The 72,089-nt window shown below is 47.1% G+C and overlaps 2 protein-coding genes and 1 non-coding gene across 3 annotated transcripts in view; 2 read left to right on the forward strand and 1 right to left on the reverse strand.

Moving 5' to 3' along the window:
• Positions 1 to 2,830: 2,830 nt before the first annotated feature.
• Positions 2,831 to 2,904, forward strand: trnat-agu (transfer RNA threonine (anticodon AGU)). The gene has a single exon. It is a non-coding gene; the product is annotated as a tRNA-Thr (tRNA).
• Positions 2,905 to 8,138: 5,234 nt separating this feature from the next.
• On the forward strand, positions 8,139 to 35,584 carry lrp3 (low density lipoprotein receptor-related protein 3). The gene is made up of 7 exons (XM_060837914.1): positions 8,139 to 8,389; positions 19,777 to 19,818; positions 28,826 to 28,964; positions 29,539 to 29,747; positions 30,383 to 31,469; positions 32,405 to 32,537; positions 33,316 to 35,584. The coding sequence occupies exons 1-7, from the start codon at positions 8,341 to 8,343 to the stop codon at positions 34,207 to 34,209; spliced, it is 2,553 nt and encodes an 850-aa protein (XP_060693897.1). The 5' UTR covers positions 8,139 to 8,340; the 3' UTR covers positions 34,210 to 35,584.
• Positions 35,585 to 44,562: 8,978 nt separating this feature from the next.
• slc7a10a (solute carrier family 7 member 10a) overlaps positions 44,563 to 72,089 on the reverse strand; it is a 114,478-nt gene continuing 86,951 nt past the window's right edge. Inside the window, exons 4-12 of the mRNA XM_060838317.1 lie at positions 69,725 to 69,876; positions 66,683 to 66,808; positions 62,605 to 62,758; positions 59,523 to 59,646; positions 51,917 to 52,020; positions 49,912 to 50,008; positions 48,736 to 48,885; positions 47,442 to 47,619; positions 44,563 to 44,681 (exon numbers count right to left, since the gene is read on the reverse strand). Of these exons, the coding sequence (XP_060694300.1) occupies positions 44,563 to 44,681; positions 47,442 to 47,619; positions 48,736 to 48,885; positions 49,912 to 50,008; positions 51,917 to 52,020; positions 59,523 to 59,646; positions 62,605 to 62,758; positions 66,683 to 66,808; positions 69,725 to 69,876 (1,204 nt within the window). The remainder of the gene's footprint in view (positions 44,682 to 47,441; positions 47,620 to 48,735; positions 48,886 to 49,911; positions 50,009 to 51,916; positions 52,021 to 59,522; positions 59,647 to 62,604; positions 62,759 to 66,682; positions 66,809 to 69,724; positions 69,877 to 72,089) is intronic.

Raw genomic sequence — 72,089 nt, forward strand, 5'->3', positions numbered from 1 at the left:
AGAGCTGAGTGTATATGTGCACAGATTGTCGGCGTTGGACTGAGAGGTAGAGTGAGAGCTGAGTGTATATGTGCACAGATTGTCGGCGTTGGAATGAGAGGTAGAGTGAGAGCTGAGTGTATATGTGCACAGATTGTCGGCGTTGGAATGAGAGGTAGAGTGAGAGCTGAGTGTATATGTGCACAGATTGTCGGCGTTGGAATGAGAGGTAGAGTGAGAGCTGAGTGTATATGTGCACAGATTGTCGGCGTTGGACTGAGAGGTAGAGTGAGAGCTGAGTGTATATGTGCACAGATTGTCGGCGTTGGACTGAGAGGTAGAGTGAGAGCTGAGTGTATATGTGCACAGATTGTCGGCGTTGGACTGAGAGGTAGAGTGAGAGCTGAGTGTATATGTGCACAGATTGTCGGCGTTGGACTGAGAGGTAGAGTGAGAGCTGAGTGTATATGTGCACAGATTGTCGGCGTTGGAATGAGAGGTAGAGTGAGAGCTGAGTGTATATGTGCACAGATTGTCGGCGTTGGAATGAGAGGTAGAGTGAGAGCTGAGTGTATATGTGCACAGATTGTCGGCGTTGGAATGAGAGGTAGAGTGAGAGCTGAGTGTATATGTGCACAGATTGTCGGCGTTGGAATGAGAGGTAGAGTGAGAGCTGAGTGTATATGTGCACAGATTGTCGGCGTTGGAATGAGAGGTAGAGTGAGAGCTGAGTGTATATGTGCACAGATTGTCGGCGTTGGACTGAGAGGTAGAGTGAGAGCTGAGTGTATATGTGCACAGATTGTCGGCGTTGGACTGAGAGGTAGAGTGAGAGCTGAGTGTATATGTGCACAGATTGTCGGCGTTGGAATGAGAGGTAGAGTGAGAGCTGAGTGTATATGTGCACAGATTGTCGGCGTTGGAATGAGAGGTAGAGTGAGAGCTGAGTGTATATGTGCACAGATTGTCGGCGTTGGAATGAGAGGTAGAGTGAGAGCTGAGTGTATATGTGCACAGATTGTCGGCGTTGGAATGAGAGGTAGAGTGAGAGCTGAGTGTATATGTGCACAGATTGTCGGCGTTGGAATGAGAGGTAGAGTGAGAGCTGAGTGTATATGTGCACAGATTGTCGGCGTTGGAATGAGAGGTAGAGTGAGAGCTGAGTGTATATGTGCACAGATTGTCGGCGTTGGACTGAGAGGTAGAGTGAGAGCTGAGTGTATATGTGCACAGATTGTCGGCGTTGGACTGAGAGGTAGAGTGAGAGCTGAGTGTATATGTGCACAGATTGTCGGCGTTGGACTGAGAGGTAGAGTGAGAGCTGAGTGTATATGTGCACAGATTGTCGGCGTTGGACTGAGAGGTAGAGTGAGAGCTGAGTGTATATGTGCACAGATTGTCGGCGTTGGACTGAGAGGTAGAGTGAGAGCTGAGTGTATATGTGCACAGATTGTCGGCGTTGGACTGAGAGGTAGAGTGAGAGCTGAGTGTATATGTGCACAGATTGTCGGCGTTGGACTGAGAGGTAGAGTGAGAGCTGAGTGTATATGTGCACAGATTGTCGGCGTTGGACTGAGAGGTAGAGTGAGAGCTGAGTGTATATGTGCACAGATTGTCGGCGTTGGACTGAGAGGTAGAGTGAGAGCTGAGTGTATATGTGCACAGATTGTCGGCGTTGGAATGAGAGGTAAAGAGGACTGGGGCAGGCACCGTGGCCAAATAGCCACCTATTGCTCTGTAACAATTCTGTGATTTAAAGGCTTGTGAATCTTTTAAATGATCAAACATATTTAAGTTAGAGATTCATGGAAAACTGAGGAATCAATGACTCTGATGCTGAGTGAGTGGAGTGTGGGGGAGTTGAAATCTGAGTATGATGGCAGGCTGGAGAAGCTGCTCGTGTTTCTGCTGTTGTTATGGGACAGAGTTGGGGATGTTGTGGGGGGGGGGAGGTACAACAGGCGAGGGTGTAGATGGGCCAAATGTCTTGATTTTCTTAGAGCCATTTTACAAGGTTTCATCTGGGATGACCAACCCATTGGCCCATTCCCATTATCTCTGTGTGCCATTCACCCTCTATTGCTGCCCCCCACTATTACCCTTTCCAATATCTCCTCCGCCTCCCCCCATACCTATTACCCTTCCCCATTACCCCACCCCATTACCCTGTCCCCATTGCCCACCCTTAGACCACAATCCCTCACCCCTCACCCCAATCCCTCACCCCTTACCCCAATCCCTCATCCTTTACCCCATTCCCTTATCCCAATCCCTCACCCCCTACCCAATCCCTTACCCCAACCCCTCACCCCAATCCCTCACCCTTTACCCCAATCCCTTACCCCAATCCCTCACCCTTTACCCCATTCCCTCACCCCTTACCCCAACCCCTCACCCCAATCCCTCACTTTTTACCCATTCCTTCACCCCAATCCCTCACCCCTCACCCCAATCCCTCACCCCTCACCCCAATCCCTCACCCCAATCCCTCACCCCTCACCCCAATCCCTCACCCTTTACCCCAATCCCTCACCCTTTACCCCATTCCTTTACCCCAATCCCTCACCCCTCACCCCAATCCCTTACCCCAATCCCTCACCCCCTACCCCAATCCCTCACCCTTTACCCCAATCCCTTACCCCAATCCCTCACCCTTTACCCCATTCCCTCACCCCCTACCCCAATCCCTCACCCTTTACCCCAACCCCTCACCCCAATCCCTCACTTTTTACCCCATTTCCCGCCATGCGGTTGTGCGCAGGCGCGCTGTCAGTATTTTCCTGTGAATGTACCAGCGGCAGTGCGCAGGCGCACTGGGTCTAAAAGCGCCGATTCCGGAGCAGTGCTCGGCGGCGCCGTGGCTTAGTTGGTTAAAGCGCCTGTCTAGTAAACAGGAGATCCTGGGTTCGAATCCCAGCGGTGCCTTTTTACCCACAGACTGGCCCCTGCTCTACCCTCACAATCCTTTTACACTCAGGCACCTCTGTGTTCAATCAATTCATCTCTGGCTCAGATTGTGAGAAACATCTTGCATTTCAACAGCATGGAGCACAACTTCACAAGGTCCCAGTGCAGCCTAGAGCCCAGATTATGCTCACTGTCACATACAGCATTCAGAAACTGGAGTCATAGAGTCACAGCTGAAAATGTGTTGCTGGAAAAGCACAGCAGGTCAGGCAGCATCCAAGGGGCAGGACGTTTCGGGCATGAACCCTTCATCAGGCTTATGCCCGAAACGTCGATTCTCCTGCCCCTTGGATGCTGCCTGACCTGCTGCGCTTTTCCAGCAACACATTTTCAGCTATGATCTCCAGCATCTGCAGACCTCACTTTCTCCTCATAGAGTCATAGACCTGTACAGCAAGGAAACAGACCCTTCGGTCCAACCCGTCCACTAACCAGATATCCCAAATTTATCTCGTCCCATTTGCCAGCACCCGGTCCAAATCCCTCCAAACTCTTGCTAGGAGCAAACATCCCCAGCCTTTCCCTCCTTCCCTGGTAGCTGTCTGAGGCTGAACTAAACTGTCTTATTTATCCTTGAGGCAAATGTCTTATGAGACTCACACCATCACTAATCCATCTAATTCCACACCATCATCCAACTCCACTCTCAGCTCAACAGCTGCTGAAACCCTCCCCATGTCTCCATCCCTTTGGACATAGAGTCGTAGAGATGTACAGCACGGAAACAGACCCTTCAGTCCAACCTGTCCATGCCGACCAGATATTCCAACCCAATCTAGTCCCACCTGCCAGCACCTGGCCCATATCCCTCCAAACCCTTTCTATTCATATACCCATCCAAATGCCTCTTAAATGTTGCAATCGTACCAGCCTCCACCACTTCCTCTGACAGCTCATTCCATACACGTACCACCCTCTGTGTGAAAACGTTGCCCCTTAGGTCTCTTTTATATCTTTCCCCTCTCACCCTAAACCTATGCCCTCTAGTTCTGGACTCCCTGACCCCAGGGAAAAGATTTTGTCTATTTACTCTATCCATGCCCCTCATCATTTTGTAAACCTCTATAAGGTCACCCCTCAGCCTCCGACGCTCCAGGGAAAACAGCCCCAGCCTGTTCAGCCTCTCCCTGTAGCTCAAACCCTCCAACCCTGGCAACATCCTTGTAAATCTTTTCTGAATCCTTTCAAGTTTCACAACATTTTTCTGACAGGGAGGAGACCAGAATTTCATGCAATATTCCAACAGTGGCCTAACCAATGTCCTGTACAGCTGCAACATGACCTCCCAACTCCTGTACTCAATATTCTGACCAATAAAGGAGAGCATACCAAACGCCTTCTTCACTATCCTATCTACCTGCAACTCCACTTTCAAGGAGCTATGAACCTCCACTCCAAGGTCTCTTTGTTCAGCAACACTCCCTAGGACCTTACCATTAAGTGTATAAGTCCTGCTAAGATTTGCTTTCCCAAAATGCAGCACCTCGCATTTATCTGAAATAAACTCCATCTGCCACTTCTCAGCTCATTGGCCCATCTGATCAAGATCCCGTTGTAATCTGAGGTAACCCTCTTCACTGTCCACTACACCTCCAATTTTGGTGTTATCTGCAAACTTACTAACTGTGCCTCTTATGCTCGCATCCAAATCATTTACATAAATGACAAAAAGTAGAGGACCCAGCACTGATCCTTGTGGCACTCCACTGGTCACAGGCCTCCAGTCTGAAAAACAGCCCTTCACCACCACCCTCTATCTTCTACCTTTGAGCCAGTTCTGTATCCAAATGTCTAGTTCTCCCTGTATTCCATGAGATCTAACCTTGCTAATCAGTCTCCCATGGGGCATGCTCTTGGCTGGTTCTGCTGTCTGTGCATTGGTTTCAGAGGGTTGATTCCACTCTGCTGTCAACCCTCTGATCACTCCCCCACGTTGACACCCACACCCACACCCACAGGTTTTAAAATTCCAATTGTTGTTTTAAAGTCCCACATGTTCTTCTCCCTTCTATGCTCTGTAATCTCCTTGCATCTTAACCCGGCCCGAACCCCCAGTCCTTGTCTCTGTGTTGCTCAGACTAGATGGAAACAAAGCCAGGGATCAGATTTTGTTCCCAGAAACAGCAGTGGAAACAGAATCAACAATAAATGTTGTATCAAACAAGAAAGAAAGGAGAATGAAGCAGGTCGGCTGCAGAGGCAGGATCAGCTGGGTTTAACATTACCAGCACTTTCCACCCTGTAACCGGTGTCACTGTCACTCATCATTGGGCCAATCCCTAATTGATTCCCATTGTCAAAGCATTGTCACCTCATTGAATGGCATAAAGGAGAGAGGGATCTCATTGAATCAAACAAACACCGATGGACAGGCTGGAGGCATCTAGAACAAGCGATCACAGTCTCCGGATACTCAGTTTCCTGATGAAGGGCTTGTGCTCGAAACGTCGAATTCTCTATTCCTGAGATGCTGCCTAACCTGCTGTGCTTTGACCAGCAACACATTTGCAGCTGCCCATTTCTTCACTCAGTGAATCTGTGGAGGCCAAGTCGCTGAATATATTCAACAAATAAATAGATTGATTCCTCGAGGCTAAAGGTGCCATGAGGTTTGGGAAGAGAGCAGGAGGATGGCGTTCAGGTAGAGACTCAGCCATGATCATGTTGAATGGCAGTCTGAGCTCAATGGGTCTTCTTTCTTCTGCTTCTACATTCTATGTTTCCAAATCAAAATGATGATTCATTGCCAAGTGCACAGGACAACTGGGGACGGTCAATGGGACTTTGTGCTAGTGGTGCCCAAACACAAGAGTAAGGGGCGGGTGGTGTAAATTGTACAAAGTAAGGTCCAGTGTCTTCATGTTTGGGTAGTGGGGTTGAGATGCTGCCTGGCCTGCTGTGCTTTGACCAGCAACACATTTGCAGTAGTGGGGTTGCAGGCCAGGGTGTAAACTGCCCAGGGTGCCTTTGATAGGTCCAGGCTGTGGGAAAATAAAACTTGGAAATGCTCAGAGTGGTCTGAACTGAAGTTACATTATGAGATGCACAAATCAAGATGTTGAGGGCTGATTTGATGTAATTGTTATGTTCCTCTTTCAAGTTATGTCCTTGTCTCTGGAGATGGAGCACAAAGTGTCTAGCGCTATGTTTGATACCTTTTGCCACTGATGTACACAGCAGGGCCGAGACTGTATCAGTCCTGAAAATTAGGGTTGAATGGTGTAGAGATTGTAATGAGATCAGCCGGGTAGATTGCATAGAATGTGAGTTCCCCAATTGGGGCTGTTAATCGGATCCAATCAGGAAGCCCTGACTGACAGATATAAACATGGGTTCTCACCTTGTGTCTCTCACTGTGTCTCACACCTGCACACACACAACATGGGTGCTTGTGTGGCGGGGGGCAAATAAATAAATAAATATAAGAACAGGAGGGTCAGACGTCATGTTCACTCTGAGAGCTAAAAAAAAGGAGTATCAGGGAAAAAAATGGGTACTTAGACAGCATTGCCCTTTGAGGTGAAGGGCACGGCTTGTCACTGGCCACTTGGGTATTGCTTTTCTTCCTGGAGGTGGAAATTGAATCAAGATTCGTGCACCTTGTATCTCTCACTGTGTCTCACACCCGCACACACACAACACCCTGGGTGCTGGGGATGAAAATAAGCATTACTGAAGTTAGGCATTAATGTGTGTGTGTGTGTGTGTGTATGGGGGGGGGAGTGGGGAATCAAATAAAAAAAAACAAGAACGTCAGAGGTTATATTAAAAAATACAAAGAAAAAAAATTGGGGTGTAAAAAAAGAGAAAACAATAATCATTGGCTCTGCTCACTTTGGGGAGCAGGTCAAGGTCTCCCCATGTGTAAATACAGCATGATTTGGTGATGGGATACCGGCCTCTGTGGAGTCATTTCAAATACAAATTTGATATGTTTTCTTTAAAGATTTGGTTTTGAGCACAGTGCACTTTTAAGGGAATTTCATTAATCTTAAAGTTTTCACTGTCAGCAGTGAGGGCAATTCTTGTTTCTCTTGACGAGAGAAGATTGAGTGTGAGATATCGGGAGCCTTTAAAGTTCTGAAATGTTTTGATTGAGTGGGTAGAGAAAGAGTGTTTCCCGTTGTGGGGGAGAGCAGAAACAAGACACTGTCACAATGACCCAGATATCTAATGAGGAATTTAGCAGATGTTTCACTACCAGGAGGGCTTGGGTGTTTATAGTATTGATAGTTAAAGCAATATGAGATATCCTGAGGTTGTGAAAAAAGGTAAAAAGAAACAAAAACATGGAAATGACGGATCTGGTCTGAATTTGTCTTGTGCATCTTGGTACATAAATCCACTTCAAACCAAGTTCAACAAGAACCACCTGATGAAGGAGCGTCGCTCCGAAAGCTAGTGCTTCCAATTAAACCTGTTGGACTATAACCTGGTGTGGTGTGATTTTTAACTTTGTCCACCCCAGTCCAACACCGGCATCTCCACATCATAAGTTTTTTTCTGGCATTAGAATTGTTGCAAGATTTTATTCTTTCAGTTTTGGTCCTCAAGTTGGATAATGAAATGAAGAGAGTGCTGATAAAGAAGAACAAGAGTAGAACAGAACAGAATAATAATTTATTGTCAATTGTACTTTTATTTTAAAAAGATGAAAATTGTTTAAGTCGCTGAACTCTGGCGCCTGTATTAATTACAGAAATCATATATTTTTTAAAAAATTAAGACAAAGTCCATGTTTATTCATGAGTTCCTGGGTGGTCGTGGCTGGAGTGGAGCACGAAGGGCAGTATTGACTGGATGGGCTGAATAACCCTGAACACACACAGACAGTCAACATGGATACCTTTATCAAAGATGGCGGACTTCAATTTATATCAAGTGGAATTTCCCATGAGGCTTAGCTGAACTGCGATGACTGGAGGAAAACTGGCGGCCGGGAGTACGCAGCCGCAGTTGCAGGGAAGCCAGCGGCCGTGAGTACGCAGCCGCAGTTGCAGGGGAGCCAGCGGCCGGGAGTACGCAGCCGCAGTTGCAGGGAAGCCCCCGGCCATGAGTACGCAGCCGCAGTTGCAGGGAAGCCAGCGGCCGTGAGTACGCAGCCGCAGTTGCAGGGAAGCCAGCGGCCGTGAGTACGCAGCCGCAGTTGCAGGGAAGCCAGCGGCCGTGAGTACGCAGCCGCAGTTGCAGAAGAGCCGCCATGTTGCTGTCAGAGCGGAGTGGGCCTGCGGCCTCAGGCGGGTTTTGAATCGACACCGAGAGAGAAGCGGCTCGAGCTGGGACCGGGACCGGCAGCGGAGGACATTCCGACTCCTCCGTCACCATGAGGTGGGCAGAGGCGCAGCGGCCAGGCGGACACCGCGGCGACAATGTGAGGGAACCGAGGCGGTGAAGATGGCGGCGGAGCGGCGGGAGGTCCCCCTGATGGGAGGCTTCATCCTCGGTGAGGCACCCGGGGGGGTGGGGGAGAGACCCGGGGTGGTGGGGGGGGGGGGGGGGGGGGGGGGAGAGGGACCCCGGGGGAGGGGGACGGGGACGGGGACGGGGACGGGGACCCGGGGGGGAGGGGAGGAGGAGGAGGAGGAGGAGGAGAGGGAGGGAGGGAAACTCCGGGGGGTAGAGACCCGGGGGAGAAGAGGGGGAGAGGTGGGATCCCGGGGCGGGGAATCCGGGGTGCGGGGCATGGGGAGGACCTGGGGATGTGACAGATGGATCTGGGAGACCCAGGGGTCCCATGGAGGAGATGTGGTGATCCTGGGTGAGTGATTTGGGGGGGTGGGGATGTTGGGGAAGGGCTGAGACACTTCCTGCTGCAGGGACTGTGGTTGTGGTCGTGATCTCAATGGGATCTGAATGAGTTTGGTGATGGGCTAGAGGACCATGTCCTGTTAATAGATTGACAATGGCACAAGGATAGGAAGCACTGGGAGCAGAGAGAGATTGGTCTGAATCGTGAAGCTAAAATGATGGACAGCTGAAAACAACAAGGAAGAGAGAGAGATTTAGTGATCCAGGTACATAATTCATCAAAATGTTATGAACAGTGACAGAAAATACTGAAGTGCTGGTGTTGGATCAGGATGGACAAGGTGAAACATGGCATAACACCAGATTGTAGTCCAACAGGAAAAAAGTGAAGACTGAAGATGCTGGCGATCAGAGTCGAGAGTGTGGTGCTGGAAAAGCACAGCAGGTCAGGCAGTATCCGAGGAACAGGTAAATCGACCTTTCGGGCATAAGTCCTTCATCAGGCATTCCTGAGGAAACATCTATTCCCCTGCTCCTCAGATGCTGCCTGACCTGCTGTACTTTTCCAGCACCACAAGTTTATTAGGAAGTATTAGCTTCCAGAGTGCTGCTCCTCCGCCAGGCAAGATCATACCACACAGAATTTATAGTAAACTCCAGGAAACTCCGTTTGTCCTTGACTGTTGTCAAAGTCAATGTTATATATTAACTCAGTATGATCTGTTAATCTCTCCACCTCCCATATTAATTCGGGAATGTTGGGTGAGCTCACAATCAGATCAGCCAATGATTTTCCTCAGTGGAGCAGCAGGCTTGTTGGGCTGAATGACCATCAGCTCCTAGTTTGGATTTTGAAGGAGTGACTCTGGGGTATATTGTGCATTTCTCATACTGTAGCAGCCGCCTCTTTCAAGAGGCTATCACTGATGAGACCCAGCAACAGGTGGCCTGTGGCAGCTCAGCCCTCTGCAAATCTTAGTGCTGTCATTGAAGCCAGCTGCCCCATTACTGAGGTGAAATTCCAGCAAAATGAACTACGATGGATTGGACACAGTGTCCAGAAGGTGGGCAGTAACCCCCCCCCCCTGTCAGGTCCCAATCCCTCAACCCTAAGTGACCAGTCTTCCAAGGATGGCACAAGAAAGTGCTGACACTTTGAAGTTCATCATGAAGCCCAGCAGCATTGACAGTAATAATTAGGAGGAGCTTGCAATCAATTATTCAAAACAGTAACCTACATCAAGTTATGAGTCAGAACCTTTTTCATGATGAGGCACAACTCCAGTATTTCGGTAGTGCAGCATTGTCAGACAGTCAGTACTGAGAGAGTGTGGCCGTGTTGGAATTATCTTTTGGATGAGACATTAAAATGAGGCTACTTCTGGGCTCTTGTGTTTAAATAAAACATTCCAGGGTATTACTTTGAATAAGAACAAGGGAAATGAGCTTCTATATGATATTAATCAGGATCCCACCAGCTGCACATCATCACGGCTTGGAACTAACTCAGTGTTGGTCAGAATTTGAGAACTCCTTTTCTGCCAGCACTGTGGTTGCCTATAAACCACCTGGACTGCGGCAGCTCACCACCACCTGATCCAGGCTGATAAGGGATGGGCAATAATTGCTGTACTTTTATTTTGGGTTTTTTTTTTCTTTTTTTTTCTCTTAAAAAAATTATCCCCCACACTACCGCCTAATTGCAATAGTGCTTCCTGATGAAGGGCTTATGCTCGAAACGTCGAATTCTCTATTCCTGAGATGCTGCCTAACCTGCTGTGCTTTGACCAGCAACACATTTGCAGCTTAGTTTTTACCCCAGCACCCATGTTGTGTGTGTACAGGTGTGAGACGCAGTGAGAGACACAAAAGTGTACAAATCTTTATTCAATTTCCACCACCAGGAAAAATAAGAAAACACCCGAATAATTGCTGTACTAACCCATGACATCTACTCCCTGGGGATAATTAAATCAATTTAGAGCAGATGAGCAGCTAATTGTTGGGCCTGTTTGTTTGAGAGTGTTTCTTTATTTAACTGGAAGCAATGTTGATAGACTGTGCCTACACTTATATTGTTTGTTGCTGATGAAATATTAATGGATTTAAAATTTAGGGTGTTAGGGACAGAAGATGCTTTCTATTTTTAATCAATGTTTATGTTTATTGAAGCCTTAACTAAAAGGTTGAATTATTCCATCATGAAAAAAATGAAATGATGTGCTAATGGAAACATGTTTGGGGTTGGAATTTGTAAATGTGGTTGTGAAACTGCTTTTGAATTTGCCTAGATGTGTAATATATACTTGGAGTAGTTTAATGATTTCTGGACCCAATGGATTGAGAACAACGTGTTGACTGAGCTGATGTTGTGTGCGTGGATTTTTGTTTGATTATATTGTGACATGAATACTCCCTGTGTATTTAAATGTTTTGATTGTTCAGTGTGTTTCAGTTTGCTGTGTATTAATTGGTTGTTGATTTGATGTTGAGAGGCAATGGACTAGATTTGACTCTCAAACCATGACCACCATGACTGAAAGATTCTGCTTTTGCACTCTCAGATACAGTTCTGATTTTCTGTCAGGGCTCTTTTTTCGCTATTACTGAAAGAAAATGAACGTTGCCTTGAAAGAATCAAGGAATAGACTATCACAGCACAGGAGGAAGCTATGGTGGATCAGAATGCCTATGTTGACTCTTTGAGTTATTGAAAAAATATCACTTCCCTCAAACTGCTCAATTTTTTCCTTTTTAAGTATTTATTCAGGTGCTTTTTAAAAACTATTCATAAATCTACAAGGCACAACTCAGGAGTGTGTGGAGTATTCCCCGTTAGCCTGGATGGGTGCAGCTCCAACAACTCAATAAGCCTGACACCATCCAAGACCAAGTAGCCTGGTTGATTGGCACCACGTCCACAAGCATCCCCTCCCTCCACCATTGATGCTCAGTAGCAGCGATGTGGACTATCCACAAGATGCACTGCGGAAATTCACCAAATATGCATAGCACCTTCCGAGCTGTCACTGGGATCACTTTTATCCAGAAGGACAAGAGCAGCAGAGACATGGCACACTACCACCTAAAAGTTCCCCTCCAAGCCACTCACCACCCTGGCTTGGAAATATATCACCGTTTCATCAGTGTTGCTGAGTCAAAATCCTGAAATTCCCTCCCTAAGGGCATTACGATGAAGCACAATGACTGCAGCTGTTCAAAAAAACCAGCTCAGCATCACTATCTAAAGGGCAACTGGGGAGGGCAATAGATGTTGATCCAGCCAGTGATCCCCACATCCATGACTGAGTTTTAGGAAAAAGTACTTCCAATGCACTTTCAGGCAGTGCATTCCAGGTCACAATATAACACTGCAAAAAAAACAAACTCCTACCTCCCCTGGTAGCAGTTTGCACAACTGCAGGATGACCAAAAGCATCTGTTCCTGAAGTTGTGCATTTGAAACTTTGGAGGAGCCTTTACAACCCCTCAAACATCTTCTCTGCTTTAGTTTGTTCATTCCTCATCTATACTGTAGCTGTCATTTCTTTGATTCTGTTACCTGTACTGAACACAAGTTTTATCAATCATATCTTTGAAATGTTTAACTCCAATAAGATTGAATAAGATGTTTGGGTGATGGGGATGTCGAGGGAGATACAAGTCTGCATTTTCACTCCCCTGAGGATTCTGACATTACTGGATGTCTTTTATGAATTTTTTTTTGTAAATATCTTTATTAGCAAATTTTTTTAACATTATAAACATATAAATTATTGAAAAATACAATCAATAACAAATATCAATATAATGAAAAAATACAAGTTACAATACAACTACTGTCTACTATCTACTAACCTACCCTCTAATACCAAACAAACCCTAACACTGTGCAAAGCAACACCAAAAAAACGAAAGTAAACAAAAATAAACCAAAAAAAAATACAGAACAGCTCTCCTCGGCGCAAAGCTCCCAAACAAGGAAACAGGAGCATTGTATATAAACCCGTATTAACTCAGGAGTCCCCCCCACCTCCAGGGCCCAGGGCTTAACAAATCTAACCATCCTGGTTAAACAAACGCCATAGTTAAGAGAACTGACAAATCTATATCCAAATAACTCGCATAGGGCTGCCCTGTCTTATAAAAATGGTCTGTTGTGTGGTGCACCGTGTTTGTAAAATGGTCCACGGCAAAGTGCTCCATAATTAATGTCTGCCATCCCAGCAAGCCCAGCGGGTTCTCAGACACCCAATTCATCAGAATGATCTCTCATGCACAGTATGCAAGAATATTAAATAGTTTCTTCCCATGCCCGTCTAAAGATGGTAAATTCGATAGACCTAAGAGGAGAGATATCGGGTCTACTTTGACTTCAGTCCTCAATCCCCTCCCTATCTCTCCCACCACAGCGCTCCAATAAACACCGAGCCTGTGGCATGTCCAGAAGCAATGGGTAAGAGTACCTACACTTATTTTACATTTGGGGCACACTGAAGGTGCCCCTTTTTTAAACTTGGCCAGACGGTCTGGTGCCAGATGAGCCCTGTGCAGAACTTTTAACTGCGTAGCACACGTCCTGTTACAGATTGAGATCTTACGAGTATTCTCCCATATGTTCTCCCATGTTTCAGAAGAGATCTCCACTCCCAGCTCTTGCTCCCAGGCCTCACACAACCGGTTAATATCCTGCCAGGCCCTGCCACCCAACAGGCAATAGAGGGCCTGTGGAATGTAGCAACAACCTCTCTGGATCGGGCTTGTAGGGCTCAGTGAGAAGTGTAGTCTTCTGGATGGAATCCCTAACCTGAAAAAAACAGAAGAGGTCTCTGCTGGGCAATACGTATTTGCAGCTCAGTTACTCAAAAGACACCATCACTCCCCCCCCGCCCCAAACAAGTCTCCCAAACTAGAAACTCCTCTCGCTGCCCATAGTCTGAACCCTGAGTCCATCACCCCTGTTCAGAACCCTGGCATGCCAACTATAGGTGTATGTGGCAAAGTCTTGGATAAACAATCTTCACTCTGACACATCACCCTCCATGCCTTGACTGTACTAATGACAATGGGGTTCCGGCAGTGGTCCATAACTGTCCTCATCTTATCCATGAACAACAGGATGGCAGAAATTAGTTATGGAGCACATTCCCTTGGACTTTTTTACAAACATGGTGCACCACACAACAGACAAGAGGGCACTTTGCCTGGGAGGCCTCAATATCCAGCCATATTGAGTTTGGATCGTTACCTACCCAATCACAGACCAAGGACAGCAGGGAACTCAATTGATACCTCCTGGTGCCTGGGAAATCAACTCCTCCCCTCCCTGAGGCAACTGCAATTTAGTAAGTTTGATGAGGGGCTTCCCACGATGCCAGACAAAGGAACCAAACCACCCCATAAGCTTCCGCAGCGTTGACCTGGGAAACATTATCGGGAGCATACGCATGGGATAAAGGAAACTAGAACATTCATCTTAATGAAAGATATTCGGCCCAGCCGTGAAATTGGAAGAGCCTCCCATCTCTGGAGATCTCGCCGAATATTGTCGAGCAAGTGAGCAAAGTTAGTCCGAAATTACAGATCAAACTTGGGGGTAATAAAAATGCCTAGGTACCGGAACCCTGCCCGTGACCCTTAAAAGGGAACTTAGGGCCACCTTCAACTTCTGGCACATCCTTAAGGTTCCCCAAAGGCATAGCCTCCAATTTTGCAAAGTTCACCTTATTTCCTGAAATAGCCCCAAATGAATTGACACATTGTATCAAATGGGGTGCGGAGGTCATCGGGTTCGATAAAAACAGAAGGACATCATCCGCATTCAGTGTAATCTTGTGTGCCCTCGATCCCACTTCCGGAGCGGTTATGTGGATGTTCTGACGAATGGCCGCTGCCAGCGGCTCTATCACCAACATAAATAACAACGGTGAGAGGGGGCAGCCTTGCCGACTACCCCTACCATTCCTAAAATTCCCAGAGTTCACCCCGTTGGTGATGACTGCGGCCAGGGGGTGGTGGTATAAAACCTCCACCCACCTCGCAAAGACTCCACCCAACCCAAACTATTCTAAGACATAAAAAAGATACGGCCATTCCACTCGGTCAAATACTTTGTCTGCATCTAAGGAAATCACTAACCCCTGAATCGATCGTTGCTGACAAACTTGGACCACATTCAGTAACCTTCTAATATTATTACAGGATCTACGGTCCCTTATAAAGCCTGTCTGGTCCTCTTTAATAATATGGGGCAACACCCTTTCCAATCTCAGCGTCACGATCTTGGACAGACTCTAAAAATCTGAATGTAATAGAGAGATGGGCTTGTATGAAGCACAATCCTCAGGAACCTTCCCCTCCTTAAGAATTGAGGAAATATTAGCTTCTCTCAAAGATGGTGGTAGGCGTTCATGCATATAGGAGCGATTGTACATCTCCAACATCGACCCTGACAGAATCCCTATAAACTCCTTATAAAACTCACCCGGGAGACTATCAGGGCCAGGCGCTTTCCCACTCTGAAGTTGCCTAGCTGCCTCCTGTATTTCCTGAACTGTCAAGGGGGCATTAAGGAGAGAAGCCTGTCCCAAAGTTACCCCTGGGAGGTCCAAGTTCTTAAAAAGGTCTCCATTTTAGCACTCCTGTCCTCAACCTTCAGACCGATACAATTCAGAGTAAAAGCTCTGAAAAGCCTCATTAATCTTTTTAGCATCGTATGTAAGGACCCCGGCGCTGTCTCTGATTGCAGTTATGGATTGGGGAGCACGCTTTTTCCTAGTCAGGTACGCTAAATACTTCCCTGGCCTATCCCCATATTCGAACAGCCCCTGTCTAGCAAAAGCAAGTTCTTTCTTTGCGTTCTGTGTCAGTATTGAATTCAAGGCAGCCTAAAGGGCCGTGATCCACTGTAGCTTAGTCACCGAAGACCGTGCAAAATGTGCTGCCTCTGCGGCTTTTAACTGCGTCTCAAGTAGACGCTGCTGTTCCTACTTCTGTCATTTCCGGCTAGCTGAATGGGAAATAGCTAATCCCCTAGCAAAGGCCTTAGCAGTCAACCATAGCATGGACGGATTAGTACCCGTGCCTGAGTTGATAGTCAAGAATTCCTGAAACTCCTTCAAAAGGTATTCCACAAATTTGGAATCCTTATGGAGAAAAGAGTTCAAACACCAATGTCGCAAACCTAACCCTTCACTCTTGGCCTTAACCTCCAAATATACCGCCGCGTGATCAGAGATAGCTATATTCCCAATTTTACAACCCATAATCGAATCCAGAAGGGCCGAGGGAGCCAGAAAGAAGTCAATCCTCGTGTGACATTTATGTGGGTTCGAAAAGAAGGTGAAGTCCCTGCTGGTAGGGTGAAGACATCTCCAAATATCCACCAGCCCCAACTCCTCGCATAAGTCAAACCACCTGCTTGGCCTGCGAAGAAATAGTTGGGGGCCCACAAGGCATCCTGCCCACTGTCGGATCCATAAGACAATTAAAATTCCCCCCCATAATAATGTGCCGTGTTCCAAAAATACTCAACTTAGAGAAAGCACTCATCAAAAATTTGAGGGGATGTGCCGGAGAACATTAGACATTTAAAATGCCATATTCCTCCCCATGTATCAAGGCTTTAAATATCCCAAACCGTCCCTGCTCATCCTTTCACCTGCTCTAATAATGTGAACGGAAGATTTTTCTGGATAAGTACTGCCACTCCCCTACTTTTAGTAGTAAAGGATGAAAAGAATACCCGGTCATAACCTCCCCTGTTGTAATTTCAGGTGTTCCCCATCATCAAGATGGGTTTCTTGCAACAAACCAATATCAACCCTTTCTCTCTCAAGGCTAGAAAGCACTTTTTTCCTTTTAACAGGCAAATGACTTTCCTTAATGTTCCAGGTGCACCATTTAATAAGACACTTAGCCATATCCCCTTTCAGAAGCCCTTGAACCTCCTCGGAGGGAGAACCCTGCTTACAAAGTGCCGAGCATAAGTAAATGAAGACTCGTAGAGTCGAAGAACTATATACACAAGAACTACTCTATCATAACTATAAACAATTATTACTACCAAAAAACTACAAAGAAAACCAATTATAGAACCTTGAATGGAAGACTCTTCCCCTGCCCATAGGGGGCACTCCCCCTACCCATCCCCTCCTTCACAGCTCCTTCAAACCCGGACTGTGCCCCCAGCCTTAGGCCAGAAAAAAAAACAAGGAGCTGATCCTTAACTGAAAAGACCAAGTCAGGATGAGCCCTCCACACATCCCTGGCTTCATGTCACCCCGACTTGTGACTAAAAGAGAAGCAAAACAAACAAAAACAAGGGGGAGAGACAACAAAGAACATCCACAAAATTTCCCATCAGAAAATCCAGTAATTTTTAAAAAAAGGAGCAACTTACTCCAAGGTCTTTTCCCCCCTTTCCAAAAAGGAGAAAGAAAGGAATAAAAAAAAGGAAGGGAAAACATGGGGAAAGCTAGAAAAGAGAACAAACATTAACCATGTTCTTCAGGCCAATCTGTTTATTTTAAATTATCTACGAAGTTTGTAGCCTTATCCGCCGAGTCAAATGTATAGACCGAGTCCTCGTGGCTGAAATGAAGTACTGCGGGGTAGCTCATGGAGTACTGGATGCCCGGGTTCCTCAGCCTCTTTTTAACTTCATCGAAGGACTTCCTCTTTCAAATTACAGCTGCTGAAAAATCCTGGAAAAACATGATTTTTGACCCCTTGTACAGCAGCGCCTGTGGATCTTTTCCCAGTAATCTGGAAGCTTCTATGACTTTTTGCTTGTCCTTATATGAATGGCAGTGCACTAGGATGGGCAGGGATGCTGCACCGGCCCTGACCTGTGCACTGTAACCCGATACGCCCTTTCAGTCTGACGCCTGCTGGACTCGATGTGAAGGCCCAAAAACTTCAGCAGCCAGTTTTCCCCACCTTCAGGGAGCCCGACAGTTCGGAGATTTATCCTCCGACCTCGATTTTCGAGGTTGTCGATATGGTCTCGCAAGGCCCGCACCTCTCGCTTCAGCACCTGGATCCAACTGGATGAGGACTCCATTGCAGCTTCCGAGGCCTTAGTTTGACCCTCTACCTCCTCCAGCCTCTCCCCGAGGCCCTGGATCTCCTGCTCATGCTTCTGCAGCTTGGATGTGATAGATTGGACCTGGGCACGAATCTCCCCACGGATCTCCTCAATCGCAGCCCCAACTTTGAAGATAAGTCTCTCCATCGCTGCAGCCAATTCCTGTGAGTCTGTCAGGTCCCCAAGGGGCTCAGGAGAGGCTGCTGCTGCTGCTGTCTCTGGTGTGGTAGGTGCTGCAGGGGAGTGTCCTCCCTACTGCTGTTTGTTTGCTCCTTTTCCCTTTGGCATCCTTCCCACTCCCAAATATTAACAAATGTGTTCTGTAAGTTTTTAAACTAATAATTCCACCACATACATTGGCCAGGGATGGCAAAAAACACCGGTATACCTTGGCTGTTAGGCAGAGCTGTCCACAGCAGTTCTACAGAATCACCGCCATCTTGCTGAGTCCCATCTGAAATGTTTAAGGTTTTTACATCTTGTTCCTGACTGTACCATCAAAGCAAAACATTCACAGTCTCCACAGATGCTGCCAGACCTGCTGGGTTTATCCAGTACTTCCAGTCTTTATTTGAGACTCCCAGCATCCATCATAATTTGCTTTTCTTGAAGGGAATAGCTTACTTTACCCCATTTTACCACTTTAAATATCAAAATGAAATCATCTTTAATCTTCTATATTTAAATGAATACATGATGGAGATGAGGAAACTCTTCTTTCCAAAGGTTGAGTGTGTGTGAAATTCTCTTGCCCAGAGAGTGGTGGAGATAGGATCCTTAAATATTTGTAAGGTAGAGGTGGATAGATTCTCAACTAACAGGAGTCAAACGCTGTAGGAGGAGGGTGAAAATGTGGAATTGAGGCCATAACCAGATTAGCTCTGATCTTATCGAAATGCTGGACAGAGTGAAGGCATCGATGACCTACCCCTGCTCTTAGTTTGGATGTTTGTTCAAACCTAGACTATGTAATCTGTCCTTATTATGTAAACCTTTCGACCCCAAGATCATTCTGTGAATCTGTGTTGTACACAATCTAATGCCAAGAGATCAGGAATTAAACAGTATTCAGTTTAACCAGGGGCTACTATTGCTGGAATATGAATCCCTCACCTTCGTGTTCCCTAAGATAAAGGTTAACATTCTGTAAATCCAAAAAAAATCCATTTCAGCCTCTCACATGTTACTGACTGGATTAAGATCGGCACTTGTGCTTAATACTGAGCCTCAAAGAATGTATGTCACACGATGCAAAAGCAGATATCAAGACAAAGGTGGAGCTGTCAGGACAGGTGATTGAAATGTTTATCATAGGTGAAGGGTTGTGGTTCATAAAGGAGAGGAAGAAATAAGCAGCTTTTGGGAAGGAATTTCAGAGCTGAGCTGGCTGAATGCACAGCCAGTAGCTTGAAGAGGAATCTCTGAGGGAACTCCAATTGCATTGCTGCAACCTACACAGGATGCAGCATTGGTGTATTAAAGGGATGAAGTGGGAGTTTACACAGTGTGAGTGGCAGAGCAGAGCACCTGCTTGTAATAGTGTGGTTTACTGCCTCTGGAGTACTGTGTACAGTGCTAGCCACTGGAGTAAATGGAAGGATGTTCATGTGTTGTAAGCAGTTCAAAGGCTTACCATGATATGGAGTTGTCGGTGTTGGACTGGGATGGGCAAAGTCAGAAGTCACACTCGCCAGGTTATAGTCCAAAAGATTTATTTGAAATCACAAGCTTTCAAAGCACTGCTCCTTTGTCAAGTGGTGAGAGAGAAGCACACAGGCACAGAATCTATAGGCAGAGAGATCAAAAGACCATACAAATGGTGTGAGTGGACTGTCGTATAATAAATCTCTGCAGGTGATCAAAAATACCAGAGGTTTACTTAGACTTGGAATGAGCAGATTAACTTGTGAGGAAAAGCTGGACAGTCTGTAGTGTGTAGACTGTAAGAGGTGATTTAATTTTGTTAACTGGCTTACTTTGTTTTGTCTCTGCAGCTTGTTCATTCTTTTTGGGAGACGTGGAATGTTCCGGAATGGGTAAGAGTAATTTCCTCCAAGTATGTAATACTCAAGGTAGGAGGGCGGGCACATTCTCCTCTGAAAGTAAAACCAATCACAGAGTTGATCAATTAGAGAAACAGGGCAAGGCAGAATCTTTGAGGAGTTATTCCTCAAATCAGAGATCTGGTGTCTCCTCTGCAGACAGCTCCAGCTCCACCAATCTCTGATTCGCTCTTCCCTACTCTCGTCACTGCTTGAGAAAAAGAGTCAATGACAGCAATGATCTGAGAGGGAAGCTGGGATTGGAGGAGCTGAGCTGGCTGCTTCCTAAGCATGAGGAGATTTTATTGAGATTGGAGTAAGTTCTGGGAAGTGGTTGCTCAGCCTACCCAAGTGAGGTGACTGCCTGTTGTGGCAGTGCCCATGTCCCAGCCAGTTGGCTGGGCTGGCTCTGAATTTCAGCCAGGCTGGTCACCATGATGTTTTGAATTTTGCTATAACGCTTTGAAACTAGAGTGAACGCATTGTTTGTTTTGTCCCCTACTTTTAGCGTAAAAACATGAGTGAGCTTGATGATTATGCATTTTACATATATATATATATATATATAAAAAAGGATTCTGCTGCAATCACACATTTATTTTCTCCATATACAAATTGTTTCACATCAACAAGTCTCCATCTTACATTCCTTTTGGGATTTAATTTAAAATCCAATCTTAATCCTGAACTTTAATTTATTTCATTCCCTAAATTGCCTTGCGCCAAATATTTATTTTGATAAATGTTTAGAATATGTATGCATACAGTCTTTGCTATTTGTGCTTTTGTGATTCTAAAATAGAAATCCCTAAGACAATTTAACATAAATACTGAAGATATTGTTGCTGCATGAGTGCATCATTGAATGGAAGAGCTAGTGAGAATGAAGACAGCGCTTCTGAAAACCAAAAAAACTAGTTCTTAACAATATCTCACATAATTAAATAATATGTTGAAGCATTGTCCATGTCGAGAGGCTGATAAGCAAATACAGGTAATAAGGCCAGTGGAGGCTGAAAGAAATAATGAAGAGGACACCTAGAACAAGACTACTCTCTGGTTAGCTAACCCTGAATGGTTAGGCAGGTTTGGAGACAGAAGAATGAACAGACCTGGCAAGGTTACACACCAAATTTTAAAGAGGTTTGTAGGGAATACTAGGGTGAACAACATTAACCATACTTGATGTGGATGTAACAGAATCCTCTCCTATAAAACATCTTTATCACTTAGGTCTTAAGAATCAGACCCAGGTGAAAACAGGAATCCAATCAATATTGGAAAAGCTGCTGAATTGAATCCAGTCAACGCAGCTGGAATTCCCTGGTTGTGTTAGTGCCTAAGTCTGATGTGTCAACCACGTTCTGTATCAACAACAGTAAAGTCGACATCCAGTCCCTGTACACCTCCATCCACCATGACCAGGGCCTCCAAGCCCTCCGTTTCTTCCTCTCCCGACGTCCCCACCAGTACCCTTCCACTGACACGCTCATTCGATTGGCTGAACTGGTCCTCACCCTCAACAGTTTCTCTTTCAAATCCTCACACTTCCTCCAGATGAAACGGGTAGCCATGGGCCCCAGCTATGCCTGTCTCTTTGTCGGCTACGTAGAATAGTCCAACCTCCGTAGTTACACCAGTACCACTCCCCACCTCTTCCTCCGCTACATTGATGACTGCATTGGTGCCATCTCGCATAAACTGCCTCATCCGCCAACATTTCTGCCACCTCCAAACGGACCCCACCACCAGGGATATATTTCCCTCCCCACCCCTTTCTGCAAAGACCGTTTCCTCTGTGACTACCTGGTCAGGTCCATGCCCCCACAACTCACTCTCCCACCGCAGGAATTGCAAAACCTGCGTCCACACCTCCTCCCTCACCTCCATCCAAGGCCCCAAAGGAGCCTTCCACATCCATCAAAGTTTTACCTGCACATCCACCAATATCATTTATTGTATCCGTTGCTCCCGATGTGGTCTCCTCTACATTGGGGAGACTGGATGCCTCCTAACAGAGCGCTTTAGAGAACATCTCTGGGACACTCACACCAATCAACCCTACTGCCCCGTGGCCAAACATTTCAATTCCCCCTCCCACTCTGCCGAAGACTTGCAGGTCCTGGGTCTCCTCCGCTGTCACTCCCTCATCACCCGACGTTTGGAGGAAGAACGCCTCATCTTCTGCCTCGGAACACTTCAACCCCAGGGCATCAATGTGGACTTCGCCAGTTTCCTTATTTCTCCTCCCCCCCACCTTACCCCAGTTCCCACCTTACCCCAGTTCCAACCTTCCAGCTCAGCACCATCCTCATGACCTGTCCTACCTGCCAATCTCCCTTCCCACCTATCCGCTCTACCCTCCTCTCCAACCTATCACCTTTACCCCTTCCTCCATCCACCTATTGCACTCTCAGCTACCTCCCCACAAGCCCCACCCCCTCCCATTTATCTCTTCACTCCCGTGGCTCCCTGCCTCATTCCTGATGAAGGGCTCTTGCCCGAAACATCGATTTTCCTGCTCCTCAGATGCTGCCTGACCGGCTGTACTTTTCCAGCACCACTCTAATCTTGGCAGTAATGAGGGCAGATTCATACTGATTCCCTCACTTGGAAGGCTGCATTGGTAATGCTAGATTTCTTATCAAAATGGATTTGTTAAAAGAATATTTAATACCTGAGCTGAAGACATATCAGCCTCTAAAACTAGACAGTCTTTTACAAAATCAGACAATGCCATTTGGTCTGAAAAGTGTTCCAGCAACTTTTTAGAGCCTGATTATCCAATTGGCACCCTGTGTGCCTTATTTCCTAGTTTATCTTGATGACGTATTGGTATCTCTCTCTCACTGCACCCCCCAGGTCATCTCCTCTGCACAGAAACTCTTCAGCCACCTATCCCACCTCCATCGCCCCTCCCCCAAGTCCCTCCTCCCTACCTTTTATCTTAGCCTGCTTGGCTACTCTCTCTCATTCCTGATGAAGGGCTTATGCTCGAAACGTCGAATTCCCTGTTCCTGAGATGCTGCCTGGCCTGCTGTGCTTTGACCAGCAACACATTTTCAGCTGTGATCTCCAGCATCTGCAGACCTCATTTTTTACTCGACGTATTGGTATGCTGTGACACTCGGGAGAGTGATTTGAAAGAAATGAGAACTTCATTTAGGCAACTGCATTTGACTGATTTGGTGATAAACCTTGCCAAAGGTAAATTTGCATTGGCATGACTAACCTACCTAGGGCACAAACAGTATGACAGGCCAAGTGCTGCCAAGAACAGCCAGGTGCAAGTGTCACCCTGTTTCCCTATCCCTGGATCAGTCAAAGCAAACACTCAGAGGCACGGTATGGCTTTCCCTCCTTCATCTTTATTTCAGGCCCTGGAGGCGGAGAAAACGATCGCCCATGTGCACAGGGACACAAGTTCATGGTCTTCTCTTGAACAGCAGATTCTTAAGGAATTATATAGTCACTTACAGAGAGCAGCTTCCAAATAAGGCAACCTCTATTGATTGGGTGAATGTTACAATCAGTGAGCATCAGCAGTAATGATGAAGCCATCTGTTCTTAGCCTTGTTAACTGGCTTCACATAATGAAAGCTTTTTCAACTTGTTAAATAGCTTTACATAAGGAATGCTTTTCCACCTCTCAACCCACTACCCTTGCCTCCAGTGCCTCATTGTTTATTGCAAGTTCTTATCTGATCTAAGTCAAGCTAGCTGAGCCTTTGTCTCACACAACTCAAACCTTAACTCTTTCCTTACCTGCTCATACCTTATAGACTTTCTCACAAGTATTAGTGCTGTTCTGTATCCCAGAAACTAAACAGGGATGCATTGAGACCATTGGGGATGTGTGACTTTGATTGTAAGTTTGTACCAAATGTCAGCACTATAGTGGCTCTATCGATGGATTTGTTAAGAGGCCATAGAGTCCTACAACAAGGAAACGGACCCTTTGGTCCAACCAGTCTATAGTCCCACTTGCCTGCTTCTGGTCCATATATCCCGCTAAACATTTTCTATTTATGTACTTATCCAAATAATGTATTTGTACCCACATTCCCCACTTCCTCTGGAAGTTCATTCCACATTTGAACCACCCTCCGGGTAAAAACGTTTCCCCATATTTTTAAATCTCTCACCTTAAAAATGTACCCCCTAGTCTTGAAATCCCCTATCATAAGGAAAAGATAACTACCATTATCTATTTATACCCTTCATTATTTTATAAATTTCTATAAGGTCACGTCTCAACCTCCTACTCTTCAATGAAAAAGTCCCAGCCTTTCCTTATAACTCAAGCCTTCCATACCTGGCAACATCCTGGTAAATCTCTCCTGAACCATCTCCAGCTTGATAATATCCTTCCTATAACTGGGTGACCAGAACGAGACACAATATTCCAGAAGAGACCTCCCCAACCTTCTGTACAACCACAATGAAATTTCCCAGCTCCTATACTCAGAGGACTGAGCAAAGGCAAGCATACTAAACACTTTTTTAACCACCCTGACTATATGTGTCGAAAATTCTACATAGCCATGGAGAAGGAGAGAAGCAGGCACAATGGGAGGATATTTAATTGGGGAAAAGGAAACTATGATGCTATCAGACATGAGTTGAGAAGCATGGACTGGGAGCAATTGTTCCATGGAAAGGGCATGTGGAGACTGTTCCTTAAACAAACAGTTGTTGCGAGTGATGCATAAATGTGTTCCTCTGAGACAGGCAAGAAGGGGTAAGATAAAGGAACCTTGGATGACGAAAGTGGAGGAGCTTCTCTTCAAAAGAAAGAAGGCAGCTTACATAAGATGGAGGAAGCGAGGGTCTTGCTCAGCTCGAGAGGATTACAGGCAGGCGAGGAAGGAGCTCAAAAATGGTCTGAGGAGAGCCAGGAGGGGGCACGAGAAAGGCTTGGCAGGAAGGATTAGGGAGAATCCAAAGGCATTTTACACTTATGTGAGGAATAAGAGAATGATCAAGGAAAGAGTAGGGCTGATCAGGGATAGCATAGAGAACTTGTATATAGATTCTGAGGAGGTAGGGGAAGCCCAAAATGAGTGTTTTGCTTCTGTCTTTACTAAAGAAAAGGACCTTGTAGTGAATGAAACCATTGAGGAGCGGGTAAGCATGCTGAATGGATAGAGATTGAGGAAGCTGGTGTGCTGTAAATTTTGACAAACATTAAGATTGACAAGTCGCCAGGGCCAGACCAGATTTGTCCTCGGCTGCTTTGGGAAGCGAGAAATGTGATTGCTTCGCCACTTGCAAAGATCTTTGCATCCTCTCTCTCCACTGGAGTCGTACCTGAGGACTGGAGGGAGGCAAATGTAAATCCTCTCTTCAAGAAAGGAAATAGGGAAATCCCCGGCAATTACAGGCCAGTAAGTCTCACGTCTGTCGTCTGCAAGGTGTTAGAAAGGATTCTGAGGGATAGGATTTATGACCATCTGGAAGAGCATGGCTTGATTAAATGCAGTCAGCACGGCTTTGTGAGGGGCAGGTCATGCCTCACATTGAGTTCTTTGAGAATGTGACTAGACAAGTTGATGAGGGTCGAGCTGTGGATGTGGTGTATATGGACTTCAGCAAGGCATTTGATAAGGTTCCCCATGGTAGGCTCATTCAGAAGGTCAGGAGGAATGGGATACAGGGAAATTTAGCTGTCTGGATCCAGAATTGGCTGGCCAACAGAAGACAGCGAGTGGTAGTAGAAGGAAAATATTCTGCCAGGAAGTCAGTGGTGTGTGGTGTTCCACAGGGCTCTGTCCTTGGGCCTCTACTGTTTGTAATTTTTATTAATGACTTAGATGAGGGGATTGAAGGATGGGTCAGCAAGTTTGCAGACGACACAAAGATTGGAGGTGTCGTTGACAGTATAGAGGGCTGTTGTAGGCTGCAGCGGGACATTGACAGGATGCAGAGATGGGCTGAGAGGTGGCAGATGGAGTTCAACCTGGATAAATGCGAGGTGATGCATTTTGGAAGGTCAAACTTGAAATTTGAATACAGGATTAATGACAAGATTCTTGGCAGTGTGGAGGAACAGAGGGATCTTGGTGTGCAGGTACATAGATCCCTTAAAATGGCCACCCAAGTGGACAGGGTTGTTGAGAAAGCATATGGTGTTTTGGCTTTCATTAACAGGGGGATTGAGTTTAAGAGCCATGAGATCTTGTTGCAGCTCTATAAAACTTTGGTTAGACCACAGTTGGAATACTGTGTCCAGTTCTGGTCGCCCTATTATAGGAAAGATGTGGATGCTTTGGAGATGGTTCAGAGGAGGTTTACCAGGATGCTGCCTGGACTGGAGGGCTTATCTTATGAAGAGAGGTTGACTGAGTTCGGAATTTTTTCATTGGAGTAAAGGAGGAGGAGAGGGGACCTAATGGAGGTATACAAGATAATGAGAGGCATAGATAGAGTCGATAGCCAGAGACTATTTCCCAGGGCAGAAATGGCTAACACCAGGGGTCATAGTTTTAAGCTGGTTGGAGGAAAGTATAGAGGGGATGTCAGAGGCGGGTTTTTACACAGAGAGTTGTGAGAGCATGGAATGTGTAGCCAGCAGCAATTGTGGAAGTGAGGTCATTGGGGACATTTAAGAGACTGCTGGACATGCATCTCGTCACAGAAATGTGCGGGTTCGTACATTAAGTTTACCTTACATGAGGATCAATGGTTGGCACAACATCGTGGGCTGAAGGGCCTGTTCTGTGCTGTACTGTTCTATGTTCTAATTCTATACCTGAACTCCTGGGTCTCTCTGTTCCATAATCCTGCCCAAGGCCCTGCCATTAATTGTATAAGCCTTACCTTGTTTATTGTTGCAAAAGAAAACTGAGGTCGTGTGGTCTTGGAAGTGCCAGGTGTCTTTTGAGAAGGTCAAAGCCATTTTAACCAATGAACTAATTTGAAGGATGGTGAGGAACAGGTTTAGTTTCAAATACTATGGAAATATCTAGAGGTTTTTTATAAGAGGTTATTAAAAGTTCACTGGACATTGTCGATTTGTTTTAGTGATGGCTTCTGGTGGCTCAGTGGTGAGCACTGCAGCCTCCCAGCACCAGGGACCCAGGTTTAATGTCTGCATTAGGCTACTGGGTATATGGATAGGAAGGGTTTAGAGGGATATGGGTTGGATGCTGGCAGGTGGGACTAGATTGGGTTGGGATATCTGATTGGCACGGACGGGTTGGACCGAAGGGTCTGTTTCCGTGCCGTACATCTCTATGACTCTACTGCCTGAAGTGCTGGATGTCTTGAAATGCATCAAGGTGAATAAATCCCCAGGACCCGAAGAGGTGTACCCTAGAACTCTGTGGGAAGCTAGGCAAGTGATTGCTGGGCCTCTTGCTGAGATATTTGTATCATTGATAGTCAGTGTGGGTTTCCTCTGGGTGCTCCGGTTTCTTCTCACAATCCAAAGATTAGATTAGATTAGATTACTTACAGTGTGGAAACAGGCCCTTCGGCCCAACAAGTCCACACTGACCCGCCGAAGCGCAACCCACCCATACATTTACCCCTTACCTAACACTACGGGCAATTTAGCATGGCCAATTCACCTGACCCGCACATCTTTGGACTGTGGGAGGAAACCGGAGCACCCGGAGGAAACCCACGCAGGCACGGGGAAAACGTGCAAACTCCACACAGTCATTCGCCTGAGTTGGGAATTGAACCCGGGTCTCAGGCGCTGTGAGGCAGCAGATGTGCAGGTCAGGTGAATTGGCCGTAGTGGTAGGTGTGTTAGTCAGGGGAAAGTATAGGGTAGGGAAATGGATCTGGGGAGGTTACTCTTCGGAGGGCCGGTTTGGACTTGTTGGGCCGAAGGGCCTGTTTCCATACTGTAGGTAATCTAATCTAAACTTCTGTAAATTACACAGTTGGTGATAGCTCGTTGCTTTGTTTTGACCACTGCTGCCGCTGCTTTACTTTTTGAATCGTGACTGACTTTTCATTTCTGAGAACCAAGCCCACGTGTTGAGTTCAGGGTGGGAAGTATTTATTTCCACAAATTGTACAGTGCAAAAAGAGGTCATTTGACCTATCATGTCTGCACCGGCTCTCCAATTCTTTTGCCTTCTCTTTCTCTGTTACCACATCTTCCCTCCTAATCTCTCTCACGAAATGGAGACAGCTAATAATTTCAGAATGAGATTGGATGTTCACTTGAAGAAAAATAACTTTCGAGGCTCCACGAATGCAACTAGAGAATGGGACTGTCTGGACTGTTTGTATGGGTGGGCCCAATGGCCGAATTGTCTCTTGTACTTTGACAATATATCTTTGGGCCTCTGCTTCACTGTAGCATCAGAGTAATGCATTGGTCTGTCACTGCAGCCCTCATTCAGAGTGCATCTGGCATGACCACTGCAATGAAGATCTATCACTGACTAATCAGTTTATAAGTCAGCCTATTAGGGATCCTGCAGATTTCTCACTGTACCAAGGGCATGTGAATGAAGCTGTCTAATGAGGTTGGGCTGAGCCAGGTTAAGTCTGACTGTTTCCTGAACTAGTTGCATCGATCAAACCATTCTGCTCAACCTACTGAACTACCTAACCTGCACACCTTTGGACCGTTGGAGGAAACTGGACCACCCAGAGGAAACCAAAAGAGACACATGAAAAATGTGTAAATTCCATACAGACTGTTGCCAGAGGCTAGAATTGAACCCAGGACCTTTGCACTCTTGAGCTAGCTGTGCTAACCACTGAGCCACGGTGCCTCCCCAAAGGCATCACAATTTTCATGAAAAAAAAAGGTTCTAACCATTTATGTGAAATTTGTGGCTCACTCATGCTACTGATGTATTTCTGAAGCAGTTAGCTGTGTTATCTGAAAATTCAACATTAAAAAAATGTGGAAATGTAAAACTGAGGTCAGTTATTGTTCATTGCACTGAGCGGGGAGAGGGCTGACAATTTTATTTTCTCCATGTTGCAATGGTTGATCTCAATGTGCACATTTCCTTTTTCCCTGTTCTTTCAGCCGCCTGCCATGGGAGGCTGGAGCCACACAAAGAGCAACGTGGAGTTATCTACAGCCCCTCCTGGCCCATGAATTATCCTCCATCTATGAATTGCAGCTGGTACATCCAGGGGGACTATGGAGACCTCATAACCATCAGGTACTGGGCCTGAGTTTTCAGTTTGACAGCGTGCTTTGCAGCAACTTGCCTTCCTGATTAGTAAGTAACTTGGTGAGCAGGACACTGTCCTCTCTCCCATTAGGTACACTTGCCAGTGTAGCACAGTTAGTGAGGGAGCTCCCAGATAGGTCCTTTTAGGATATGATTATGGTTGGTTTCACTGTAGGGTTCATGGGGTTGCTTCTGATCACCATTGACTAACTGAAATGTGCATTGTTTCATCGTTTGTGTGCAATACCATGGTGGGTATGGTTTTCGGTACATTCAGGGAAAAGATGCTTGAGTTAAGTCAGGAGGGTTAGCACAAAGAGGCAGTTAATCAGTCCAGTCTGAGTCGTGTTCAGTAAAGAGTCGTATTGGATTTGAAGTGTTAACTCTGTTTCTCTCTCTACAGATACTGTCAGGCTTGCTAAGTTTCTCCAGCATTCTCTGGATTTGTTTCAGATCTCCAGCATTATTATCATAGGTGGGGAATATCTGGTGCAGAGTGGGAGTTACTCAGTTGTGGGATTTATCCAGCATGAGGCTGACTTTCTTTCTCTCAATTTTCCAGCTTTCAGAATTTTGACCTAGAGAATTCTCACAAATGTACGGTGGACTGGCTGATGGTTGGACCAGCCCCAAAGCGAGAGGAATACAGAATGTGTGGCTCATACACCCCCCAACCCTTCATCTCCACCAGAGACCATGCGTGGATCTTCTTTCATTCCGATCCGACTAGCTCAGGGCGCTCTCGGGGATTCCGATTGTCCTATATCCGAGGTGTGCCTGATAAACCCACTGGTTGTATTGTGTTGGTGGGAGGATGACTGCTGATATAAGGGTTAATGGGTGGATTAAAAAGAAAGATTTCCACTTGTGAAAAAGCCCACGACAGGGGCCATAATTACAAGATATTCCGTAATAAAACTTTCCACACAGAGTGATTACCACATGGAAATTATGAACACAAGATGAGGTTAAGGTAAATATTGTTGCATTTTAGACAAGCTAGATAAACAGAAGGGAGAAAGCCATAGAAAAACATGCTAAGTGTGATGAAAACTCATTAATGGTTGGAAATTTGGGTTCTAAAGTGGAAGAAAATGTGAAGGATGACTTGTTTTCTTTTAAGAAGGTCAGAAAGTCACTTTGAGCAGAGGTAAACACAGCATTTCCAAGAAATTATGAATTTAGGTCAAGATCCAGGAAGGGATTTGTGCAGTCATTGATAAAATGTAGATCTATCAAAGCCAGGTCTCTGTCTAGGGTTGGAGTTATCCACTTTCCCCATGAACAGGATTGTTGAAATGAGGCTGGGAAGAAGGGAGGGCCTGTTCAGCAAGACTCACTTGTTCCTGTGCTGCACACTGTGTTGCTGCAGTGCCTGAGGTTGTGATCTTTTACTGTTCACACAGGGAGACTGACTCAGAGCAGCTGCAAGCCGGATGAATTCCTGTGTGGGAATGGGAAATGTATCCTGAGCACGTGGAGATGTAATGATATGGATGAATGTGGAGATAACTCTGATGAGCAGGATTGTCAGCTCCCTCCGACCATGCCACATACAAGCCAGTGTTCAACTAGAACTTTCCATTGCCTGGTTAATGATGTCCCCCAGTGCCTCTCGCTGAAAGTTCGGTGCGATGGCAGCGTGGATTGTGACCAGGGGACGGATGAGGAAAATTGTCCTGATACCAGCTGTGGCAAGAGAATGGGCAATTTCTATGGTTCGTTTGCTTCACCTGACTACTTCCGGTCGCAGCAAGACCGGGCACAGTCGGACTGTATGTGGGTGGTGGACACTCAGGACAGCAGGCACATTGTGCTGCAACTGAACCTACAGTTGGGCTACAATGATAAGGTGCATGTGTATGATGGAGCAAGCAGGCAGCAGGGCAGACTGCTTCAGGCATTGTCGTTCCGTAATAATCGGCACACTGTCACCATTGAGTCCTCACAAGGTCAAATCACCGTCTTCTACCATACTGACCCTGGCAGCACAGGCCATGGTTTCAATGCCACATACCAGGTGAAAGGCTACTGCCTTCCACAAGAGCACCCTTGTGGGAATGATGGGGGCTGTTTTGCAGACACTCAGCGCTGTGATGGTTGGTGGCACTGTCCGAATGGCAAGGATGAGGAGAACTGTGCTGCCTGCCAAAAGGATGAATATCCATGTGGGGGCACCAGTGGCATGTGCTACCCGCTGGCAGACCGCTGTAACAACCAGAAGAACTGCCCTGATGGCGCTGATGAGAAAAACTGCTTCTCCTGCCAGCCCGGGAATTTTCACTGTGGTACCAAGATCTGCATCTTTGAGCAGTGGCGATGTGATGGCCAGGAGGATTGCCAGGATGGCAGTGATGAGCAGAACTGCCTGGTGGTGGTGCCAAGGAAAGTGATCACAGCTGCCTTGATTGGAAGCCTGATATGTGGCCTCCTGCTGGTCATTGCCTTGGGCTGTGCTTTCAAGCTGTACTCCCTCAGGACCCGCGAATACAGGTACCATAGCCAGAGCTGTACATCTCCATCACAGTCACACACGCTGTTGGGTTTCAGTAAAAAATAAACTCAACAAAGTTTTAAATGAAGAATATTCACTATTACTAATTTGTAAGATTACGCTAGATCAGAGCAAGGGAGCTTTTACTACGAGGGCTGAGGGCCCTCATTATGATCTTTTTTCAAAATATCTGCTCCCACAACATGGATAAACTTTGTTGAAAAATCACTCTGCTCCCACTTGGTCCTGATTCACCAGCATGGTGCTACTCCAGGACTGACTGTCTGAGAGTGTGGCTGACCCTGCAACAGTGCAGCGTCCCCTCAGGGCTGACCCTCTGACAGTGCGGCGCTCCCTCAGCGCTGACCCTCCGACAGTGCGGCGCTCCCTCAGCGCTGACCCTCCGACAGTGCGGCGCCCCCTCAGCGCTGACCCTCCGACAGTGCGGCGCCCCCTCAGCGCTGACCCTCCGACAGTGCGGCGCCCCCTCAGCGCTGACCCTCCGACAGTGCGGCGCCCCCTCAGCGCTGACCCTCCGACAGTGCGGCGCCCCCTCAGCGCTGACCCTCCGACAGTGCGGCGCCCCCTCAGCGCTGACCCTCCGACAGTGCGGCGCCCCCTCAGCGCTGACCCTCCGACAGTGCGGCGCCCCCTCAGCGCTGACCCTCCGACAGTGCGGCGCCCCCTCAGCGCTGACCCTCCGACAGTGCGGCGCCCCCTCAGCGCTGACCCTCCGACAGTGCGGCGTCCCCTCAGCGCTGACCCTCCGACAGTGCGGCGCCCCCTCAGCGCTGACCGTCTGTCATGTAGTAACTGCATCATCAACTATGGTATCAGTTGGGATTATGTAGATCTGAGTTCGGTGTTTTTGAATTTATATTGTTCTGAACCACAATGTTTCCTTTTACAGATCAGGTTTCCTTTTTTGTTTTAGAGCTTTTGACACCCCCATGACCCGGCTGGAGGCAGACTTTGTGCAACGTGAGGCTCCCCCATCATATGGCCAGCTGATTGCCCAGGGACTCATCCCACCTGTCGATGACTTCCCTGTCTACAACCCAGCTCAGGTAACCCCTCAGCTCAACTAACTGTCAGCTCTTCAGGAAGGAAGGTAAAGCTCCGTGTTGTAGGGAGCGAATTCAGTTTCCTAGGATCCAGGATCTAGAAGGTACAGGTGGTGGAGGGGCAAGAGGAAGCTACCAATTCAGTTCAAGAGCAAGAGGGTACATTTGAGGAAGTGATGCCTGGGTGGCAGATGGGCTCGAACGGTTACTGGGTCAGTGTGAAGAAGCGCAATTAGCTCCTTGCAGTTGTTGGAAGTGAAGGTGGACGGGATAAGGGCGAGTGCTTTACAAAGATGTTATGTAACGGAAAACTGTAGTTTGGCCAATTATTTCATTTCAGGGTTATCCTAGAACAGTGAGTAGTTTCAACAAGGCGTGGGTCTCCATAATGCTTTCTGGGGTCTCTCCACATCGGCTGGGAGATGTCTAAACCAGTTGTCCACCATATCTGTTCAGGTTGCATGGAACCCAGAGGATTTATTTTAGTGATGTTGATTGAGAGATAAATGTTAGTGAAGACATTGGGGAAAGTAGAGCCACTAAATATCTTGCATTCACCCAGGAGGCTGAATGTCTCAGTTGAAAGACTAAGCTTGTGTGTGAAGCCTTGTCAGGGTGGGGATGTAAATAAGGGGTCTATGGAGCTGTCCTCCCTGATGGGTCATTACTCCGAATGGAGTGGGACTGTTTTGTATGTTCTGGAATCTGCAGGCTTCAGTGTCAATTGAAGATGCCAGGCCAGATTCTGTGAAGCTTCTAAGCTGTTTTTCTCTGTTTTCAGGCCTCTGTCCTGCAGAACTTACGCTCAGCTATGAGACGCCAAATTCGTCGCCACGCTACACGCAGGATGTCCTCTCGTGGACGCCTCAACAGGATTTGGAGCAGGTTCTTCCAGAGACCCAGGGGCTGGGGGCTTATACCTCTGCTCACCCCCACCTCTGCCTCAAATGCTCCATCTTGTCATCTGGGTCAGAGTGAGACAGTGCGGAACTGCCAACAAGAGGAGAGCCGGCGGAGCTGTGTGCAGCCTCGAGAGGAGCCTGACTCAGAGACAGATACAGAGACCGAGCGGCCAGTTGGTGAAACTTCGCGGATCACAACAGATGCCTTGATGTTAGAAAACTCAGTGCCAAAAGCGTCTTCGTCACCCAGCTCCGATAGTCAGACAGAGCTACAGACCCCGTGCTTGCTGCACTCTTCAAGCTCTGAGGAGACTTGTAGTGCTGACTTTGACTTTCCTCTCAGGCAGTCATCACGAAGCAGCTGTAGCAGAGGTGTGCGTATCCGCGACCCCCTGTCTGGCACTCTGGAGTGGAGCTTTAGCAGCCGCCGACACCGTTTTCGCCCTGGCTCTCGCACTGTGTCCATGAGGTCTGGGGGAGGCAGGGCCAGGAGCTCGATTACCATGAATATAACCGTGCTGGGGAGAAATTACTTCTCAGCAGAATCCGACCATCCCCAAGATCCCAGGCAGCAGGGTTTCACCTCGGTTCCTCCTACATGCAGGAGTCAGTGCTGCAGTTGCCCAGAATCTGTGATAGAAAGACCATGCTCCCTATCAATGCCTCACCACAAACACATCTGTGCAGAGAGCCCATCCCCAGACCCTTCCTTCCGGAACCCCTTCCGTCAGTCAGACTCCAGGAGTGATGAGCCAGCCCTGCTTGATTGCTAAGAACCATCCCCTTATCTCCACACTGATATTTTCAATGGGGAACGCTTTCTGATATTTTTATTGCTACAGTATTTTTAAAACCGTTGTTTCCCTCTCCAACAACCAAAAAAAAAGGAGAACCACATATCACTGAAGCTGCTTTTGAATGTAATGCGTTATCATGGGGATTGTGCTGGATTCAGCAGCAAGTCCTTAATTGGAACACCAGTTGCATTTACAATCACCTGACATTTGTTGTGTCGTCAATGTTATTTAAAGCATTTAGCCATTGTATGGTTTAATACGTGGCTGTAAATGTTGATGAGACTTTGAAATGTCCTATTTATACAGTCAAACCCATCATTCCTGAAGAGTGCCAATGAATCTCAGGAGTTGACATGAATACACAGCAATATGATTCTCACCACTGCAGATGGTATCTTGGTTTTGTTCTGTAATACCTGCTTCCAGGAAATAGTCAGAGGTTACTTCAGAATCTCCATGCAAAATTCCGGATGACCTCTCACCGTCATAACCATTCTAGACTATTAACAGACAGGTTTGAGGCGGTGATTTGTTGACGGACTGATTATTGCAACAGTCTTTAAGTTTCTGTTGAACCCTCTGGCTTCTCTATACATTTTATCTTAAGTTTATCTATCTGTTGCTTTCTGACTCTGTCTTTCTCTGCCTTCCCAGTCTGCATCTGTCTCTCTATAGTTTATTTCACTGGATTTGCTCTTCCCTGTCCTGTTTCCTCTCTGTCTGGAGTTTAACTGTAGTTTTCTTTCTCTCTCAATTCTCCAAACTCTTCCCTTCTGTCTTTTCATTCTCTCTCTCTTCTCGCTGCCCTCTCTTTCCTTCGTCTCTCCCTTGATACTTATTTTCTTTTTCTCCTCTGTCCCCTCTCTCTGCACTGTAAATTCCCTGTGTCCAGTGTGGGCCATTGACCACTCTTTATCTGTGGTTTCTCATTGTCACTGTTCAATTATTTTTGCTTCTTTTCCTTGTGATTATCCTTTGACTCAATGAAAACTTTGGGATAGAGCTGCTAAATGTGGAAACCAAGCAAAATATCGAATAGCAATCCTGTTTTATGATAGCTTGTACAAGAAGGGGAGCTCGGTTAAAACATGCGATGATGCAGGGGCCTAAAGTGTGTTCCTCAATGAAAGTGCCCACATGGAAACTGCTCCCTGGAATAAGTAATGTGCTGTCTGTGGGAGGGTAGGGATGGATCAAGATCTATTCTGTCATTGGATTACCAACTTGTACTGTGATTCAGGTCTACTTCCTGATGCTGAGATTTACACAAATGTCCACTGTACATTTCTACCAAAATGTTAGAGCTGTGCAGGCACATACCTTCACATTAAAATACTTTATCTTCAGTCAAGCTCCTATGAGCAATGTGCTCTGTGGGGTGAATGCATTGTCGTTTGGATTGAATTATGCAAGAATGTCACCATGTCAAATTGAATTATGAAAACAACTACTGATTGCATGGTTGATTCACTCCATGTAATGACAAGCTGTGTTTGGAAAGAGCAATTTCATCTTAAAAAAAAACTGTGTGCAGTCACGAGGGTCCATTTATTGCTGTACAGCAGCAGTCCTGGTAGGATGTCACTGTATAACACTGGGGTACAGTACAGGTGGGGACCGATCTGTCCCTGTATAACACTGGGGTACAATACAGGTGGGGACAGATCTGTCCCTGTATAACACTGGGGTACAGTACTGGTGGGGACAGATCTGTCCCTGTATAACACTGGGGTGCAGTACAGGTGGGGACTGGTCTGTCACTGTATAACACTGGGGTACAGTACTGGTGGGGTCAGGTCTGTTCCTGTGACACCTGGGTGCAGTACTGGTGGGGTCAGGTCTGTTCCTGTGACACCTGGGTGCAGTACTGGTGGGGACCGGTCTGTCAGTATATAACACTGGGGTGCAGTACTGGTGGGGACAGGTCTGTTCCTGTGACACCTGGGTGCAGTACTGGTGGGCACCGATCTGTCAGTATATAACACTAGGGTGCAGTACTGATGGGGACAGGTCTGTTCCTGTGACACCTGGGTGCAGTACTGGTGGGCACCGATCTGTCAGTATATAACACTAGGGTGCAGTACTGATGGGGACTGGTCTGACACTATAACACTGGGGGACAGTACTGGTGGAGACTGGTCACCATGTAACACTGGAGTATAGTTGTGGTGGGGTCTGGTCTGTCACTGTATAACACTGGGGTGCAGTACTGGTGGGGACAGGTCTGTCACTATATAACACGGGTACCGTACTGGTGGGGACAGGTTTTTCGCTGTATAATACTGGGGTACAGTACTGGTGGAGACTGGTCTGACACTATAACACTGGGGTGCACTACTGGTGGGGACTGGTCTGTCATCGTATAACACTGGGGGACAGCTCTGTCATTGTATATAACACTGGGTGAGGACAGGTCTGTCCTGTATAGCACTGGGGTACAGTACTGGTGGGGAACAGGTCTGTCCCTCTATAACACTGGGGTGCAGTACTGGTGGGGACAGGTCTGACACTGTATAACACTGGGCTACAGTACTGGTGGGGAACAGGTCTGTCCCTCTATAACACTGGGGTGCAGTACTGGTGGGGACTGGTCTGTCATCGTATAACACTGGGGACAGCTCTGTCATTGTATATAACACTGGGTGAGGACAGGTCTGTCCTGTATAGCACTGGGGTACAGTACTGGTGGGTGCAGGTCTGTCCCTGTGTGACACTGATGTATAGTGCTGGTGGGTACAGGTCTGTCACTGTATGTAACAGTGGGGTACAGTAATGATAGGGACAGATATGTCCCTGTATAACTGGGGTACAGTACTGGTGGGGACTGGTCTGACCCTGTATAACACTGGGGGATAGTACTGGTGGGGAAAGGTCTGTCCCTGTGACACTGGGGTGCAGTCATGGTGGGGACAGATCTGTCAGTGTATAACACTGGGGTACAGTACTGGTGGGGACAGGTCTGACACTGTATAACACTGGGGTGCAGTACTGGTGGGGACTGGTCTGACACTGTATAACACTGGGGTACAGTACTGGTGGGGAACAGGTCTGTCCCTCTATAACACTGGGGTGCAGTACTGGTGGGGACAGGTCTGTCACTGTATAACACTGGGGTACAGTACTGGTGGGGACAGGTCTGACACTGTATAACAGTGGGGTACAGTACTGGTGGGGAACAGGTCTGTCGATGTATAATACTGGGGTGCAGTACTGGTGGGGACAGGTCAGTCAGTGTATAACACTGGGGTTCAGTACTGGTGGGGACAGGTCTAACACTGTATAACACTGGGGTACAGTACTGGTGGGGAACAGGTCTGTCGATGTATAACACTGGGGTGCAGTACTGGTGGGGACAGGTCAGTCAGTGTATAACACTGGGGTACAGTACTGGTGGGGAACAGGTCTGTCCCTCTATAACACTGGGGTGCAGTACTGGTGGGGACAGGTCTGTCACTGTATAACAGTGGGGTACAGTACTGGTGGGGAACAGGTCTGTCCCTCTATAACACGGGTGCAGTACTGGTGGGGACAGGTCTGTCACTGTATAACACTGGGGTACAGTACTGGTGGGGACAGGTCTGTCACTGTATAACACTGGGGTACAGTACTGGTGGGGACAGGTCTGACACTGTATAACACTGGGGTACAGTACTGGTGGGGACAGGTCAGTCAGTGTATAACACTGGGGTACAGTACTGGTGGGGACAGGTCTGACACTGTATAACAGTGAAGTACAGTACTGGTGGGGACAGGTCTGACACTGTATAACGGGGGGTACAGTACTGGTGGGGAACAGGTCTGTCGATGTATAACACTGGGGTACAGTACTGGTGGGGAACAGGTCTGTCGATGTATAACAGTGGGGTACAGTACTGGTGGGGACAGGTCTGTCACTGTATAACAGTGGGGTACAGTGGTGGGGAACAGGTCTGTCGCTGTATAACACTGGGGTGCAGTACTGGTGGGGATAGGTTGGGGTACAGTACTGGTAGGGACTGGTCTGTCACCATGTGACACCAAGGTACAGTACTAGTCTCTCTCTGTATAACACGGGTGCAGTACTGGTGGGGACAAGTCTGTACCTGTGAGACACTAGGGTCCAGTACTGGTGGGGACCGGTCTGTCACCGTATAACATTGGGGTATAGTACTGTCTGTCACCATGTAACACTGGGGTGCAGTACTGGTGCAGACAGGTCTGTCACTGTATAACACCGGGGTACAGTACTGGTGGGGGCAGGTCTGTCACTGTATTACACGGGTGCAGTACTGGTGGGTCCAGGTCTGTCACTGTATAACACTGGGGTATAGTACTGTCTGTCACCGTATAACACTGGGGTGCAGACAGGTCTGTCACCGTATAACACTGGGGTGCAGTACTGTTGGAGAGAGGTCTGATGCCGTATAACACTGTGGTATAGTACTGGTGTGGACAGATATGTCCCTGTATAACAGTGGGATACAGAACTGATGGGGACAGGTCTGTCCCTCTATAACACTGGGATACAGTACTGGTGGGGACAGGTCTGACACTGTATAACACTGGGGTGCAGTACTGGTGGGGACTGGTCTGACACTGTATAACACTGGGGTACAGTACTGGTGGGGACAGGTCTGTCACTGTATAACACTGGGGTACAGTACTGGTGGGGACAGGTCTGACACTGTATAACAGTGGGGTACAGTACTGGTGGGGAACAGGTCTGTCGATGTATAACACTGGGGTGCAGTACTGGTGGGGACAGGTCAGTCAGTGTATAACACTGGGGTTCAGTACTGGTGGGGACAGGTCTAACACTGTATAACACTGGGGTACAGTACTGGTGGGGAACAGGTCTGTCGATGTATAACACTGGGGTGCAGTACTGGTGGGGAACAGGTCTGTCGATGTATAACACTGGGGTGCAGTACTGATGGGGACAGGTCAGTCAGTGTATAACACTGGGGTGCAGTACTGGTGGGGACAGGTCTGACACTGTATAACACTGGGGTACAGAACTGGTGGGGACTGGTCTGACACTGTATAACACTGGGGTACAGTACTGGTGGGGACAGGTCTGTCACTGTATAACACTGGGGTACAGTACTGGTGGGGACAGGTCTGACACTGTATAACAGTGGGGTACAGTACTGGTGGGGAACAGGTCTGTCGATGTATAACACTGGGGTGCAGTACTGGTGGGGACAGGTCAGTCAGTGTATAACACTGGGGTTCAGTACTGGTGGGGACAGGTCTAACACTGTATAACACTGGGGTACAGTACTGGTGGGGAACAGGTCTGTCGATGTATAACACTGGGGTGCAGTACTGGTGGGGAACAGGTCTGTCGATGTATAACACTGGGGTGCAGTACTGGTGGGGACAGGTCAGTCAGTGTATAACACTGGGGTGCAGTACTGGTGGGGACAGGTCTGACACTGTATAACACTGGGGTACAGAACTGGTGGGGACAGGTCTGACACTGTATAACACTGGGGTGCAGTACTGGTGGGGACAGGTCTGACACTGTATAACACTGGGGTACAGTACTGGTGGGGACAGGTCTGTCACTGTATAACACTGGAGTATAGTTGTGGTGGGGTCTGGTCTGTCACTGTATAACACTGGGGTGCAGTACTGGTGGGGACAGGTCTGTCACTATATAACACGGGTACCGTACTGGTGGGGACAGGTTTTTCGCTGTATAATACTGGGGTACAGTACTGGTGGAGACTGGTCTGACACTATAACACTGGGGTGCACTACTGGTGGGGACTGGTCTGTCATCGTATAACACTGGGGGACAGCTCTGTCATTGTATATAACACTGGGTGAGGACAGGTCTGTCCTGTATAGCACTGGGGTACAGTACTGGTGGGTGCAGGTCTGTCCCTGTGTGACACTGATGTATAGTGCTGGTGGGTACAGGTCTGTCACTGTATGTAACAGTGGGGTACAGTAATGATAGGGACAGATATGTCCCTGTATAACTGGGGTACAGTACTGGTGGGGACTGGTCTGACCCTGTATAACACTGGGGGATAGTACTGGTGGGGAAAGGTCTGTCCCTGTGACACTGGGGTGCAGTCATGGTGGGGACAGATCTGTCAGTGTATAACACTGGGGTACAGTACTGGTGGGGACAGGTCTGACACTGTATAACACTGGGGTGCAGTACTGGTGGGGACTGGTCTGACACTGTATAACACTGGGGTACAGTACTGGTGGGGAACAGGTCTGTCCCTCTATAACACTGGGGTGCATTACTGGTGGGGACAGGTCTGTCACTGTATAACACTGGGGTACAGTACTGGTGGGGACAGGTCTGACACTGTATAACAGTGGGGTACAGTACTGGTGGGGAACAGGTCTGTCGATGTATAATACTGGGGTGCAGTACTAGTGGGGACAGGTCAGTCAGTGTATAACACTGGGGTACAGTACTGGTGGGGACAGGTCTGACACTGTATAACAGTGGGGTACAGTACTGGTGGGGAACAGGTCTGTCGATGTATACTAGTGGGGACAGGTCAGTCAGTGTATAACACTGGGGTACAGTACTGGTGGGGAACAGGTCTGTCGGTGTATAACACTGGGGTGCAGTACTGGTGGGGACAGGTCAGTCAGTGTATAACACTGGGGTACAGTACTGGTGGGGACAGGTCTAACACTGTATAACACTGGGGTACAGTACTGGTGGGGACAGGTCTGACACTGTATAACACTGGGGTACAGTACTGGTTGGGGACAGGTCTGACACTGTATAACACTGGGGTACAGTACTGGTGGGGAACAGGTCTGTCGATGTATAACACTGGGGTGCAGTACTGGTGGGGACAGGTCTGTCACTGTATAACACTGGGGTGCAGTACTGGTGGGGACAGGTCTGTCACTGTATAACACTGGGGTACAGTACTGGTGGGGACAGGTCTGTCACTGTATAACACTGGGGTACAGTACTGATGGGGACAGGTCTGACACTGTATAACAGTGGGGTACAGTACTGGTGGGGAACAGGTCTGTCGATGTATAACACTGGGGTGCAGTACTAGTGGGGACAGGTCAGTCAGTGTATAACACTGGGGTACAGTACTGGTGGGGACAGGTCTAACACTGTATAACAGTGGGGTACAGTACTGGTGGGGAACAGGTCTGTCGATGTATAACACTGGGGTGCAGTACTGGTGGGGACAGGTCAGTCAGTGTATAACACTGGGGTACAGTACTGGTGGGGAACAGGTCTGTCGATGTATAACACTGGTGTGCAGTACTAGTGGGGACAGGTCAGTCACTGTATAACACTGGGGTACAGTACTGGTGGGGACAGGTCTGACACTGTATAACACTGGGGTACAGTACTGGTGGGGAAAGGTCAGTCAGTGTATAACACTGGGGTACAATACTGGTGGGGACAGGTCTGACACTGTATAACAGTGGGGTACAGTACTGGTGGGGACAGGTCTGACACTGTATAACAGTGGGGTACAGTACTGGTGGGGAACAGGTCTGTCGATGTATAACACTGGGGTACAGTACTGGTGGGGAACAGGTCTGTCGATGTATAACACTGGGGTACAGTACTGGTGGGGAACAGGTCTGTCGATGTATAACAGTGGGGTACAGTACTGGTGGGGACAGGTCTGTCACTGTATAACAGTGGGGTACAGTGCTGGTGGGGATAGGTTGGGGTACAGTACTGGTGGGGACTGGTCTGTCACCATGTGACACCAAGGTACAGTACTAGTCTCTCTCTGTATAACACGGGTGCAGTACTGGTGGGGACAAGTCTGTACCTGTGAGACACTAGGGTCCAGTACTGGTGGGGACCGGTCTGTCACCGTATAACATTGGGGTATAGTACTGTCTGTCACCATATAACACTGGGGTGCAGTACTGGTGCAGACAGGTCTGTCACCGTATAACACCGGGGTACAGTACTGGTGGGGACAGATCTGTCACTGTATAACACGGGTGCAGTACTGGTGGGTCCAGGTCTGTCACTGTATAACACTGGGGTATAGTACTGTCTGTCACCGTATAACACTGGGGTGCAGTACTGGTGCAGACAGGTCTGTCACCGTATAACACTGGGGTGCAGTACTGTTGGAGAGAGGTCTGATGCCGTATAACACTGTAGTACAGTACTGGTGTGGACAGATATGTCCCTGTATAACAGTGGGGTACAGAACTGATGGGGACAGGTCTGTTACTGTATAACACTGGGATACAGTACTGGTGGGGACAGGTCTGTTACTGTATAACACTGGGATACAGTACTGGTGGGGACAGGTCTGTCACTCTAAGACTTGGGTATTGTATTGGTGGGGATGGGGGTGTTCCTGTATAAAATTAGGGTACTGTTCTGGTGGGTAAGTATGACTCTATTTAATAGTGGGCTGCAGTAGTGCTGAAGGCAGTTGTGTGTCTGTATAAGTGTGGCACTCCCTGTGCACTGACCCTTTGACAGAATGGCATACCCTCTGTAATACACTGCACGTGTCAGGCTGGATCTTGTGCTGAAATCACTAAAATAATACTTGAATCCACAAATCTTTCTGTCGTTTTGATGTGGAGACTCCTGTTGAGCCTAACTGGTGTCGGAGCAGGGTGAAGGGCTAGCTGTGTGAGTGGCACTTGTGGAGAATGCAGTTATGTTTCACCCTTGGTTGTAAATTTGCGATTTCTCAATTGTTCAATACATGTGGACTTTTCCGGAACTTTTCACAAAAGGAGACATGGTGCGCCTTGAGTGTAACAGGTTCATTAAAATTCATTTTAAAAATCCATGTTGTTATGAGGAAAGGAATAAACTTCATGAACAAAAATGGAAGCACTTCAAGGTGTCAAATCAAAAGCTGTCCTCAAAGTCACGCTGCTTCATGATTAGTGTCAATCCTGCCCACCCCCTGGTGAAAGGAGCTGATGGCTCTGGTTGTTTGGGGCATCAGCATTTCATTCTGAGCCTGTTCCTCGTCCTTGGCACAATCAGCAGGGCGTAGTGTAAGGACAGGGGCATGAACTGAGGACAGAAGTCTGCCAGTATGATCATGAAGCCTGTTCTTCCTGCCCTTCCAACCCGGTATTTTTTGGGAATTCCTCATGAGAGAAATTCCCACTGGCCGTAATGCTGGGAAGAGCTGGATTCAGGAACACTACGTGTGGCAAAACGACACCAGCTGGCAGCCTTTGGGCTAAATACAGATCAGGGCTGGCACTGCAGCCTTAGTAGATAATCCGGATCACTGGCTCAGAGTGAATGCGGTTCGCTGGGTTAGAGATAGTCCCCCACCCAGTGAACAGACTCTGGTTTGCTGGGTCAGGGATAATCCGGGTACCCAGCTTAAAGTGAGTCCGGAATGCCGGCTCAGAGTGTGTTTGGATCGCTGGGTCAGGGCTAATTTGAATCGCTGGCTCAGAGCGAGTCCAGATCGTTGGGTCAGGGTTAGTCCGCATCACTGATTCAGAGTGAATCTGGTTCGCTGGGTCAGGGGTAATCCAGATTAGCAGCTCAGAGTGAGTCCTGATCACCAGGTCAGGGATAGTTCAGATCACTGGGTCAGGGATAATCCAGATCGCCGGCTCAGAGTGAGTCAGATCACTGGGTCAGGGATAATCCAGATCACTGGGTCAGAGTGAGTCAGATCATTGGATCAGGGATAATCCAGATTGCTTCGTCAGAGCTAATGTAGATTACTTGATGATGGCTGATCTGGATCACTCGGTCAGAGTTTATCTGCATTACTAGGTCAGAGCTAATCTGAATTATTGGATCGGGGGCTAATCTGGATTACTTGGGTTAGGGCTGGTAATGTGAGAGCTCCCACGATGAGAGACCACAAAGGTGGAGATGATATAGAATAAACAGCCATGAGCACTGGAGTGTTTAGAGGGTCAGGGGAAGTTGGGGGTAGAGACTAGGATACATGGAGAATTAACATACAGTTAATTAACAGTGCACCAAGTTTGTATATTCCTGGTTACTGACACTGGAAAGGTAGCTGAGTTTGAACTGAATTGGTTACTCCATAAGGTGAACAGTAATTGAAGCTCCGATCAGGTCCGTCACTCAGGCAGAGGGCAGATTGTATCGATCCCAATCCCAGTCAGTCGGATCTGCTCCATTTGGGATCATGCTCCAGCTTTCTTCAGGTGGTTAGATAGACTTTCCATAAGATCTACTGAACTCTATCACTTTATCCAAAACAGAAAATATCAGAACTTCTCCCTTTGCCAGACTTTTTTTTTTCTTTTTGTTTTTTTTGGCAAAACCTTTCCCACTCTCCTCGTTGGTCACAGCTTGGTGAACAGTGGTTGGTACAGTTCTGAGGCACAGTCAAAGCTCAGGATGAGCTACACATCCCGGCATTTTCTGTTTGTGTTCAAGGTGGGAGGCTGGCCATTCTCTTCTGGAGTCTCCTCTTGTGGGAAAACCACAAAACAGAATTTCTGTCCATAATGCGTAACAGATTCTGAAAGAGAAGAGGACATCAGCTGGGTGGCTGTATAGTAAATAGGAACAGTTCCATACTCTCCTGCCTAAAGAAACTACCTGTCCGTATCCACCATGAGACTTCTACACATCTCAGGGGTTTTCTAAATTCTACCTCTCCTCAAAGGATAGCCCTCACTATCCCTGAAAGTGGTGGAGCAATCGGTACAGCATTCCTCAAAGACCAAACGGTGAGGACTGAAACTGCGCAGAGTTTTCCAGGCATGGTTTATACAAAATCCTACTTAGTTAGAGCACAACTCCTCAGAATAAAAGCCAACTGTGTTCAAGGTCATGGGTGTACACGGGAAGAACTGGGAGGCTGACCATTTCTCATCAGCATGGGTCAAATATCAGACTGAGTTGGACCACAGCTTTTGTAGAAATCTTCCATTATTTCCCCGTTCCTGTTATTGCCTTAATGAAGGATTTGGTTTGGGTGGGTAGGGAATCCGCATTATCTGATGGGGACTAATGCAGTACAAGGGGCTGGGGAAGGGAATGAAACCAAGGCACTTCACTCACTGATACAAGGGGCAACAGGAAACCTTTCAGTCACACAAGCCTGTTCCCTCATTGAATTAGACTGTAGTAGCTATGCACCTTCCTGACTTGCCTTAGCTCCATTTCCCTTATTCTATAAAAATCAGTCAAAAAGAAGAGAAAAACACTGTGGATGCTGGAAATCTGCAATAAAAACACGAAAAGGAGAAATCTATCAATCTCAAAATTTCAATTAAATTCAGCCCGTCCTATCAGTGGATCCTTAAATTCCTTTCTCTCACTTATTTAGCCAGCTTCCCCCTAAATACAATGTGTACTTATCCCCTCAACAACTTCCGGTTCTCTCTGTGTTTCTCTTGAATTCCTGATTGGAAATATTACTAACTGTTGCACATTTATATATTTATGGTTCTAGTACTGGTTGCAAGTGGAAACATCCTGTCTGCATCTACATCACAAAACTCTTCATCATCATAAAGACATTTATGAAATCATCTCTCATTTCCAGAATGAAAGAGCCTATATGTTGAATTGAAAGGAGGAAAAATCATTCCTGACAGGTAGAGCCTCTCCGTTCAGCTATCATTCAGTTTTTATTGCACCTGTTTCAAGTTCATTCATGGGACATTGGTGTCTCTGGTTAGACCAGTCATTATTGCCCAGAGGGCATTCAGAAGCAACACGTTGCTGTGGGTCTGGAGTTACATGTCGGCCAGACCAGGGGAGGCAGATGCCTTTTGGGTTACCAGCCCAGTGACATTACCATTACTCCACTGCCATTGTATTCAGGGCTGGTCATACTATACAAACCAGGTCATAGTTTCAAATTGATTAAGGATTGGTTATAAAAAGAGAATGGAAAATAGCGTAGGGCAGTCGACGTGGTATACTTGGACTTCGGTAAAGCCTTTGAAAATGCAGAGACGTGATTGAGGGTGATTTAGCAGTTTGGATTAGAAACTGGCTTTCTGTAAGAAGACAGCAAGTGATGGTTGATGGAAAATATTCACCTGGAGTCCGGTTACTAGTGGTGTGCCACAAGGATCTGTTTTGGGACCCACTGCTGTTTGTCATTTTTATAAATGACTTAGACGCAGGCATAGGTGGATGGGCTAGTAAATTTGCAGGTGACACTAAAGTCGGTGGAGTAGGGGACAGTGTGGAAGAATGTTACAGGTTGCAGGGGGACTTGGATAAACTGCAGAATTGGGCTGAGAGGTGGCAAATGGAGTTCAATGCAGCTAAATGTGAGGTGATTCACTTTGGGAAGAATAACAGGAAGGCAGAGTACTGGGTCAATGGAAAGATTGTTGGTAGTGTGGATGTGCAGAAGGACCTTGGAGGTCAGATGCATAGATCCCTGAAAGTTGCCACCCAGGTGGATAGTGCTGTGAGGGATTGAGTTCTGGAACCGCAATATCATGCTGCAACTATACAAAACGCTGGTGTGGCTACACATGGAATATTGTGTACAGTTCTGGTCACCCCATTACAGGAAGGATGTGGAAGCATTGGAAAAGGTGCAGAGGAGATTTACCCGGATGTTGCCTGGTCTGGAGGGAAGGTCTTATGAGGAAAGGCTGAGAGACTTGGGTCTGTTCTCATCGAAAAGAAGGCGGCTAAGGGGGGATTTGATAGAGACATATAAGATGGTCAGAGGATTAGATAGGGTAGACAGTGAGAGTCTTTTTCCTAGGATGCTGACGTCAGCGTTTTTGAGGGGGCATAACTACAGATTGGGGGGGTGATAAGAGTTAAGACAGATGTCAGAGTGCCCTACCTGCCAATGTAGTTAACTCAGCCACATTAGGGAGATTTAAATAATAGTTACATAAGTTCATGGATGATTTTGGGATAGTGTAGGGGGGTGAGCTGAGAAAAGTCCACAGGTCAGTGCAATATCGAGGGCCGAAGGGCCTGTTCTGCATTGGATTGTTCTATGTTCTAATATGAACAAAAGGGTCATTTACATGTTTGAGGCTGTGATGAGTGAGGTCACAGCAAGGATCAGTGCTAGGACCTCCGTGCTGTTGTAGTCCAGGTGTGAACTAAAGCCAGACTGATCCCTGCACCTGGGAAATGCTTTTTATTTAACATGAAGTATTCTCACCCAAGCTGATTTAAAGCCTTTCTGCCACTGATAACATACATCATAATTTCTCTCACTCTCCAGTTTTACCAACATCTACAAACTGACTAAGGTTCCAGTTCACATAATTTTCTGCTCCAGTCTCACCAATCACATCATTGAAATACTTTGGCTTCTTGCTCCATTGGATTCCAAGCAGATAAACGGGAACACCGGTCAATATGATGATGAGGGCAGTGCCACACACCACAGGCTCAGAGTAGAAACTGAAGACCAACAGGAAGGCCCAAAACAGCAGGTAAGCAACTGGGAACAGAAGGTTTACCTACAGCAAGAAGAACACAGACTGAAGTCAGTACAGAGGGTCACTGCAGCTTAACAGAGCGAGAGAGAGCTTTGTGGAGTCAGACGATAATATGTTTATACAGTGCTGGCCCAAGATACACTTTGGTATTGAGCCATATCAGGAGGTGTTAGGGCAGGACCTGGAAAGGAGATACTGTGGGCTTTAAGGGAGAGGATGGGGAACTAGGAAGGAACTGCAGAGCTCAGAACCTCACACACTTTGGGGTGGGACAGTAGAGACTGGGAACGTTCAAGAATTAGACAAGTTCAGAGAATTCAGCAATTGGTGAGGCTGGAGGAGGTAGCAGATGGGAGAGGGTTAGGTCCATGTTTAGTGTTAAACTCCAGATGTTGCTACACTGCAGGCTCACTGTAGCTCTGTGGGTAAACTAAACTGAACGTTCAAATACAGGATAGGAACATTTTGGACAAGCTTAAGTGTATGGGATTAGTTTGGGGGTTGATACAGGGCTATGAGAAGGAACAGAGCAGTGGGATTAGTTCAGGATTTGATACTGGGCTGGGGGAAAGTGGGGCAATGGGATTAAATTTGGAATTTGATACAGGACTATGGGGAGCAGTTGTGGATTTCTGGCATGCAGAGGGATCTTGGTGTCCTGGTGTGTGAATCAGGTTGAATGTCAGCACAGGATAGGAATGTGCAGTTATCAGATCAGTTGTGATCGTATTGAATGGGTGTAGCATGCGGGCCTACTCCTGCTCTTTAGTTCATGCATTTGTGAGTGTTAGCTACACAGTGAGGCACAGAGCCAGCACCAGCAGTAGATCCAAACTTTCATGGAGAATTGTCTTCACTCAGATTTTCCTCTTTGATCAGTTAGCCCCTGGGAAACTAACACAGGATGGGCTGAATGGCCTCAGTTGTGCTGTGGCTGGAGCTGGGCTGAACAGGTAGGTTGGCAGGTTTAGTGTGCTGGAAAAGAACATGTTAGAAACTGAGGCAGGAGACACAATTCTGATCCAGTGAGATACTGGGAGATGACGGGGTGGGGCAGAAAGATGAGAGAGAAAGAAAAATGAATGAGAATCGAGAGGTGTGAAGTGGAAAATACCAGAGCACATGTCCCTCACCTACCTTAATGGGTCGAGAAATGTTGGGCTTTCTCCAGCGAAGGATGAGAAGTGCAGTCACAGTAACCCCATAACACAAATAGTTAATGAACACCACATAATTGATGAGAGTGTAAATATCCGCAATGATCAGCATCAACAAGGAAGTGGCACACTATAGGGTTAATCAGAGAAACAATATGAACACCAGAGATAGACTAGACACTATAGACCCAGTCCTGCAGCACTGACCCTGCGACAGCGCAGCACTCCTTCAGCACTGACCCTCCGACAGTGCGGCACTCCCTCAGCACTGACCATCCGACAGTGCGGTGCTCCCTCAGCACTGACCCTCCGATAGCGCGGCACTTCCTCAGCACTGACCCTCCGACAGTGCGGCACTCCCTCAGCGCTGACCCTCCGACAGTGCCATGTCCCCTTAGTATTGACCCTCCAACAGTTTGGCGCTCCTCCAGCACTGACCCTCCGACAATGCGGCGCTCCCTCAGCACTGACCCTCCGACAGTGCGACGCTCCCTCAGCACTGACCTTCCGACAGTGCGGCGCTCCCTCAGCACTGACCTTCCGACAGTGCGGCGCTCCCTCAGCACTGACCCTCTGACAGTGCCATGTCCCCTTAGTATTGACCCTCCGACAGTGTGGCGCTCCTCCAGCTCTGACCCTCTGACAGTGCGGCACTCCCTCAGCACTGACTCTCTGACAGTGCGGCACTTCCTCAGCACTGACCCTCCGACAGTGCGGCACTGCCTCAGCACTGACCCTCCTACATTGCAGTGCTCCAACAGTGCAGCCCTCCTTCAGTACTGACCCTCCGACAGTCTGGTACTCCCTCAGCACTGACCATGCGACAGTGCGGCGCTCCCTCAGCACTGACCCTCCGACAGTGCGGCGCTCCCTCAGCACTGACCCTCTGACAGTGCGGCATTCCCTCAACACTGACCCTCTGACAGTGCGGTGCTATGTCAGTGTTAGTGTATTTGCCTGAATTATCAGCTTGTGTCAGTCTTTCGATCGCAATCCTTGACTCTGAGCAAACAGCACAACGTACTGACCTACACCTGAAAGTTTGCTTGTGATCTGAGGGTGCTGTGGGTTATTGTGTTTGTCAGCTTGAGTCTGACAGGGTTTGGGTACAGTTGGAGGTTTAGATTTGCCTGTTGCTGAGGAACATGATCCTTACCGAGCAGAGAAGAGCTGGGATGGGAGTGCAGCGTTTCATGTGAATCATTGCGAGCAGGCTTGGTAAGTGACCCTCACGGGCCCCTGCGTAACACAGTCTGAAAAACAAAACCCCAGTCAAACACAGGACAGGAATAGTACAGGGTTAGGTACAGAGTAAAGCTCCCTCTACACTGTCCCCTATCAAACACTCCCAGGAAAGGAATTGTACAGGGTTAAATACACAGAAAAGCTTCCTCTACACTGTTCCCATCGAACACTCCCAAGACGCTTATGAAAGATATAAAGTAGCCCATTTGATTGGCACCACATCTACAGGCATCCACTCCACAGGCATCCACTCCCTCCACCCCAACACTCAGTAGCAGCGGTGTGTGTACTATCTACAAGATGCACTGCAGAAATTCACCAAAGATCCTCAGACAGCATCTTCCAAACGCACCACCACTTTAAGTCAAAAAGTGTGGTGCTGGAAAAGCATCCAAAGAGCAGGAGAGTCAACGTTTCCAGAATAAGCTCTTCACTACAACTACCTGAGCTCTGAAATATTCATACTTGTATTTAAAGAAAGCAGGAAGTTGGGATTTGGGCTCAGTACAAGAATAAGGAGGTTGGGCAACACTTATACAGGGTGATGGTGAGAGCACCCCTGAAATACTGTCCGCATTGAAGGGATGATTGGAGGGGAGACAGTGAAGCTTCTGGAATGTAGAAGAGGGAGGAGTGATCTCATTGAGACCTACAAGGTTCTGACAGGGTTTAAAGGTCAGAACTGAGTGGCTCAGTGTACCCAGGAGGTCCCAGATATTGGGCTGATCATTTCAGACTGACAGGAGGAGAGCTGTCTTCCCTCAGTGCACCGTGAATGTTTGTAATGCTCTGTCCCAGGCAGTTGTGGATGCTGCATCACTGAATATTTTTAAGGCTGCAATCTTGGGGAATCGTGAGATGACGGGAGAGGACGGGAAAGTGGAACTGAAGGCTCGGATCAGCCTGGATTGTACTGAGAGGAGAGGTGATGGCCTAGGGGTATTATCTCTAAGTTATGAACCCAGCAACTTGCTAATGTTCAGGAAACCTGGCTTCAATTCAATAAATATCTAGAATTAAGAGTCGAATGATGACCGTGAATCCATTGCTGAGTATTAGGAAAAGCCCACCTGGTTCACTGATCACCTTTAGGGAAGGAAACTGCCCCCATGACCTGGTATGGCTGATGTGTGGCTCCACAGCCACATCAAATGGGGTTGGCTCTTAGCTGTAAGGGGATGGACAATAAATGCTGGCCATTATTGGTGCCCAGCTCCTGTGAATTAACAAAGTAAAATGGTGGAGCAGACTCGAAGAGCCAAATGGCTTATTCCTGCTCCGATTTGCTCTGTGTAGGAAGGTGGAGGCAGTGACTGTGGAGGGGTGAGTATACATGGCAACCCTGTTCTAAGCTGCCATTGAGCTGGCCAAGTTGGATATAATCCAGGAGATCGTGTCGCCTGACCCCACCTTGTTCCTATTCTCCTGCCATTGGTCTATCCTCATACCTGAGCTGAAAATGTGTTGCTGGAAAAGCGCAGGAGGTCAGGCAGCATCCAAGGAGCAGGAAATTCAATGTTTCGGGCATAAGCCCTTCATCAGGAATGAAGAAGGGCTTATGCCCGTAACGTCGAATTTCCTGTTCCTTGGATGCTGCCTGACCTCCTGCGCTTTTCCAGCAACACATTTTCAGCTCTGATCTCCAGCATCTGCAGACCTCACTTTCTCCTATTCTCATACCGCCCAGTGTTCCACCAGCCACTGTCATTGAATTGGATGATAAGAAGTTTGTATTTTGCCCATCAAATGGATGGTCTTTGTCAGGATGTAAAAGCTCAGAGGCACAGACGCCTCAGTAACCCACAGCACCATTTCCCCTCAGCACCCTCATCCCAGTAACCAGCCAGAAACTCCGCTTCAGAACAGGCCTGGGCTTGGGAACCCAGGAGCCAGCACCGGGTCCGGACTGGAGAGACCTGGAGGAGGTGAATAGGTATCCGTTGATTCCTCCAAAGGTTGACAGAGCAACAGAGAATGGCATGATCCACGGCATCGATCCCAACAGTTTCTCACCAAAGGTCTGGCAGAACAAAAAGAAGGTTTATATAGCAACTTTCACAGCCCCAGGGATGTCCCAGAATGTATCACAACCAATTGAACAGTTTGTTGAAATGTAACCATTGAGAAAGAAAACTGTTGCTGCACACTTTGTAAAGAAGGATCCTGACCCTCTTGGCAAGCATTGTGCCAAGGACTGTTTATACAAGCAATGAAGCTTAGGTTGCACATAGACCATAGTGGGCAGCACGGTGGCACAGTGGTTAATTCCCGCCTCAGGTGACTGACTGTGTGGAGTTTGTACATTCTCCCTGCGTGGGTTTCCTCCGGGTGCTCCGGTTTCCTCCCACAGTCCAAAGATGTGCGAGTAGGTGAATTGGCCATGCTAAATTGCCCGTAGTGTTAGGTAAGGGGTAAATGTAGGGGAATGGGTCTGGGTGGGTTGCTCTTCGGAGGGTCGGTGTGGATTTGTTGGGCCGAAGGGCCTGTTTCCAAACTGCAAGTAATCTAATCTAAAAAAAAATTCTAGCGCTGTACAGGCCCTTCGGCCCTCGATGTTGCACTGACCTGTGAAACCAATCTGAAGCCCATCTAACCTACACTATTCCATTCTCGTCCATATGCCTGTCCAGTGACCATTTAAATGCCATTAAAGCCGGCGAGTCTACTCCTGTTGCAGGCAGTGCATTCCCCAGCCCTACTACTCTCTGAGTAAAGAAATTATCCTGACATCTGTCCTATATCTATCACTCCTCAATTTAAAGCTATGTCCCCTCATGCTAGCCATCACCATCCGAGGTTAAAAGGCTCTCACTGTCCAATCTATTGTAGATGTCTCAATTAAGTCACCTCTCAACTTTCTTCTCTCTAATGAAAACAGCCTCAAGTCCCTCCATACCAGGCAGCATCATAGTAAGTCTCCTCTGAACCCTTTCCAGAGCTTCCACATCCTTCCTATAACGAGGTGACCAGAACTATATGCAACACGCCAAATGTGGCCGCACCAGAGTTTATACAGCTGCAACGTGATCTCATGGCTCTGAAACTCAATCCCTCTACCAATAAAGGCTAACACACCATATGCCTTCTTAACAACCCTATCAGCCTGGGTGGCAACTTTCAAGGATTTATGTACCCAGACACCAAGATCTCTCTGCTCATCTACACTACCAAGAATCTTACCATTAGCCAGTACTCTGCATTCCTGTTACTCCTTCCAAAGTGAATTACCTCATACTTTTCTACATTAAACTCCATTTGTCACCTCTCAGCCCATCTCTGCATCTTATCTATGTCCGTCTGTAACTTACAACAACCTTCATCACTACCCACAACTCCACCAACTTGTCATCTGCAAATTTACTAACCCATCCTTCTACGCCTTCATTCAGGTCATTTATAAAAATGACAAACAGTAGTGACCCCAAAACCAATCCTTGCAGTACACCACTGGTAACTGAGCTCCAGGATGAACATTTCCCATCAACCCCCACCCTCTGTCTTCTTTCAGTTAGCCAATTTCTGATCCAAACCACTAAATCACCCTCAATCCCATGCCTCCGTATTTTGTGCAATAGCCTACCGTGGGGAACCTTATCAAACGCCTTACTGAAATCCATATACACCACATCAACCACTTACCCTCATCCACCTGTTTGGTCACCATCTCAAATAACTCAATAAGGTTTGTGAGGCACGACCTACCCTTCACAAAACCGTGCTGACTATCCCTAATCAACTTATTCCTCTCTAAATGATTATAAATCCTCTCTTTTACAACCCTTTCCAAAACTTTACCCACAACCTAAGGCTCACAGGTCTATAATTACCAGGGTTGTCTCTACTCTCCTGGAGCAAGGGAATATTTGCTATCCTCCACTCCCCTGGTATTATTCCGTAGACAATGACAACACAAAGATCAAAGCCAAAGGCTCTGCAATCTCCTCCCTGACAGATGGACTGGAGCCCGAGGCTGTATAGATGGAGCTTTGGTTGGCACAAGACGTTGATTGGTCTGTGGACTCGTGACTAGTTGTTGATGGCAAGGCGTTTTGCCTGCTGATAACCATTTGATTGGTTCTCACGTATCTGATAGCTTGGGTACAGGAACAAGGTCTCCACCAGCACAGGATCTGCCTCTCTCTTCTCTGCAGTAAATGCCACTTTAAATCTGAGGAAACCCAGATAATCCCTCCTTCAGCTGCTGCTGCAAGCTGTGGCTTTTAATCGATAAATCAGAAACCTTCTGTGAGTGAGTGAGCCACCCTGTGCCTCCTACAAACCAGTGAACGTATTCAGAAAAATAAAAAAAAACGAACAATCAACAATAACCAGCTCAGCGGCTGTTGAGAACAAAGTTTCCTGAAGTGATTTCTCACGTACTGCCTGTCAGTGTTGTTTTTACCCTGTCTAAGTTTATCTGAGTGTGTGTAAGGGAGAGTCTATAAAGGAGTTACAATTTGATTTGTAGTGTTCTATGCTGATGATTTATAACTGTTTACCTTTAGCTAGAATCTAATTACTCAGAATCATAGAATCCCTACAGAGTGGAAACAGATTATTTGGCCCATCAAGTCTGTGCTATCCCAGACCTTGTTCCTCGTTCAAGAAAGGATCAAGACAAAAGATGGAAAATTATAGACCAATTAGCCTAACATCGGTTGTTGGTAAAATTCTAGAATCCATCATTAAGGATGAGGTTTCTAAATTCTTGGAAGAACAGAGTCTGGTTAGAACAAGTCAACATGGATTTAGTAAGGGGAGGTCGTGTCTGACAAACCTGTTGGAATGCTTTGAAGAGGTGACAAGTAGGTTACACCAGGGAAACCCAGTGGATGTGGACTATCTAGACTTCCAAAAGGCCTTTGATAAGGTGCCACACGGGAGGCTGCTGAGCAAGGTGAGGGCCCATGGTATTCGAGGTGAGCTACTGGGATGGATTGAGGATTGGCTGTCTGACAGAAGGCAGAGAGTTGGGATAAAAGGTTCTTTTTTGGAATGGCAGCCGGTGACGAGCGGTGTCCCACAGGGTTCAGTGTTGGGGCCACAGCTGTTCACGTTATATATTAATGATCTGGATGAAGGGACTGGGGGCATTCTAGCGAGGTTTGCTGATGATACGAAGTTAGGTGGACAGGCAGGTAGTACTGAGGAAGTGGGGAGGCTACAGAAGGATCTAGACAGTTTGGGAGAGTGGTCCAGGAAATGGTTGATGGAATTCAACGTGAGTAAATGCGAGGTCTTGCACTTCGGAAAAAAGAATAAAAGCATAGACTACTTTCTAAACGGTGAGAAAATTCATAAAGCCAAGTACAAAGGGATCTGGGAGTGCTAGTCGAAGATTCTCTAAAGGTAAACATGCAGGTTGAGTCCGTGATTAAGAAAGCGAATGCAATATTGTCATTTATCTCAAGAGTGTTGGAATATAAAAGCACCGTTGTGCTACTGAGACTTTATAAAGCTCTGGTTAGGCCCCATTTGGAGTACTGTGTCCAGTTTTGATCCCCACACCTCAGGAAGGACATACTGGCACTGGAACGTGTCCAGCGGGGATTCACACGGACGATCCCTGGAATGGCAGGTCTAACATACGAGGAACGGCTGAGGATCCTGGGATTGTATTCATTGGAGTTTAGAAGATTAATGGGGAGACTTAATAGAAACTTACAAGATAATACATGGCTTGGAAAGGGTGGACGCTAGGAAATTGTTTCCGTTAGGCGAGGAGATTAGGACCGTGGACACAGCCTTAGAATTAGAGGGGGTAAATTCAGAACAAAAATGCGGAGACATTTCTTTAGCCAGAGAGTGGTGGGCCTGTGGAATTCATTGCCGCAGAGTGCAGTGGAGGCTGGGACGCTAAATGTCTTCAAGGCAGAGATTGATAAATTCTTGATGTCACGAGGAATTAAGGGCTACGGGGAGAATGCTGGTAAGTGGAGTTGAAATGCCCATCAGCCATGATTGAATGGCAGAGTGGACTCGATGGGCCGAATGGCCTTACTTCCACTCCTATGTCTTATGGTCTTATAGACCCACCCTGTTAAACTATCACTGAAATTTCCCTGGCCAATCCACCTAACCTGCAGATCTTTGGATTGTGGGAGGAAACGCACACAGACACGGAGAGAATATGCACACAGAATTGGCTGGCTCATAGAAGACAGAGGGTGGTGGTAGATACAAAGTATTCAGCCTGGAGCTCGGTGACTAGTGCTGTTCCTCAGGGATCTGTTCTGGGACCTCTGCTCTTTGTGACTTTTGTAAATGACTTGGATGAGGAAGTGGGAGGGTGGGGTAGTAAGTTTGCCGATGACACGAAGGTTGGTGGAGTGGTGGATCGTGGGGAGGGCTGTGTATGTTGCAACTGGACATTGACAGGATGCAGAGCTGGGCTGAGAAGTGGCAGATGGAGTTTAACCTGGAAAAGGGTGAAGTGATTCATTTTGGAAAATTAAATTTGAATGCAGAATACAGGATAAAGGCAGGATTCCTGGCAGTGCAGAGGAACAGAGGGATCTTGGGGTCCATGTCCATAGATCCCTCAAAGTTGCCACCCAGGTTGATAGGTTGTTATGGAGGCATATGGTGTGTTGGCTTGCATTAGCGGAGTGATTGAGTTTAAGAGCCACAAGGTTATGCTATAGCTCTATTGAGCCCTGGCTAGACCACACTTGGAATCTTGTGTTCAGTTCTGGTCGCCTCATGGTAGGAAGAATGTGGAAACTTTAGAGAGGGTGCAGAGGAGATTTACCAGGATGCTGCCTGGACTGGAGGGCATGTCTTATGAAGCAAACCTGAGGGAGCCAGGGCTTTCTCACTGGAACAAAAAAGGATGAGAGGTGACTTGATAACGGTGTACAAGATGATGAGGCATAGATGCAGTGAATAGTCAGAGACTTTTTCCCAGGGTGGAAATGTCTATCATGAGGGAGCATAAGTTTTAAGGTGATTGGAGGAAGGTTTAGGTGAGATGTCAGAGGTGGGTTCTTTACCCAGAGAGTGGTGGGCGCCTGGAATGCACTGTCAGCGGTGGGAGTAGAATCAGAGACATTTAAGTGACTCTTGGATAGGCACGTGTAAGTTAGTGCAATGAAAGATATGTAGGCAAGTCTGATCTTAGAGTAGGATAGAAGGTCAGCACAACATCGAGGGCCGAAGGGCCCGTACTGTGCTGTGTTGTCCTATGTTCCACAGACAGTTGCCCCAGGGTGGGATCGAACCTGGGTCTCTGGCACTGTGAGGCATCAGTGCTAACCACTGAGCCACCGTACTACTCCTGCTATCCAAAAAATAATGATTCTTATTCAGTACAGAAACTTGGTCTCTGCTTTCTGTCATGTTGGATCTGAAAATTAGGTAAATTGGGAAATTTAAAAATCATTAACTTTGTAGAGACTAAAATGCACCAGTACGACCACTTGCAGGGCCACACTTCACTCTGGTTAATTCTTAATAACTAACTTCAGCATTTATTAGCATGTGTAATTTGTGTCCATGATGGTATCGTGTATGTTTGTGACAACCCCTGGAATAGTGGAACTTGATTCCCAGGGCACTAGCACAATGATACATCACAAAGCTTGGAGCTCTCCGTGGTAGGATTTGAAACAGAGGCGACAAGAATTTGGCTGGGGTTTTGGTAAACGTCAGGTGAAGGGAACGGCAGGTTCAGACATGCTACTGGAACAAGCAAAGCATTTCCTGCAGGTGGCAAAGCTGTCCCTGATCATCTTCAATGGTCTTTTAAAACCAGATGGATTAACTTGGTTAGTATTGCCAGAAAGATGGAGATTATGGAGGTATTAAAGTGACATTGTAGTCAAGCATTTTAGATAGTGAAACTTTAAGGTCAGGTGATATTTAATTGATATTAAAGTCCTTGAACTTGAGCATAAGGAAAGAATTTTTAAAAAACTGGCAATGGAACACTAAAGGGAAGAAAAAGAGAAGGAAAGAGCAGACAAAGTTCAAGAGGAATAGAAACAAAGAAAGGAAATGAGAAAATTAGAATCAGGAATACAAGAGAGGACTGAAGTGAGGCAAGCTGAGTTTAAGCTTAAATGAGGGAATTGAAACAGGAGATGTGACATGCTGATGCAGACTCTGGTGAGTAGGTGGGGAGTTGTCATTTCCAGTCCAGCCAGAGGATCTTTCAACTTGTACAGCTCTACCGAAATTGGAGCAAAAGGATGTGGAGACATTCTTCGTGTCATTTGAGAAAATTGTTTGGCAAATGAATGTGGCAAATGCGGAGTGGACATTGCTGTTGTAGAGCAAGGTGACAAGTAAAGCACAGGATATTTATGCTGCACTGTCTGAGGAGATTTCTTGGGATTATGACGTAGCGAAGAAATCTATACGGCGTGTATATCAGTCAGTGACTGGGGCGTATACATAACGTTTCCAAAATGTAAGGGAACAGTCAGGTAAATGTACATTAAAGTCAGAAGGGATAAACAAAGTAATTTTGAGAGGTGGATAAGAAGCTGATTGCACACAGGAAGCTGTCAGTGAGATCATTCTCTCAGAGGAATTTAAAAATTCACTACTTGCCGTGTTAAGACGCCGTGCTGAGGATCAGCGAGTTCTAGCTGCAAGTCAGGCAGCTACAATGGTGCTCCCTTTCTGACGTTTTATTTCCTTGTGTTTCAATGCTAATGAGCAACACAGAAAGCTCTGACTTCACCTGTCTTGTTAGCAGTGTTTAGAAATTTTCTTCCTCACACACTCATCCAATTCCATAAATCCAGTCCTTGCGTCATTACCCAATGGGAATAGCATCTTTTTGTCTCCCCAATCCAAACCTCTCATTCTCTTGTGCACTGCTATCTGATCTCCCTCCAACCTCCTGTGTTCCAGGGAGAGTAACCCCAGCTTCTCCAAACTCACCCTCTCACTAAAACCCCTCAGCCCTGGATCCATGATAAATCTCCTCTGCACCATCTCAAGGAGATTCACAGCCTTCCTAAAGTCCAGCAATCTCAACTGGCTGCAATGTTCCAACTGGGACCTAACCAGAGGTTTAGAAAGGTGCAGGGTGATGGTGCAAATTTAACTGGGGCCAGGAATCCAGGACATGAGTACAAATCCAAGCACAGCAGCTGAGGCCATTGAGATTCAATGGTTAAATATGGTATTGAAAGCTAGTCTTTCAGTAACAGTGATTATTCAGTGACAGATTGCCCTGGTACCACTCTGGGTCAAAAATGCCCTTTTGGGAAGGCAATGTACTTCCTGACCCGGTCTGTCTCACGTGTGAGCACAGACCCACAGCAATGCGGTTGACATTGTGCAGCCTCGAACTGGGCCAACAGTTAACAATCAGGGAGGGGTAATAAATTTCCTTTGCAAGGTGCTCTCTGATTGGCTCCAGGGTGTGGGTAGACCTGAAATCACCAATCCTTCTGATAATAAATGGAACTTGAGGAGCTCCTCACGATCAAGAGGGAAATCCTTGCTCTGTCCTCACTTGGTAACCTTGTGGGAAATCCCCAGAAAACTCAAACAGTTGGCTCCACTTACCACAGCGACCGCTCCAGAGTGCAGCAACTCCTGGGGGCTCATCGCTGTGACATACGCCACATTGGAGAACACATACACAAACGTCACCAGGGGGATGGAGATGAAGATGGCCCGAGGAATATTCCTAAAAAGAAGAATGGAAAACAGTTCAGAATAACAACATCTGGAACATCAGGAATCCAGAATGTGGTTTCAGCAGGTTTCGGACAGTCTCAGTGAGCAGGTGAGAACATCGAACAATCCAGCGCAGAACAGACCTTTCAGCCCTCGATATTGCGCCAACCTGTGGACTTTTCTCAGCTCATCCCTCTACACTATCCCAAAATCATCCATGAAGTTATCTAACAATTGTTTCAATCTCCCTAATGTGGCTGAGTTGACTACATTAGCAGGTAGGGCATTCCACGCCCTTACCACTCTCTGAGTAAAGAACCAGCCTCTGACATCTGTCTTAAATCTATCACCCTTCAATTTGTAGTTATGCCCTCTTGTTCAATCTGAAGTCATCATCCTAGGAAAAAGACTCTCACTGTCTACCCTATCTAATCCTCTGACCATCTTGTATGTCTCTATCAAATCCCCTCTTAGCCTTCTTCTTTGCAATGAGAACAAACCCAAGTCTCTCAGCCTTTCCTCATAAGACCTTCCCTCCAGACCAGGCACCATCCACGGAAATATCCTCTGCACCTTTCCCAATGCTCCCACATCCTTCCTGTAATGGCGTGACCGGAACGGTGTACAATATTCCCATCCGGCCCAGGGGACTTGTTTTGCATAACTGCAGCATGATATTGTGGTTCCAGAACTCAATCTCCTACCAATAAAACCTAACACACCGTATGCCTTCTTCACAGCGCTATCCACCTGGGTGGCAACTTTCAGGGATCTATGCACCTGGATCCCTCCGCACATCCACACTACTAAGAATCTTTCCATTGACCCAGTACTCTGCCTTCCTGTTATTCTTCCCAAAGTGCATCACCTCACATTTAGCTGCATTGAACTCCATTTGCCACCTCTCAGCCTAATTTTGCAGTTTATCCAAGTCCCCCTGCAACCTGTAACATTCTTCCACACTGTCCACTACTCCACCGACTTTAGTATCATCTGCAAATTTACTAATCCATCCACCTATACCTGCGTCTAAGTAATTTATAAAAGTGACAAACAGCAGTGGTCCCAAAACAGGTCCTTGTGCCACACCACTAGTAACCGGACTCCAGGCTGAATATTTTCCATCAACCACCACTCACTGCCTTCTTCCAGAAAGCCAGTTTCTAATCCAAACTGCTAAATCACTTTCAATCCCGTGTCTCTGCATTTTCTCCAACAGCCTACCATGTGGAACCTTATCAAAGGCTTCACTGAAGTCCATGTATATCACTTCAACTGCCCTACCCTCATCTACATGCTTGGTCACCTTCTCAAAAACTCAAAAAACGCCCTGCCCTTGACGAAACCATGTTGACTATCTGAAATCAAATTGTTGCTTGCTAGATGATTATAAATCTTATCTCTTATAATCCTTTCCCACAACAGAAGTAAGGCTCACTGGTCTATAATTACCTGGGTCATCTCTACTGCCCTTCTTGAACAATGGCACATTTGCAATCCTCCAGTCCTCAGGTACTAAACCTGTAGACAATGACGACTCAAATATCAAAGCCAAAGGCTCCGCTATTTCCTCCCTAGCTTCCCAGAGAATCCTTGGATAAATCCCATCCGGCCCTGGGGACTTGTCTACTTTCACTCCTTCTAGAATTGATAACACCTCTTCGTAACTAACCTCGATCCTTTCAAGTCTAATATCTCATACCTCATTCTTCTCCTCTACAATATTCTCCTTTTCTTGAGTGAAAACCGATGAGAAATGTTCATTTAGCACCTCGCCGATCTCCACAGGGTCCACACTCAACTTCCCACTTCTGTCTTTGACTGGCCCTTTCCTACCCAAATCATCCTTTTATTCCTCACATACCTATAGAAAGCTTTCGGTTTCTCCTTTATTCTATTTGCTGAAGACTGCTCATGTCCTCTCCTTGCTCTTCTTAACTCTCTCTTTAAATCCTTCCGAGCTGATCTGTAACTCTCCATTGCCTCTGAACCATCTTGCCTCATCAACACACAAGCCTCCTTTTTCTTAACAAGAGATGCAATTTCTTTCATAAACCACGGTTCCCTTACCTCATCACTTCCTCCCTGCCTGACAGGGACATATCTATCAAGGACACGCAATATCTGTTCCTTAAACCAGCTCCACATTTCCATTGTCTGCATCCCCTGCATTTTGCTACCCCATTCTATGCATCCTAATTCTTGCCTAATCGCATTATAATTGCTCTTCCCCCATGGCATGTACCTAACCCTTTCCATCGATAAACTAAACGTAACTGAATTATGGTCACTCTCTCCAAATTGCTCACCTACACTAAATCTGACACTTGGCCTGGTTCATTAACCAGCACCAAATCTAATGAGGCCTTCCCTCTTGTCGGCCCTTCGACATACTGTGTCAGGAAACCCTCCTGCACACATTGGACATTGGTAGCACGTGGAATATAATGTGGGAACAAGAGCGGTGGGAGAACCCAGCCGTGCAGAGTACTTCCTTCATGGAAGATGTAGACGTATGAAGAGTAGGTGCAAAACTAGGTGGAAAGCCAGGTTGAGAGGGGGATCCATTGAGTTTACAATGGGAGGTTATTGTGGGCAGGTAAACGAAGAGCAGCTCAGCAGGAATGTGTGCTGTGGGGGGAATGTTTCCTGCTTGATTTGGACAGGAGAAGTTATTTTACTGAGAGGGATGTGAACCTTTGGAATTCTGTGGAGGCTCAGTCGTTAAGTCTGTGTATGGTGGAGATTGATTCCCAATGGGATAGAGGGCAATGGGGATGGGCTGTGTAAAAGGGATTGAAGTGTTCAATCAGCTGCGATGGTATTGAATGTGGGATTGGCTTGATGGGCGGAATGGCCTGGGTACACTCACAGTGCTGTTCAGGAGGGAGTTCCAGTCATATCTAATCCATCCTCAGTGCCCAGGCACTTGTGTGAAAGCGGAGAGAGCCCTGTATCCTGGCAGTACCTGCGTGGGTCAACCAGCTCCTCTGTCACATAGTTGAGGAAGTTCCAGCCGCTGTAGGAGAACGAGCCCTGGAGGAAGGCAAGAGCAATGTGACCAACTCCAGGAGCTGTCTGACTGTCAAAGGCGTTGCTGGGCTTTAGGAATTCATAATGACCTGGGGAAAGAGAGAATTCAGTCTGTGGGGTCTGGACACGGCACAGATTCGTAGCCAATTATACACTGGAACACCCAGACGATACAGTAAGGAACATGAATTTAGATAGCATCTTTCACACCCACACGTTGTCCCAACATGTGTTTCAGACAATGAGGTTCTGTTCCAGCCACTCAGCCAACAGCATAAAAAACACATTTTCCAGCTTCTTTCAATTTTGAACAAGCATCTGTTCTGAAGGACTCAAAACATTAATTCTGTTTATCTCCATAGATGTTGTCAGACCTGCTGAGTTTCTCCAGGAATTTCTGTTTGTAAATAGTTTTAAATGTTATCTCAGTGATGATGATGGAAACATGGCGGCTAACTTACCCACAGGAAGTCCCATAGTCACCAATTGACAAATGACTGGGTAGTCTGTCATTGTGATGTTGATTGAGGGCTAGGGTGACTGCGAAAGCTACTTGCATCTTCTTCATTGCTCTGAGTTTGGGATCCTGTCTGTCTGACAGGGTTAAGAAGGCAAATGGGATGCTTGTCTTCATCAGTCATGGCATAGATTGTAAACTTAGGGAGGTTACTCTTATTCTTTTTCTCACACACACCTTCACACAGAACAGACAGGCACACATACATTCACACACAGCAAACAGACAGACAGACACAGACAGACAGACAAACAGACACACACATGTTTAGACAGACGTGCATAGACATATACACACATACACACACACACACACACACACACACACACACACACACACACTGGGGGTAATTCTGCCTTTAGGGAAGATAGTTAATGGTGAGTAAAATTCTCAATTATATTTCTTTATTGTCCGTATACTCGAGTACAGGAGTATAGCAAAAAGTTTACAATCTCGCCAAACACAGGTACCATTTCCTTGTCCCTTTCCATATCTCTGAACCTTTTAATGAATAAGAATTGAGTGATTATGTCCGAGCGATTCCTGTTGTTGTTCACAGCGTGTTGGAGCTGTGTATGTTCCCTACACTCCAGAGGGTGCCATCTCAATTACCCTTCCCTGTTTATCTTATCTAGGTTTATTTTTCAATCAAAGAGCTTTTATTTCACCATGGACATGTTTAACCCAAATAAAAATAAGCCTTCCATTATTCTCCACATCTACAATTTACTATTTACAGTCTTCTCACATTCAAGACCATAAGACCATAAGACATAGGAGTGGAAGTAAGGCCATTCGGCCCATCGAGTCCACTCCACCATTCAATCATGGCTGATGGGCATTTCAACTCCACGTACCTGCAATCTCCCCGTAGCCCTTAATTCCTCGAGACATCAAGAATTTATCAATCTCGGCCTTGAAGTCATTTAGCGTCCCGGCCTCCACTGCACTCTGCGGCAATGAATTCCACAGGCCCACCACTCTCTGGCTGAAGAAATGTCTCCACATTTCTGTTCTGAATTTACCCCCTCTAATTCTAAGGCTGTGTCCACGGGTCCTAGTCTCCTCACCTAACGGAAACAATTTCCTAGTGTTCACCCTTTCCAAGCCATGTATTATCTTGTAAATTTCTATTAAGTCTCCCCTTAATCTTCTAAACTCCAATGAATACAATCCCAGGATCCTCAGCCGTTCCTCGTTTGTTAGACCTACCATTCCAGGGATCATCCGTGTGAATCTCCGCTGGACACGTTCCAGTGCCAGTATGTCCTTCCTGAGGTGTGGAGACCAAAACTGGACACAGTACTCCAAATGGGGCCTAACCAGAGCTTTATAAAGTCTCAGTAGCACAACGGTGCTTTTATATTCCAACCCTCTTGAGATAAATGACAACATTGCATTCGCTTTCTTAATCACGGACTCAACCTGCATGTTTACCTTGAGAGAATCCTCGACTAGCACTCCCAGATCCCTTTGTACTTTGGCTTTACGAATTTTCTCACCGTTTAGAAAGTAGTCTATGCTTGTATTCTTTTTTCCAAAGTGCAAGACCTCGCATTTGCTCACGTTGAATTCCATCAGCCATTTCCTGGACCACTCTCCCAAACTGTCTAGATCCTTCTGTAGCCTCCCCACTTCCTCAGTACTACCTGCCTGTCCACCTAACTTCGTATCATCAGCAAACTTCGCTAGAATGCCCTCATTCAAGATCATGCCCTTATATTTAAAGCTGAACAGGCATAAAGCTGGAAGAACACAGCAAGCCAGGCAGCACCAGGAGGCAACAAAGCCAACACCCCGGGTACAACCCCCCTTTGAAGAAACGTCGGCCCTGCCACGCTCCCCCCCCCCAGCTGCGCCCCCCCCCCCCAGCTGCCTGCCCGTCTACTTGGATACCAGCATGTGCAGTATTTTTGTCTCTTACATTTAAAGCTAACCACATTTTTGTCCAGCACAAATTTTAAATAAAAGCATGTATGATTTGTAACCCAGCTGGTTTGATCGTGTAAAGTGCTAGCCAGCACGACTGCATTCTGAAAAGGCCGACCTAACTGGAACTCGATCTTATCCCGTTTTATTCTGAGCAGTTCCATTCAGTCTGTTGTCAAACTCATTCCTTGCCACAGGATTTCCCCTCAGGGCTCATTCTCAGTCCAGCAACACTTAAACTGTTGTGGTTCTGTTCGCCGAGCTGGGAATTGGTGTTGCAGACGTTTCGTCCCCTGTCTAGGTGACATCCACAGTGCTTGGGAGCCTCCTGTGAAGCGCTTCTGTGATCTTTCCTCCGGCATTTGTAGTGGTTTGAATCTGCCGCTTCCGGTTGTCAGTTCCAGCTGTCCGCTGCAGTGGCCGGTATATAGGGTCCAGGTTGACGTGCTTATTGATTTCTGAACTGACAGCCAGACTACTGCGACCACTAGGACTCATAACAGCACACAAACCAACAGCCACTCTCAGACAACAACTCACCAGGACAAAGGACCCGATACCCAGCATGAGTAAAACCAATGTAGTGTACAAAATCCCATGCAAGGACTGCACAAAACACTACATAGGACAAACAGGAAGACAGCTAACGATCCGCATCCATGAACACCAACTAGCTACAAAATGGCACGACCAGCTATCCTTAGTAGCCACACACTCAGATGACAAGCAACATGAGTTCGACTGGGACAACACTACTATTATAGGACAAGCCAAACAGAGAATAGCCAGGGAATTCCTAGAGGCATGGCACTCACCCACAGATTCAATCAATAAGCACATCGACCTGGACCCAATATACCAGCCACTGCAGCGGACAGCTGGAACTGACAACTGGAAGCGGCAGATTCAAATCACCATAAATGCCGGAGGAAAGATCACAGAAGGGCTTCACAGGAGGCTCCCAAGCACTGAGGATGTCATTTAGACAGGGGACGAAACGTCTGCAACATAAATTCCCAGCTTGGCGAACAGAACCACAACAACGAGCACCCGAGCTACAAATCTTCTCCCAAACTTTGGACACTTAAACTTTCACACTTTTATCCTTGTTCTCCCATCATTCACAGTCCCACCTCTCTAACTCTGAAACCCCTTCCCGAAACCGCATAACTTCCTTAAGAGTCTCCTTCACAGTTACCCCACTGGCCAAATGGTTGGTCATTGGCCCAGTATTGTTCGTGGAGAAAGTGAGGACTGCAGATGCTGGAGACCAGAGTTGAAAAATGTGGTGCTGGAAAAACACAGCAGGCCAGGCAGCATCTGAGGAGCAGGAGAATTGACGTTTCGGGCATAAGCCCTTCAGTATTGTTTGTGGTTGGATCATATGATTGTCTTAAGTGGGTTCTAGGAAAGCACTTGGGTTCATTGATTACACAAGAGGCACTATATAAATGCAGGATATTGTTATGGATTACGAGCTATAAATTCCACAGTGTGGATGCAGCAGAGACAGAGAGGGATCAGGAAGGGAGCTTTGTGGTAAACCAAGGAGTGATGTCTCACCTACCTTTACAGATCTGCACGAAGCCCATCACGATGATGAGTCCAAGGGCGAGGAGCTTGCCGGCGGTGAAGAGGTCCTGGACACGGGTAACCCACCGCACACGGAAACAGTTCACCCAGGTCAGCAGCACTGTGGGAACACCAACACAATGAGGCACTTTACAAACATTGTCTTTCCCAATCCCACTTACCTCCAGGTAAATGTGACTCTGTACTGAGCCTAGACGTCCTGTCACCATGCTGGGGAACATCATCAGTGAGCCTCTGGTGAAGCACTGGTGCTCTGTCCCACTTTCTGTTTGTGTGCCTGGGTCTGTTACGTGGGTGTTATCATTTCCATGTTTTTTCTCAGAGGTTGGTAAATGGGATCCAAATTGCTGTGTTTATTCATGGAATTTTCCAGTCTGAATGCCAGGCCTCTAGGAATTCCTGTGTGTGTCTCTGTTTAGCCTGTCCTAGGATGGATGTGTTGTCCCAGTCAAAGTGGTGTCCTTTTTTGCCTGTGTGTAACGATACTAGTGAGAGTGGGTCGTGTCGTTCAGTGGCTAGTTGGTGTTGGTGTATCCTGGTGTCTAGTTTCCTGCCTATTTGTCCGATGTAGTGTTTGTACAGTCCTTGCATGGCATTTTGTAAATGGCATTCGTTTTGCTGGTTGTTGGTCCTTTAGGTCCATCAGTCGCTGTTTCAGTGGGTTGGTAGGTTCATGGGTTACCATGATGGTAAGGGACCGGAGTAGTCTGGTCGTCATCTCCGAGATGTCTTTGATGTCTGGTAGTATGGCTAGAGTTTCTGGGCGGTGTTGTGCCTCCCTGTTTGGGTTTGATGTTTAAGAATCGGTGGACTGTGTTTATCGGGTACCCATTCTCCTTGAATACGCTGGATAGGTATTTTTCTTCTGCTGCTCATAGTTCCTGGGGGCTGCCATGCAAGGACTGTCCAAACACTACATCAGACAAATAGGCAGGAAACTAGACACCAGGATACACCAACACCAACTAGCCACCGACCGACATGACCCACTCTCACTAGTATTGTTACACACAGGCAAAAAAGGACACCACTTCGACTGGGACAATACATCCATCCTAGGACAGGCTAAACAGAGACACACGCGGGAATTCCTAGAGGCCTGGCATTCAAACCGGAATTCCATCAATAAACACAACAATTTGAATCCCATTTACCAACCTCTGAGAAAAAAACATGGAAATGATAACACCCACTGTAATAGACCCAGGCACACAAACAGAAAGTGAGACAGAACACCAGTGCTTCACCAGAGGCTCACTGATGATGTTCCCCAGCATAGTGCCGAAACGTCTGAAAACAAACCTGCCAGCTCAGTGAGCAAACATACAACCTGAACCTCAACCTGAGCCACAAATCTTCTCAAAAATCGCATTGTTGAGTGAGCATTACTCTGTAATTAATCTCATTCTGTCCCTATCAGAAACAGACCCTTCGGTCCAATCCATCCATGCTAACCAGATATCCCAACCCAATCTAGTCCCACCTGCCAGCACCTGGCCCATATCCCTCCAAACCCTTCCTATTCATATACCCATCCAGGTGCCTTTTAAATGCTGTGGAGATACTGGATTGGACTGGGACGGACAAGGTCAAAAATCAAACACCGGGTTATAGTCCAACAGGTTTATTTGAAATTGCTAGCTTTTGGAGCGCTGCTCCTTTGTTAGGCATTTAAATGTTCATTCCATACATGTACCACCCTCTGCGTGAAAAAGTTGCCCCTTAGGTCTCTTTTATATCTTTCCCCTCTCACCCTAAACCTACGCCCTCTAGTTCTGGATTCCCCCACCCCAGGGAAAAGATTTTGCCTATTTACCCTATCCATGCCCCTCATAATTTTATAAACCTCTATAAGGTCACCCCTCAGCCTCCGACGCTCCAGGGAAAACAGCCCCAGCCTGTTCAGCCTCTCCCTGTAGCTCAGATCCTCCAACCCTGGCAACATCCTTGTAAATCTTTCCTGAACCCTTTCAAGTTTCACAACATCCTTCCGACAGCACAAGGCAGGGGGAGCTGTTTCTATAAGAACTTTCCAAAACGGAACCAGTTGGATACTTGAAGACGAGAAACTGCAGAGGTAGCAATAAGGCCAAGGGAATGAGATTAATCATATCGCTTTTCTAAAACAGCTGTCAAAGGATTAATGGGCAGAATGGTCTCGATCCTGCTGCATTATTTTATAGATTTGGTATTAAATCTTCTCCCTCCCTGTACATCTTGGCTGCGAAGACAATCACAAATTAATCAGGCACAATCCTAACATTCACACAGGCCGTCCCCCCTTGGTCTAACACCAGCATTCATTGTAAACCAACTTGGCCATCACAGTCAGATGAAGACAGTTACAGAGCGACTGCGGAGAGAGTGATTGCACTGCCAACACTCCAGAGACCAGGGGACTGACAGGATTTCCAACCAGCTGGGGCTGCCCAGCAAACCACTAAAAGCAAATGCAGCAAAGTCACCAGGATACTTAACAACACGAGGACTGTCTCACAGCAGCAGGGAGCCAGGTTCGATTCCAGCCTCAGGCAATTGCCTGTTTGTACATTCTCCCCGTGTCTGCATGAGTTTCCTCCAGATACTCCAGTTTCCTCCCACAGTCTAAAGATGTTCAGGTTGGGGTGGATTGGGAGCTGTGTTAAATTACCCACAGTAATGGCCAAGGGAACGGGGGTGGGGGGGTCGATGCTGTTCAGAGGTCAGTGCAGACTCAATGAGCAGGGGAGTGGGTGATTGGGACAGTGAGTGACCGTGGGCAGTGGCTGACTGGGGAATGGGTGACCGGGACAGGGAGTGACCAGGGGAATGGGTGACCGTGGCAGTGGGTGACTGGGGGAGAGAGTGACCGGGTGAGAGAGTGACCGGGTGAGAGAGTGACCGGGGGGAGGGAGTGACCGGGGGGAGGGGGGGGGGGTGACCGGGGGGAGGGAGTGACCGGGGGGAGGGGGTGACCGGGGGGAATGGGTGACCGGGGGGAGAGGGTGCCTTCGATATGGTGAACGCCCATACTTACGAAGGCAGACAGCAGCTAGGAGTCTTGATGCGATGTAAGGGGGCACACAGGCAGGGAACACTGGCTGCAGAACATAACTGGAGAAGGTCAACGCCATCACGGTTTGTGTGGTCGGATTTATGACCAGCAGGGCACTCCACAGGACCAGGAACCTGGGGAAAGGGGAGGCATGAGATTGGCACCATCACAATGCAACAACACTGCGAGGGACAGTACAATGCAGCAACACTGGGAGGGGACAGTACAATACAGCAACACTGGGAGGGGACAGTACAATACAACAACACTGAGAGGGGACAGTACAATGCAGCAACACTGAGAGGGGACAGTACAATGCAGCAACACTGAGAGGGGACAGTACAATACAACAAGACTCAGAGGGGACAGTACAATGCAGCAACACTGAGAGGGGACAGTACAATGCAGCAACACTGAGAGGGGACAGCACAATGCAGCAACACTGGTGCCACTGTTTAAGATGGGCTCTAAAGGCAAGCAAGGGAACTATAGACCGGTGAGCCTGACCTTGGTGGTGAGCAGGTTGTTGGAGGAAATCCTGAGGGACAGGATGTAGACAATAGACAGTAGGTGCAGGAGTAGGCCATTCTGCCCTTCAAGCCTGCACCGCCATTCAATATGATCATGGCTGATCATCCTTAATCAGTATCCTGTTCCTGCCTTATCTCCATAACCCTTGATTCCACAATCCTTGAGAGCTCTATCCAACTCTTTCTTAAATGAATCCAGAGACTGGGCCTCCACTGCCCTCTGGGGCAGAGCATTCCACACAGCCACCACTCTCTGGGTGAAGAAGTTTCTCCTCATCTCTGTCCTAAATGGCCTACCCCTTATTTTTAAGCTGTGTCCTCTGGTTCGGCACTCACCCATCAGCGGAAACATGTTTCCTGCCTCCAAAGTGTCCAATCCTTTAATAATCTTATATGTCTCAATCAGATTCCCTCTCAGTCTTCTAAACTCAAGGGTATACAAGCCCAGTCGCTCCAGTCTTTAAGTGTAAGGTAGTCCCACCATTCCAGGAATTGACCTCGTGAACCTACGCTGCACTCCCTCAATAGCCAGAATGTCTTTCCTCAAATTTGGAGACCAGAACTGCACACAGTACTCCAGGTGTGGTCTCACCAGGGCCCTGTACAGCTGCAGAAGAACCTCTTTGCTTCTATACTCAATCCCTCTTGTTACGAAGGCCAGCATGCTATTAGCCTTCTTCACTACCTGCTGTACCTGCATGCTTACCTTCATTGACTGGTGTACAAGAACACCCAGATCTCTCTGTACTGCCCCTTTACCTAAATTGATTCCATTTAGGTAGTAATCTGCCTTCCTGTTCTTGCCACCAAAGTGGATAACCATATATTTATCCACATTAAACTGCATCTGCCATGCATCTGACCACTCACCTAACCTGTCCAGGTCACCCTGCAATCTCCTAACATCCTCATCACATTTCACCCTGCCACCCAGCTTTGTGTCATCAGCAAATTTGCTAATGTTACTATTAATACCATCGTCTATATCATTAACTTATATTGTAAAAGCTGCGGTCCCAGCACTGATCCCTGCGGTACCCCACTGGTCACTGCCTGCCATTCCGAAAGGGAGCCGTTTATCACTACTCTTTGTTTCCTATCAGCCAACCAACTTTCAGTCCAAGTTAGTACTTTGCCCCCAATACCATGTGCCCTAATTTTGCTCACTAACCTCCTATGTGGGACTTTATCAAAAGCTTTCTGAAAGTCCAGGTACACTACATCTACTGGATCTCCCTTGTCCATCTTCAGAGTTACATCCTCAAAAAATTCAAGAAGATTAGTCAAGCACGATTTCCCCTTCATAAATCCATGCTGACTCTGACCTATCCTGTTACTACTATCCAGATGTGCCGTAATCTCATCCTTTATAATAGACTCCAGCATCTTTCCCACCACTGAGGTCAGACTAACTGGTCTATAATTTCCTGCTTTCTCTCTCCCACCTTTCTTAAAAAGTGGTACAACATTAGCCATCCTCCAATCCGATCCCGAATCTATCAAACTCTGGAAAATAATCACCAACGCATCCACGATTTCCCGAGCCACCTCCTTCAGTACCCTGGGATGTAGACCATCAGGCCCCGGGGACTTATCAACCTTCAGACCTAACAGTCTCTCCAACACCAATTCCTGGCAAATATAAATTCCCTTCAGTTCAGATCCTTCAGCCACAGTTACCTCAGGGAGATTGCTTGTGTCTTCCCCAGTGAACACAGATCTGAAGTACCAATTCAATTCTTCTGCCATTTCTTTGTTCCCCGTAATATATTCCCCTGTTTCTGTCTTCAAGGGCCCAATTTTAGTCTTAACCATTT

The sequence above is a fragment of the Hemiscyllium ocellatum genome, chromosome 17 (assembly GCF_020745735.1).
Source record: "Hemiscyllium ocellatum isolate sHemOce1 chromosome 17, sHemOce1.pat.X.cur, whole genome shotgun sequence".
Taxonomy (NCBI): Eukaryota; Metazoa; Chordata; class Chondrichthyes; order Orectolobiformes; family Hemiscylliidae; genus Hemiscyllium; species Hemiscyllium ocellatum.

Coding starts and splice junctions, on each gene's coding strand:
- lrp3 (XM_060837914.1), top strand. CDS start 8,341: ATGGCGGCGGAGCGGCGGGAGGTCCCCCTGATGGGAGGCTTCATCCTC. Junction 8,390..19,776: donor GATGGGAGGCTTCATCCTCG/GTGAGGCACCCG, acceptor TTGTCTCTGCAG/CTTGTTCATTCTTTTTGGGA. Junction 28,965..29,538: donor GGAGACCTCATAACCATCAG/GTACTGGGCCTG, acceptor TCAATTTTCCAG/CTTTCAGAATTTTGACCTAG.